A 72,089-nucleotide genomic window follows, 5' to 3' on the forward strand; every position below is an offset into this window, starting at 1 on the left:
GTCAATAATTGTATATACTTTTTGTTTGTCCATGTACTTACTATGTCTTCTTCATAGTAATAATATGAAAAAGGAGCATGACTTGAAATTTTGTTAAGCGATTTTCAAACACAGCAATAAATTTCTCGTTGGTTATTTGGTCTATGTCATGGTCAAGTTCATCAATGACTAAAGCAACTGTTTCCTCCACTTCTATTGATGCTTTAACAAATGTGATGTTCATCATTACTTATTTCAGTTCAGATTGCGAGACGCAATTGTTTTTTTCGAACAATCTGTTAATTATTGTACAAGCTGTGAGTAATAGACTATTTTGAAAGATTTCATTCAATTTCATTCAATTGGTCAGATAAAATTCTTACCCAACAGATCTTCCAGTTGAGATTTCAATTCGGCCATCTCTAAAGGCGACATCCTGTAAGGAGCACTCAAGATTGGTCCGGCCCCAGGTACTAAATCAATGACAAACTCAACTTCCCGTTTTGGTGAAAATTCATCAATATCATTAGGGAATACCTCCGGAAACTCACACACAATCGGGATTTATTCCAAGTTCTGATCATCACCCGAAACACCCGCAGCTAACAACAATATCCCTTGACATTTGGCCCCAGAACAATTCACCGTCATGGAACTCAAGTAGTAATTATTCACTACAACCGGCCCTTCAGTGCCTTCAGGCATGAAATACACTGTTTTCGCCGAGCAATCTAGTAGAACGCGATTCTTGGATAACCAATCCAATTCCAGAATGAGATCGAGACCAGTCATCGGCAAAAAAAATTAAGTTATGCACGAAGTCACGCCCTTGTACTCGAAAAGAAACTTGGGGGCACCCTAATCTAGTCACCATAGCCTCGCGGGTAGCATTGTATACCTTTAAATCATACCCCATCACTACTATTTTCAATCCTAACTCATTAGCCTTTTCAAATGCAATAAAAGTATGTGAAACCCCAGAATCAAACAAAGCATTCAAAGTTTTACCCGCCATTTCACAGTTACCTCTGATCAATGCCTCTGATCCCTCAGTGCCTACTGAAGAAGTAGTGTATACCCTTCCTGGTTGCTGCACCCTGCCTGTCTCATACCTCTTCTTTTCTGGGAAACTACTAGCCAAGTGTTCCGGCTGCCTACAGGAGTAACAGACTCCAGTCCCAAACCTACATGGTCCTGAATGATACTTTCCACATCTGTGGCAACTCATATCCTGCTGTGGTTGCTTACCCTGTCTCCTTCCCTGATTAGCACTGGTATTAGGCCTCCTAGAGTTGCCTTGCCCCTGATTGTTTTGAGGGACAAAGCCACCATACTTGAACTGTCTACCTCTGGGTGCAAAGTTTCTCCCCGTGGTCCTCTGGAATGGCATCCTCAGACCCCCTTTTTCTGCTGCAGCCCTTCTAACACAATCCTCCGCCACCCTTCTCCTATTTACCAACTCAGAAAATACCCGAATCTGTATAGGTGCCATGAAGCTCTGAATATCACTCCTAAGGCCTCCTTCATACTTTATGCATTTTCACTCAGTAAAGTCCTCAGGAGCTCCCTGACAGATACGTGAGAAGCGGCACAATTCCTCAAATTTACTGGTGTACTCAGTGATAGTCATCTGTCCATGTTTAAGCTGAAGTAGTTCAAGTTCTCTGGCGTTTCTAACTGAAGTGGGGAAATATTTTTTATAGAATTCATCTCAGAATAATTCCCAAGAGATCACAATCCCATCAGGTTGTAGAATGCGCCTCATGCCCTGCCACCAGTGCTAAGCTTCACCATGCAACTGGTAGGTTCCAAACTCAACCCACTGTTCATCCAGAACCTGCTGAGCCTGTAAAGCTCGCTCAATGGCCTGTATCCAGTTATTAGCATTGGTCGGATTCGAGGTCCCCCTGAAAGTTGGAGGGTGAACCTTCAAGAAGGAATGCAGTGACATTGGACCATTCTCATCATTGTTGCCATTATTTCCATTATTAATTTGGTTTCCCAGGGCTTCAGCTGTCGCTTGCATAGCTGCTGCCATATTGCCCAATGCAGCCATGAAGTCTATAGGATTAGGAGTGTTTCCTGATGCCTCAGGCATGGCATTGCCTATTCGGCCTCTACCTCGCCCGCGTCCGCGAGTAGACATTTGGTCCCTATACACACCAAACAAGTGATATCAAGTTGACCAGTCTCAATATCTCAAGTTCAGTGTTTTAAGTCCCAAATGCACGCTCATGAACATTTATGCCACTTATATCAGTTAGATATCCTAACAGCACATAAACACATACACAGAGAATGCACAAAAGCACTATCAGTCCGTCCTCAGGCTCTATAGGAACGAACTGCTCTGATACCATAATGTAATACCCTACTATACAGATTTTTATGCTTAAGTCGTAGAACAGAGGTAGTGTGGTATTACAGACCTCTAAGACAACAAAATAAATACATAATAGAGAAGAGGATAATATAATAGGAGCCTTGAAACAAAAGGGTAAACAAAAATTTGCAAAATGAAAAGCGCAACGCTCAACGGAAAGGATTACTTACATGCTAAGAAACCTAATAGGAACATGATGAAGATAAGCAAAGGAAAGAAGGAAAGCCAAGGAAACAGCATAACTAGCCCCTGACTCAACCTGCGAAGCTAAGGCTGGCCAGAGGATATATATATATATATATATATATATATATATATAAACATACATAAGTATTCCCAAAATACACCAAAATACCATGGTAAACTCCTATCTCTCCGTCAACCTCTAAGAGGAGCAGCATACATAAGTTACTTGGAGAGTAAGCTAAATACATATATACATATATACAAACAGAAACCAAAATACACCCAGGGACTACTTCGCTTCCCAGAATCCAGACACCTAGCGAGGAGCCTCTCGACCTACATCTGAAAAAAAACAATACAATATGGAATGAGAACCGGAGGTTCTCAGCATGGTAAAAGTGCCACGCGTATAATAAATAAGGTCCTGAGAATGCCTTAGGCAATCCTAGAACTCTGTTACATAATTATCCAGCTTAGTACTAAACAGAAGCTATCAACAAGGGTAGGTATTCTAAATATATCTAACTTACTCAATTTCAATCCTAAACTAACACCAAACCACCTCTCCATTTTCTCCTTTTTCCTCCAATATTCATAATGCAACAGAGACAAGCAATCAGACAAGTTCACGCACAAGTAATGAGCAGATAGTACAAATAGCAAGTATGACAGATAACAGGTGATATATATCAATTAGGCATACCCATAAAATGCATAACAATCAAAACAAACAAATGCATATGATGCATGCCTGTCCTATGGCTGATGGGGCCCATCTGTCGGCTATCCAGCCAACCCGACAAGTCTGAAAATCTTAGACTGTCCCCCGTCGTGCATCCCCAAGAGTCTATACATAGAGTTCACATTCATCATCATATAATCACTCAATGGGGACTATCCATACTCGGGAATTTATACGTGCCCGGTCACCCTTACGACGTAGGGCCAACAGAGTGTCGAGATTTAACCTGGAACACGTGGTGGCGAGCCACGGTTCTTACCCAGGGATACTAGTATCTCAGATGTCTTTATTCATAAGCCAAAACAATTATCATCAATACATCATCAAATGGCAAGCCTTAACTTTAGATCTCATTAACATTCTCATTTCTTTCATAAAAGTCACCGTTTACAACTTCCTTCACCCTCAAGTTATCTTGTTTTCCTAGCTTCTTTTGCCTACTGGACCTAGAACCATACTTAAAGCCTTAAAGGGAAGAAAATGAAGGTTTAGAAGTGAAAAATTGGTTTAAAAATAGCCAAAACCGATTTTTGCAGCAGGCAGCATCCACGCATACGCGCAAGCCACGCGCACGCGTGGGTGTATATCAAGTCACACGTACGCGTGAGTCATGCGTACGTGTGAATATGCACACACGCGTACGCACGCTTCTCGCGTATGCGTTGCCAAAATTCCACACCACGCGTACGCGCAAGCCACGCGCACGCGTGGGTAGACGTGTTTTGAAAAAAAATGGGCAGAATGCCCAGAAGCATTCTGCAACCAGATTTTTCCATCCTGCAACACAGTTTTATACCTCAAACTTGCAACATCCATAACTTTCTCTATGAAATTCCATTTCTCACAAAATTGATATCAATAAAGAGTTCTTAAATCCATCTTTTACTTGCAACAAACCATAAATCAATTAAGAGAGTGAGAAGTAAATTATGGATGTCCAAAGTTCATCAAAATTTGGTTTTTAACCACTTTCAATAAAACCTCATTTTCACCAACTTAACTTTATTACCATATAAACCTACATTGTAATGCCATATTCACTCAATTCATCAACAACCATTACCAATAATAACTTTAATCAACTTAACCAACCTCAATCATTGATAATTACTCACTTTTACCTCATACTTCAACAACACTTCATTGTTCATATCAACATTTCACATACACCAACTAACACCATATATTTATCAACCTCCCATCAATATACCAATTTAAATTCCATTAGCAAAATCAACCCTTCATACACATTAACCCTTCAACTTAACATAATAATTTGTCATTAACAATTACCAATCATAACTCATCAATAACAATATCAACACAACCCATTATAAGAAAGTCCAACAACATGGAATTAATAACATCATAATCCCATTTAATGTTCATCCACATTTATACCAACAACAACACAAAGCTACTCATTAAATGCCATTAACAAATTCAACATATCCTATGGTTCTTCTAGCCTAAATTTTCGCAACACCATAAATATTAAACGTGCGAAACTTAAATCATACCTTGGCCGATCACTTAATTCACCCAAGACAGCCTCTCAACACAAAATCACAGCCCCCTCCAAGCTCAAACAAACAGCCCCAAAGCAAGCCTTGTCACCAACAAAGCTCCAAGTAATCCAAATTCAAGTCCAAAGCATAAACACCCTCTTAAACTACACCTAACACACACACACACACACATATATATATATATTCCAATTCAGTTTTCTAATACTAAAAACAAGATTGAGCTAGGGTTAGGGTGTCCTTACCATACCCATATGCTCAATAGCTTGAGCCCACAAGTTCCGGAAGCTAACTTGAACCTATAATATGGAAATTGGACAAGATTCACCATAAGTTTCAAGTTTACTAAAGAAAGAGGGGTAGGGATTCTGAACCGAATAGGGGAATTACCAAAAAAATTATTCGAATAAAAAGGTAGAGCTCGACGCGCTGAGCGCGTGGCCACGAACGGTGCGGCGATCGGAGCCCGGACGGAGGAGTTATGGTGGTGAGAAGGAAAGGTGAGGGTTAGGTTTCATCTCCTCCCCCTTGCTGTGTGTGTTTCGTTGCTTTGTGAAATGGAGAAGATGAAGTTGCTGCTTCATTTATGTTATGGGTCCGGTTGAACCCACAGGCCCGGTTTGGATCCCGGTTCAACCAGTTCGATCCTTCCGGTCCGATTTTGGGCCAAATTTTTTAAGTTGGTATCAAAATTCTCGTTTCGACGAGCTCTATCCTATTTTGATATTAGTTTTGCATTTTTAGCTTTTCTAATAAAAATTTGATTTATTAGCTAATATTTTACCGATTTTTCGCAGGATTTACATGTCCCAGAACGTTTGGACCATTAAATAGTCCCATAATAAAATATGTTTTTTAAGAACTGTTAAATAGTCCTTTTTAAATTTAATTACAAATTAATCCCATATATTTTATTTAATTATAAAAATATTTTTTTATTTTATAAATAATTATTTTATCATAAATCTATCATGTTTATTAACAATCAAGAACAAAAACAATAACGAATTTGATTTTTCATTGATCCTAATAAATTTTTTGGCCATTCCAATCGATTAAAAGATTAAATTTGATCCGTCACATTTGTGAGGAATCACAAAATCGTGTTTCGTTGAAAACCAATCGATTAGACTATCAAACCAATCGATTGAATTATAACTTTCTATAACCCAATCGATTGGACTATAGCTTGTTATCACAAAACAATCGATTGTTTTTAATTCAATCGATTGGTTGTGATACCCAATCGATTGAATTCATGAAAACAATATGGATATGCCAAATTCAATCGATTGAAGTGTGCTACCAATCAATTGAAGTGTGTATTAGCAACTTGAGGTCTCGCTATTCAATTGATTGGTTATGTTACCCAATCGATTGAACTTGACTTCCAATTCAATCGATTGGTTTAAGAACAATAATTTATTTTATTATATTTATTTTTATACCAAATAACAAAAAACATTAAATTTTATATTCATTTTTTTGTTACTTATTTTACTTATCTATAGTTGTTTAAATTAGACTTTATGCTTATTAAGTCATGTTTTCCCCTAACAAAAAAAATAGTTATGAAATTATTTTTATATTTGTATAGGAGTACATTCATTATGTTATAATTTTAATAATTAATGTAAATTTTAAAAAATTAAATAAATTTATATTTATTTTGATTACATTCAAAAGTGAATTATATGTATTCTTATAATCAAGAAATATACTTAACTTCTTTTATAATAAGTAAGTTTTTCAATAATTTAATTTATTAAAAAAATATCAACTTTTTATTTATCCTACAAAATAAAAATTCATATTAATAGTTTTGAATAAGAGAATTAAAATAAAATATAAAAATAAACCTTGAATAAAATAAATACAAAGTTTTCAATCTAAAAATATAAAATAGTTAAAAGATAAAAAAAATTATTTAAATATGATTTTTTAAGACACTCTATGACTTAGATAAATAAATATTATTTTTAAAATGAATCGTGATATATTGATACAAAAATTATTGTGTGTAAATTTTTGTAAAAAATAATAAACCTCTCTCGTTAATAACAATAGTGGAACTTAAATTTGAACGCTAATTGATATTATATATTGTGTAGGTACTATATTAGAAAAGTACGTTAATAATTTGAAGAGAAAAATTATTAATGTAAATTTATTTTTTTAAAAAATTATCCTTATTGAACTATTTTACTTTTATTCCTTCAAAACATATCTTAATAAAAATATTTATAACAATAATTTACATTCAATAAGAATATCTTAACGAGGTTATTGTGAAAAAAGGGGTAGAAATTTTGTTATTTAACGAAATTGACAAAAAAAATTTTAATAATAAACCTCTCTTTAAGAGTAATATTGGAATTTAAATTTAGACACTAATTATCATTATATATTGCATATAAACATCAAGAGTATATTATTAAAATAGTATGATAATAATTTAAAGAGAAAAAGGATTCTTGGTACATTTAATTAAAAAAAATTACCTTGTTTAAACTATAGTGTAAGTGGAGCCATTTTTATAATCTTACGATTGAGAGTGAACAATTTTTTTAAGTGAAGGAGTTACATCATTCTGTCATGGGTTAATGTAAAATTTACAGAACGTGAGTATGTGATTGAGTATGTAGTTTTACATTATAAAGATAGGGGTAAAATAGAAAAAAAATATTGGACACCAAATCCTTTGTATTCCCATTATATATTGTTATAGATAAGTATAGTTTCTTAAAATTTTGGGGTGTCCATACCACTACTCGCCCCCTCTAGGTCCGTCCCCTAGCTAATTAATAATAAAAAATAATAACATCTATTTATTTTTTAGTATTTCTCAATGTCTGTGAATTAATAAAAGATAAAAAAAATATTTTTTCATTACACAATCAATTTCACGAATAAAGTATCGAAACGAATAATTGCAAAATTAGAGATTCTATTCACTGACCTCGATTTTGTAATCAAAACGATGGTTTATTTTCTGAACACTACAATGAAAAACTTGATTGGACCTTTGTTGATTGATGCAACGGTGATTATTAACAATGAAGAAATAGTGGATATTAAATAGACTGACAAAAAATTCAAAAAAAATTGGATATTGAGTAGATGGATGTTCCAAAGAAAAATAATAAAAATTTTTATAATTAAAGAAAATGATACACGATTTCAATAGTGGGATTGAATAATTGGTGATGGATTATTCACCAATTTATAATATTAATATTAAGGAAAGGATAAGATTATAGTATCTAAATCAAAATAAAACTGCAAAAATTGAAGATAGAATTTTAAAGATAAGACAGATGAATAACATGATAATTTCTAAAAATGATAACAAGATTGAAATAGGCGTAGTACACATTTCAATTGATTGGGTAGCACACTTCAATCGATTGAATTTGGTAAATTCATATTATTTTGGTGAATTCAATCGATTGAGTAACAAAAGTAATCGATTTGAATTGTGCTACCCAATCGATTATTTTGAAGAATTCAATCGATTGAAAATTCTAAACAATCGATTGAATTACATAAAATCCACATTTAATTCATCGTTCAATTGATTGGTTAATATGACCAATCGATTGATTTATGCGAAAACCATGCTTCCTTACAATTTTCAATCGATTGTTTAGTGATAAAACTGAGATCCAATCGATTGCGTTAGAATTCAATCGATTGGTTTGATAGTCCAATCGATTGGTTTTCAACGAAATACGATTTTGTGATTCCTCACAAACGTGACGGATCAAATTTAATCTTTTAATCGATTGGAATGGTAAAAAAATTTATTAGGATCAATGGAAGATCGAATTCGTTATTGTTTTTATTCTTGATTGTTAATAAACATGATAAATTTATGATAAAATAATTATTTATAAAATAAAAAATCGTTTTTATAATTAAATAAAATATATGGGGTTAATTTATAATTAAATTTAAAAAAGGACTATTTAATAGTTCTTAAAAAATCTTAAAAAATATGTTTTCTTATGGGACCATTTAATAGTCCAAACGTCCTGGAACCACTAAATTCTGAGCCGGGTCTTTGAACTAGCAGTGTGAAATTGTATAAAACAAAGCTAATTTTCTCTTTTTTCCTCACTCAAGACTTTGGGCTCCTCTTTCTATTTTCTTTATTTTCTTTTTTCTCTTACTTGCTAATTTTGTTTTGTGTGGTGTAAAGTAAAAATTATGAAAGTGGTGAAAAAAGAGTTCATGACTTATGAAAATTAGAGAAAAAATAAGATAGAATTTAAGAATTTTAGTCATCCCTTAGTGGATAATAATCTTGAAACTCCATCAAACTATATAAAGAAAACTGCCTATGTTACTAAGTTTAACCATAAATGTATATTGATAAGATTATTAAGCAATTAATGCATTCTTTTTGTAAAACTACAAACACATTAATTATCATCTCTAAAATATATTTTCAATAAAATGACAATTATGATTACTATTGAGATTTTTTTATGACTTACTATTAAGAATTTAACATGTTCAAAATTCATTAATAAATTCAAAATAATTAACAATTTTAAATTTTATTTATTTTAATTATTTATTTGATATTATAATTTATCTCATAAAACTTGTCTTATATACAAATTTTTTTTTGTTCATCTATAACATCCTGATTTTAGAAATTAACTATATTATAACATATCATTTAATTAGGATATATATAAATATATATTAGGAATAGAATTAACATTTTTAAGTGTTATTTCAAATTAATTTGTCTAAAGATACTTCGAAAAAAAAGAGATATTAAAAATAAATTTAGATGTATTGAGATACTGCATAAATGTTTTTTTAAAGATTTTATTGGAGATGTTTATTTTAGGTTATTAGTTGAATGTAATGTTAGATTCTTATAATTAAAACTAAAATTAAGAATAATTTTAAGTAAGTAGTCACAAATAAAGGAGTAAAATAGTGTTACATTATCGTCATATTCGTAATTAGAGTTGTTGTTTCTACTGTTCAATCTATGAAGTTCGGATGTAATCGAATTGGTATGGGTTGGATTTGGAAGAAATTGAGAACTAAACTAATTAAATTTGATCACTTTGAAATGGATTGGATAAATATGTTTTTTTTACTAAACCTGCACCGATCATATGTGATTGCATTAATTTAAATACCGAATTAGAATTAGATTTTTTTAAAAAAATTTTGCAACGAAAAAAAATAAGAATAAAATGAAAAAAATATGAATGATGGTTGAAGCTTGATTAAAGTTAGGTAAAAGTTATATAAATTGTATATTTTTATTTTTGATATATAAGGTAATTAGGTGAGTTCGGTTCCAAATAAACTCTTAAAAAAGATTTTTGAAATTTATTTTTTTAATAAAATTAGTGGTGATTTCTTGTTTTTTTTTTTTTAAAAATATTTTTGTCTCATTCTGATGTCTTGTCTTCTTTAAAAATGATTAGAGAGTTAAGTTTATTTAATTAAATTATGCATATAAATTACTTAAATTATATTTTTTTAAAAATTTCAATAATAATTTTAAAAATAGTTTTTATTTTTGTGAATAATATTCTCTTTATAATACTTTACTAAATAAATTTTTTATTATATATTTATGTTTATTTTTATGAATTGATGTTTAAATAAAAAGATATAGAATATAGAAAAAAAATCACAACACAAGTGTGCAAAGTATGTATAGTATAATAAAAATAAATTTTAAGTATAATGAGATGAACTAAATATAAATAATTAAAATTAAGATACAAAATATTTAAGATAATTAATTTTTAAAATTAGAAAGAAGAACCATAATTAAATTCATTTTCTTATACGAGGTAGGGTTGCAGATGGATCGGATAATATCTGTATATCCGCGGTAATTATTTGTATCCGATCCGAATTTTGTGGATATTATCCGATCCGCAGAGCCATCGGATCGGATCCAATCCGCACTATGCTAGGATTGGATTGCGGATTTGACAGTGATATTCGGGGATCCGATCCGCAAATCCGCATATTGCACATCTCATATAAATAGCATAGTTTAAGAAAGTAAACCCTAATGTGATATGAATTTTGGTGTGTTATTTTATGAATTTTATAATATCTTGTTTTTAATTTTTTATTTTGTACTTCAACTTAGAATAATTAAACTTAAATCTTGTGTTATTATTTTATTTTTGTTATTCAAGAGAACTTTTATTGATAATATTTTAGGAGTAAATAGGCTTAAACAGAAAAAAAATAAATTTTCTGGATATTTTTTTTTGTAAAAACAGCCAAACAGAATCTTAAAATAATTTTTTTGAATTATGTGGATATACCCGATATTCGATCTGATCCGATGAATGCAGTGCAGATCGGATAGAATTTTAGACTATATCCAATCCGATTCGATCCGTGTGACGCCCTAATACGAGGTATTCATTTTACGTTATGTAATATACCTATAAATCTAAATTTTTAAAATTAAAGTTAAATTCATAAATATTCTTAAGTAATTAATGGTATAGAGTTTTTTTTCTCTTTTAATATGCTTACACAAAATAAATGGTATTTTGTTCTTTTTGTTTTAATATATTTAAATAATATTAATACTAAAAGAATATTTTTGTCTTTTTAATTAAATAAATTTTAAATTAAGATTAAATAATTTTAATTTTAAAGGGAATTTTTTTTATTCTTTTACAATTAATATTAAAAATATGTTTTGATTTTTTAATTTTTAAACCTTTTATTTTAATCTCAATTATAATGTTATATAGTTTTTTTAAAATGTTATAATAATCTAATATGAGTAATAATATTAATTAAAAAGTATAATAAGTCCAAACTGACTCAAAGTAAAATATTAAATTGTTTGGGGTTCAAAATTACCTGATTCCCTTGAAACAAATTAAGAGTAAATCGTCCTAGGGTGCAAAGGGTTATATAAAACATGAATCATCTCACCCTAGGACGATTAATGCATGAATTTGTGAGGCAAATTAAGAGTAAATCGTGGCAGGGCTTCTTGGGTTAGAAGTAGAGTATAAATCGTCCCAGGGTAGTAGGTTTTACGTGTTCATGGGCTAAACCAAACTGGGCTGCCACGATTTATGTGTTATTAGGACCCCCCCTCAGCCTGGGACGATTTATGTGTTACTTTGTAACACTCACAGGGCTGGGACGATTTATGCCCAAGTTATAACCCTAAGGAGTCAAGGACAATTTATGCAGGCAGAAACTCTATAAATAAACGAGTTTCACACAGACGAGTGATGAGCGGATAATTTATACGCTTTTTGGCATTGTTTTTAGGTAGTTTTTAGTAAGTTCAAGCTACTTTTAGGGATGTTTTCATTAGTTTTTATGTTAAATTCACATTTCTGGACTTTACTATGAGTTTGTGTGTTTTTCTGTGATTTCAGGTAATTTCTGGCTGAAATTGAGGGACTTGAGCAAAACTCTGAAAAAAGGCTGACAAAAGGACTGGTAATGCTGTTGGAATCTGACCTCCCTGCACTCAAAATAGATTTTCTGGAGCTACAGAACTCCAAATGGCGCGCTCTCAACGGCGTTGGAAATTAGACATTCAGGGCTTTCCAGCAATATATAATAGTCTATACTTTATTCGGAAATTGACGACGTAAATTGGCGTTGAACGCCAAGTACATGCTGCTGTCTGGAGTTAAACGCCAGAAACACGTCATGATCCGGAGTTGAACGCCCAAAACACGTTATAACTTGGAGTTAAACTCCAAGAGAAGCCTCAGCTCGTGGATAGATCAAGCTCAGCCCAAACATACACTAAGTGGGCCCCGGAAGTGGATTTATGCATCAATTACTTACTCATGTAAACCCTAGTAGCTAGTCTAGTATAAATAGGATAATTTACTATTGTATTAGACATCTTTTGACAGTTTAATCTTTTGACTGTTTAGTCTTTGATCATTGGTCTTTTGATCATTCAGGGGGCTGGCCATTCGGTCATGCCTGAACCTTTCACTTATGTATTTTCAACGGTGGAGTTTCTGCACACCATAGATTAAGGGTGTGGAGCTCTGCTATACCTCAAATTTCAATACAATTACTATTACTTTCTATTCAATTCTCTTTTATTCTTATTCCGAGATATACGTTGCACAACACTTTGATGAATGTGATGATTCGTGACACTCATCATCATTCTCACCTATGAACGCGCGTGACTGACAACCACTTCCGTTCTACCTTAGGCCGGGCGCATATCTCTTAGATTCCCCAACAGAATCTTCGTGGTATAAGCTAGATAGATGGCGGCATTCATGGGGATCCGGAAAGTCTAACCTTGTCTGTAGTATTCCGAGTAGGATCCCGGGAATCCGGAAAGTCTAACCTTGTCTGTGATATTCCGAGTAGGATTCCGGTATTGAATGACTGTGACGAGCTTCAAACTCCTGAAGGCTGGGCGTTAGTGACAGACGAAAAGGAATAAATGGATTCTACTCCAACCTGATTGAGAACCGACAGATGATTAGCCGTGCTGTGACAGAGCATTTGGACCATTTTCACTGAGAGGATGGGATGTAGCCATCATCAAGGGTGGTGCCTCCAGACGATTAGCTGTGCAGTGACAGCGCATAGGACCATTTTCCCGAGAGGATTAAAAGTAGCCATTGATGATGGTGATGCCCTACATACAGTTTGCCATGGAAAGGAGTAAGAAGGATTGGATGAAAGCAATAAGAAAGTAGAGATTCGAAAGGATTCTAGCATCTCCACACGCCTATCTGAAATTTCCACTATTGATTTACATAAGTATCTCTATCCTATTTTATTTTCTGTTTATTTTTATTAGTCATATTTGATTTTCTAAATTCCATAATTTTATCCTCCTGACTGGGATTTACAAGATGACCATAGCTTGCTTCATACCAACAATCTCTGTGGGATCGACCCTTACTCACGTAAGGTATTACTTGGACGACCCAGTACACTTGCTGGTTAGTTGAACGGAGTTGTGTCCACACATAAGTGCCATAATAATGATTCCATACAACAACAAAGAATACTACATGGATGTGATCAAAATTTCGTCCACCAAGTTTTTGGCGCCGTTGCCGGGGATTGTTCGAGTATGGACAACTGACGGTTCATCTTGTTGCTCAGATTAGGTAATTTTCTTTTTATTTTCTTTTCAAAAAAGTTTTCAAAATTTTTCTTTTATTTTCATTTTTCAAAATATAATTTTCGAAAAAAAAATTAATAAAAATCCAAAAACATAAAAAAATCATAAAAACCAAAAATTTTTTGTGTTCTTGTTTGAGTCTTGAGTCAATCTTTAAATTTGGTGTCAATTGCATGCTTTAAAAAATTTTTCTTGCATTTTTTCAAAAATTCCATGCATTCATAGTGTTCTTCATGATCTTCAAGTTGTTCTTGGTAAGTCTTCTTGTTTGATCTTGATGTTTTCTTGTTTTGTGTTGCTTGTTGTTTTTCATATGCATTTTTTGTTTGTTAGAGTTCATGCGTTAAAGATTTCTAAGTTTGGTGTCTTGCATGTTTTCTTTGCATAAAAAATTTTTCAAAAATATGTTCTTGATGTTCATCATGATCTTCAAAGTGTTCTTGGTGTTCATCTTGACATTTATAGTGTTCTTGCATGCATCTTGTGTTTTGATCCAAAATTTTTATGTTTTGGGTCATATTTGTGTTTTTCTCTTTCATCATTAAAAATTAAAAAATCAAAGAAATATCTTTTCCTTATTTCTCTCCAAATTTTCGAAAATTTGAGTTGACTTAGTCAAAAATTTTCAAAATTAGTTGTTTCTTACAAGTCAAGTCAAATTTTCAATTTTAAAAATCCTATCTTTTCAAAATCTTTTTCAAAAATTATATCCTTTTCAATTTTTTCTATTTTTCGAAAATTTCAAAAATCTTTTTTTCAAAATATTTTCAAAACCTTTTTCTTATCTTTATATCAAATTTTTGAAAATTCACTAATAATTAATGTGATTGATTCAAAAATTTGAAGTTTGTTACTTTCTTGTTAAGAAAGGTTCAATCTTTAAGTTCTAGAATCTTATCTTGTAGTTTCTTGTTAGTGAAGTAAGTAATTTCAAATTTTTAAATTAAATCTATTTATCTCTTATCTTATCTTTTTCAAAAATTTTATCTTTTTCAAAATTTGATTTCAAAATATATTATCTAACTTCTTATCTTCTTATCTTTTCAAATTTGATTTTAAAATCTTTTTCAACTAACTAATTAACTTTTTGTTTGTTTCTTATCTTTTTCAAAACTACCTAACTACTCTTTTCTCTCTAATTTTCGAAAATATCTCACCCCTTTTTCAAAAATTCTTTTTAATTAACTAATTGTTTCATGTTTTAATTTTAATTACATTTTATCTCTAATTTTTGAAAATTACTAACCCCTTTTTCAAAATTATTTTCGAAAATTCTCCCTCTCTTTTCTTATTCTATTTAATTATTTAATTACTAACACTTCTCTTCACCTCTCTCCATCTAAATATCCGAATCCCCTCTTCTACATTCTTCTCCCCTTTCTTCTTCTACTAACATAAAGGAATCTCTATACTGTGACATAGAGGATTCCTCTTCTTTTCTTGTTTTCTTCTCTTTCATATGAGCAGGAACAAGGAAAAAGGCACTCTTGTTGAAATTGATCCAGAACCTGAAAGGACTCTGAAAAGAAAACTAAGAGAAACTAAATTACAACAATCCAGAAACAACTTTTCAGAAATTTTCGAACAAGAGAAGGAGATGGCAGCCAAAAATAATAATAATGCAAGGAGAATGCTTGGTGACTTCACAAAGCCAACGTCCAAATTTGATGGAAGAAGCATCTCCATTCCTGCCATTGGAGCCAACAACTTTGAGTTGAAACCTCAGATAGTTGCCTTAATGCAACAAAACTGCAAGTTTTATGGACTTCCATCTGAAGATCCTTATCAGTTTTTAACTGAGTTCTTACAGATCTGTGAGACTGTAAAGACGAATGGAGTTGATCCTGAAGTCTACAGACTCATGCTTTTCCCTTTTGCTGTAAGAGACAGAGCTAGAATATGGTTGGATTCACAACCTAAGGATAGCCTGGACTCCTGGGATAAGCTGGTCACATCCTTCTTGGATAAATTCTTTCCTCCTCAAAAGCTGAGCAAGCTGAGAGTAGATGTTCAAACCTTCAAACAAAAAGATGGTGAATCCCTCTATGAAGCTTGGAAAAGATACAAGCAGCTGACCAAAAGATGTCCATCTGACATATTTTCAGAATGGACCATATTAGATATATTCTATTATGGTCTATCTGAATTTTCGAAAATGTCATTGGACCATTCTGCAGGTGGATCTATTCACCTAAAGAAAACGCCTGAAGAGGCTCAAGAACTCATTGATATGGTTGCAAACAACCAATTCATGTACACTTCTGAGAGGAATTCCGTGAATAATGGGATACCTCAGAAGAAAGGAGTTCTTGAAATTGATGCTCTGAATGCCATATTGGCTCATAACAAAGTGATGACTCAACAAGTCAACATGATCTCTCAAAATCTGAATGGATGGCAACATGCATCCAACAGTACTAAAGAGGCAGCTTCTGAAGAAGCTTATGATCCTGAGAACTCTGCCATGGCAGAGGTTAATTACATGGGTAAACCTTATGGAAACACCTATAACTCATCATGGAAAAATCATCCAAATTTCTCATGGAAGGATCAACAAAAGCCTCAACAAGGCTTTAACAATGGTGGACGCAATAGGCTGAGCAATAGAAAGCCTTTCCCATCATCTTCTCAGCAACAGACAGAGAATTCTGAACAAAACACTTCTAATTTAGCCAATCTAGTCTCTGATCTGTCAAAAGCCACTTTCAGTTTCATGAGTGAAACAAGATCCTCCATCAGAAATCTGGAGGCACAAGTGGGCCAGCTGAGTAAGAAAGCCATTGAAACTCCTCCCAGTATTCTCCCAAGCAATACAGAAGAGAATCCAAAAGGAGAGTGCAAGGCCATTGATATAGTCAATATGGCCGAATGCACAAGGGAGAAGGAGGACGAAAATCCTAGTGAGGAAGACCTCTTGGGACGTTCCTCAAGCAAGAAGGAGTTTTCTATTAAGGATCCAAAGGAATCTGAGGCTCATATAGAGACCATAGAGATTCCATTAAATCTCCTTCTGCCATTCATGAGCTCTAAAGACTATTCTTCCTCTGAAGAGGATAAAGATGTGACTGGAGAGCAAGTTGCTCAATATTTAGGAGCTATCATGAAGCTGAATGCCAAGTTGTTTGGTAATGAGACTTGGGAAAGTGAACCTCCCTTGCTCATTAGTGAACTGGATACCTGGATTCAGCAAATTTTACCTCAAAAGAGACAAGATCCTGGCAAGTTCTTAATACCTTGTACCATAGGCACCATGACCTTTGAAAAAGCTCTATGTGATCTAGGGTCAGGGATAAATCTTATGCCACTCTCTGTAATGGAGAAGCTGGGGATCATTGAGGTACAACCTGCCTTGTTCTCATTACAATTGGCAGACAAGTCATTGAGACAAGCTTATGGAATAGTAGAGGACGTGTTAGTAAAGGTTGAAGGCCTTTACATCCCTACTGATTTCATAATCTTAGACACTAGGAAGGAAGAGGATGAGTGCATCATCCTTGGAAGACCTTTCCTAGCCACAGCAGGAGCTGTGATAGATGTCAACAGAGGTGAATTAGTCCTTCAATTGAATGGGGACTACCTTGTGTTTAAGGCACATGGCCATCCCTCTGAGACAAAAGAGAGCAAGCATGGAGAGCTTCTCTTAGTTCAGAGTCAAGAAGAGCCCCCACAGTCAAACTCTAAGTTTGGTGTTGGGAGGCCACAACCAAACTCTAAGTTTGGTGTTAAGACCCCATATCCAAACTCTAAGTTTGGTGTTGGGACTATACAACATTGACCTGATCACCTTGTGGCTCCATGAGAGCCCACTGTCAAGCTATTGACATTAAAGAAGCGCTTGTTGGGAGGCAACCCAATTTTATTTATCTAATTTTTATTTTATTTTATTTTATTGTTATTTTGTGTCTTATTAGGTACATGATCATGAGGAGTCACGAAAAAAAATATAAAAATTAAAAACAGAATCAAAAACAGCAGAAGAAAATCACACCTTGGAGGAAGCACAGGCTGGCGTTCAACGCCAGTAAGAAGCATCTGGCTGGCGTTCAACGCCAGAACAGAGCATGAATCTGGCGCTGAACGCCAGAAACAAGCAACATTTTGGCGCTGAACGCCAGGAATGTGCCTAGAGGAAAAACTGGCGCTGAACGCCAGTAACAAGCATGAAACTGGCGTTCAACGCCAGAAACATGCTTTACATGGGCGTTGAACGCCCAGAACGTGCACCACTCGGCGTTTAAACGCCAGAATGGTGTGCAAAGGCATTTTACATGCCTATTTGGTGCAGGGATGGAATTCCTTGACACCTCAGGATCTGTGGACCCCACAGGATCACCTCAGGATCTGTGGACCCCACAGGATTCCCACCTACGATATTCCCACCTTACCTCCTAATCCTATTTTACTCTTCCCCATGTCACACTTCCCAAAAACCCTTCACCAATCACCTCAATCTCTCTTCCCAATCACTTATTCACCACTCACATCCATCCACTATTCCCCATAAACCCCACCTACCTTCAAAATTCAAAAACATTTTTCCACCCAATCCCACCCTAAATGGCCGAACCTACCCTCTCCCCTCTCCCCTCTCCCTATATATACCCTTCCATTCTACTTCATTTTCACACAACACTACCCCCTCTACTATACCTTGGCCGAATCCCTCTCCCCTCACTCACCTCCATTTTTCTTCTTCTTCTTCTTCCCTTCTTTCTTCTCTTGCTCGAGGGCGAGCAATATTTTAAGTTTGGTGTGGTAAAAGCATAAGCTTTTTGTTTTTCCATTACCATCAATGGCACCTAAGGCCGGAGAATCCTCTAGAAAAGGAAAAGGGAAGACAAAAGCTTCCACCTCCGAGTCATGGGAGATGGAAAGATTCATCTCCAAGAGCCATCAAGACCACTTCTATGATGTTGTGGCAAAGAAGAAGGTGATCCCTGAGGTCCCTTTCAAGCTCAAGAAAAATGAGTATCCGGAGATCCGACATGAAATCCGAAGAAGAGGTTGGGAAGTCCTAACCAACCCCATGCAACAAATCGGAATCTTAATGGTTCAAGAGTTCTATGCCAATGCATGGATCACTAGGAACCATGATCAAAGTATGAACCTGAATCCAAAGAATTATCTCACAATGGTTCGGGAGAAATACTTAGATTTTAGTCCGGAGAATGTGAGGTTGGCGTTCCACTTGCCAATGATGCAAGGAGATGCACGCCCCTACACTAGAAGGGTCAACTTTAATCAAAGGTTGGACCAAGTCCTTATGGACATATGTGTGGAAGGAGCCCAATGGAAGAGAGACTCCAAAGGCAAGCCAGTCCAACTAAGAAGACTGGACCTCAAGCCTGTAGCTAGGGGATGGTTGGAGTTCATTCAACGCTCCATCATTCCCACTAGCAACCGATCTGAAGTTACTGTGGATCGGGCCATCATGATTCATAGCATCATGATTGGAGAGGAAGTAGAAGTTCATGAAGTCATCTCCAATGAAATCTACAAAATAGCCGAAAAGCCCTCCACCATGGCAAGGCTAGTTTTTCCTCACCTCATTTGCCATCTATGTTACTCAGCTGGAGTTATCATAGAAGGAGACATCTCCATTGAAGAGGATAAACCCATCACCAAGAAGAGGATGGAGCAAGCAAGAGAGACCCTCCACGGTTCTCAAGAGATGCATGAGGAAGCTCATCATCAAGAAATCCCTGAGATGCCTCAAGGGATGCACTTTCCTCCCAACAACTATTGGGAACAACTCAACACTTTCTTAGAAGATTTGAGCCACAATGTGGAACAATTAAGGGTGGAACATCATGAGCACTCCATCATTCTTCAAAAAATAAGAGATGATCAAAGAGCAATGAGGGAGGAGCAACAAAGGTAAGGAAGGGACATAGAAGAGCTTAAGAACATTGTTGGTCCTTCAAGAAGAAGACGCCACTAAAGGTGGATTCATTCCTTGTTCTTATTTCTTTCTGCTTTTCGGTTTTTATGTTGTGTTTATCTATGTTCCGTGTCTCTACTTCATGATCATTAGTATGTAGTAACCATGCCTTAAAGCTATGAATAAAATCCATTAATCCTTCACCTCTCTTAAATGAAAAATGTTTTAATTCAAAAGAACAAGAAATACATGAATTTCGAAAATTGTCCTTGAATTTAGTTTAATTATATTGATGTGGTGACAATACTTTTTGTTTTCTGAATGAATGATTGAACAGTGCATATTTTTGATCTTGTTGTTTATGAATGTTAAAACTGTTGGCTCTTGAAAGAATGATGAACAAAGAAAAATGTTATTGATGATCTGAAAAATTATGAAATTGATTCTTGAAGCAAGAAAAAGCAGTGAATAGCAAAAGCTTGCGAAAAAAAAAATTGGCGAAAAAAAATAGAACGAAAAAGAAAAAGCAAGCAGAAAAAGCCAATAGCCCTTAAAACCAAAAGGCAAGGGTAAAAAGGATCCAAGGCTTTGAGCATCAATGGATAGGAGGGTCCAAGGAAATAAAATTCAGGCCTAAGCGGCTAAATCAAGCTGTCCCTAACCATGTGCTTGTGTCATGAAGGTCCAAGTGAAAAGCTTGAGACTGAGTGGTTAAAGTCGTGATCCAAAGCAAAAAAGTGTGCTTAAGAGCTCTGGACACCACTAACTGGGGACTCTAGCAAAGCTGAGTCACAATCTGAAAAGGTTCACCCAGTTATGTGTCTGTGGAATTTATGTATCCGGTGGTAATACTGGAAAACAAAATGCTTAGGGCCACGGCCAAGACTCACAAGTAGCTGTGTTCAAGAATCAACATGCTTAATTAGGAGAATCAATAACACCATCTAAACTTCTAAGTTCCTAGAGAAGCCAATCATTCAGAACTTCAAAGGAAAAAGTGAGATGCCAAAACTGTTCAGAAGCAAAAAGCTACAAGTCCCGCTCATCTAATTAGAATTAATATTCACTGATATTCTGGAATTTAAAGTATATTCTCTTCTTTTTATCCTAATTTATCTTCAGTTGCTTGGGGACAAGCAACAATTTAAGTTTGGTGTTGTGATGAGCGGATAATTTATACGCTTTTTGGCATTATTTTTAGGTAGTTTTTAGTAAGTTCAAGCTACTTTTAGGGATGTTTTCATTAGTTTTTATGTTAAATTCATATTTCTGGACTTTACTATAAGTTTGTGTATTTTTTTTGTGATTTCAGGTAATTTCTGGCTGAAATTGAGGGACTTGAGCAAAACTCTGAAAAAGGCTGACAAAAGGACTGCTAATGCTGTTGGAATCTGACCTCCCTGCACTCAAAATGGATTTTCTGGAGCTACAGAACTCCAAATAGCGCGCTCTCAACGGCGTTGAAAATTAGACATCCAGGGCTTTCCAGCAATATATAATAGTCTATACTTTATTTGGAAATTGACGACGTAAATTGGCGTTGAACGCCAAGTACATGCTGCTGTCTGGAGTTAAACGCCAGAAACACGTCATGATCCGGAGTTGAACGCCCAAAACACGTTATAACTTGGAGTTCAACTCCAAGAGAAGACTCAGCTCGTGGATAGATCAAGCTCAGCCCAAACATACACCAAGTGGGCCCCGGAAGTGGATTTATGCATCAATTACTTACTCATGTAAACCCTAGTAGCTAGTCTAGTATAAATAGGATAATTTACTATTGTATTAGACATCTTTTGACAGTTTAATCTTTTGACTGTTTAGTCTTTGATCATTCGGTCTTTTGATCATTCAGGGGGTTGGCCATTCGGTCATGCCTGAACCTTTCACTTATGTATTTTCAACGGTGGAGTTTCTGCACACCATAGATTAAGGGTGTGGAGCTCTGCTGTACCTCAAGTTTCAATACAATTACTATTACTTTCTATTCAATTCTCTTTTATTCTTATTCCAAGATATACGTTGCACAACACTTTGATGAATGTGATGATCCGTGACACTCATCATCATTCTCACCTATGAACGCGCGTGACTGACAACCACTTCCGTTCTACATTAGGCCGGGCGCATATCTCTTAGATTCCCCAACAGAATCTTCGTGGTATAAGCTAGATAGATGGCGGCATTCATGGGGATCCAGAAAGTCTAACCTTGTCTGTGGTATTCCGAGTAGGATCCCGGGAATCCGGAAAGTCTAACCTTGTCTGTGGTATTCCGAGTAGGATTCCGGTATTGAATGACTGTGACGAGCTTCAAACTCCTGAAGGCTGGGCGTTAGTGACAGATGCAAAAGAATCAATGGATTCTACTCCAACCTGATTGAGAACCGACAGATGATTAGCCGTGCTGTGACAGAGCATTTGGACCATTTTCACTGAGAGGATGGGATGTAGCCATCAACAAGGGTGATGCCTCCAGACGATTAGCCGTGCAGTGACAGCGCATAGGACCATTTTCCCAAGAGGATTAAAAGTAGCCATTGATGATGGTGATCCCCTACATACAGTTTGCCATGGAAAGGAGTAAGAAGGATTGGATGAAAGCAATAAGAAAGTAGAGATTCGAAAGGATTCTAGCATCTCCACACGCCTATCTGAAATTCCCACTATTGATTTACATAAGTATCTCTATCCTATTTTATTTTCTGTTTATTTTTATTAATCATATTTGATTTTCTAAATTCCATAATTTTATCCTTCTGACTGGGATTTACAAGATGACCATAGCTTGCTTCATACTAACAATCTCTGTGGGATCGACCCTTACTCACGTAAGGTATTACTTGGATGACCCAATACACTTGCTGGTTAGTTGAACGGAGTTGTGTCCACACATAAGTGCCATAATAATGATTCCATACAACAACAAAGAATACTACATTGATGTGATCACAATTTCGTCCACCAACGAGCCACACGGGACATATGTTGAGGGTGTGAGAGATGGCGGAGAGTATTTTCTTGTTAGTGCATCACCGGGGAAAAATAGATGAAAACACAAGTGAGGGTGTAACTTTTTCTAGCAAAAAGCAGATAGGTGTGTTTATAACTCCGTCAACGACGTTGATGGATTTGCACAGTAGTATATTAGAGAAGGCTGGAAAGTGTGGTAAAAAAATGCGTGAAGCAATTATTTTTTCGTATTCCGATATCATTGAAGCCCGGTTATGTTAAGTTTGGGAAGTACGCGATGTTGGGTGATGACGACATGCGAGTTATATTTCATAGTCAATCAAGATTTTCCGACTTAGGCGCGCTGGAGTTGTTTGTCAGATTGGTTGACGTGGAGGCCAGCAGCGGGGGAACTGGTCCGAATCTGTCCACTGGCGTCATAGAAGGAACTTCCACCGCCGTTCCAACAGGACAACCGGTGACTCCACTTGTTTTGTCCCCATTTTTTGCTGCTGATTTGCCTGTCTCGGGTGATGACTTGGGTGATGGGCGTAGCTTCGGCCAGCTTGCAGCTGCGATGGGATCTGAACCTGTAGTTGATGGTGCACCCGCATTCATGGAGGTAAGAGAGAGAGATCCGTTTGCGGAGGCTATAGGTGATGATGGGTCAGATTTGGAGCCACCAATTATTGGTGACGAGAGCGACGGCGAAGAGGACACCGCAGTTGCCGTGGGAGCTCAAACCCATGGTAGCAGTGGTACGCAGCAGTACCCTCGACACTTTACCACATTGAACCTTGAAGCAATGAACCAGGCCGCAAATGTAGATCAGCATCACCCGGTGATTCACGGAGAAAGGCTTAGTGTGATTGGCACGGACGAGTTTGAGGTCGGGCAACGGTTTGAAACAAAAGATCGAGGAAGCTGTACTGACAATCAAGAGTTATAATATTCGGCGGGGTGTAGAGTATAAAGTGTTTGAGTCCGACCAGTTGAAGTATCATGGGAAGTGTGTCCAGTTCGGGAATGGTTGTAATTGGCTGATCCGTGTCACTATGAGACAGAGAAAAGGCTACTGGGAAGTTAGAAAGTACAATGAATCGTGGCAGCCCAGTTTGGTTTAGCCCATGAACACGTAAAACCTACTACCTTGGGACGATTTATACTCTACTTCTAACCCAAGAAGCCCTGCCACGATTTACTCTTAATTTGTCTCACAAATTCATGCATTAATCGTCCTAGGGTGAGATGATTCATGTTTTATATAACCCTTTGCACCCTAGGACGATTTATATAATAATACAAAAAGGGTAATCACGTTGCAGAATTTGTTTCAGGGGAATCAGGTAATTTTAAAACGCATACAATTTATTTAAGTAAAAAATCCCCAAACAAATAAAAAAAATATAAAATAATTATAAATATTGACTTTTTTTTAAATCTTTAAAAGAAGTTTTAATATTTCAAAATTTTAAGGAGGATGAAATTCCGTCCCATTAAATGTTACAATATTCCTATATTATTTAGAGTTTTAAAACTCTTTTACATTATTAATATTATAATGTGCGTTGAGAATATTTCATTAATAGAGCTTTTAATGTAGTATTCTTCTTGTAAAACTATAGATATCGTTAATTATAAACTCTAAAATATATTTTCAATAAAATACATTAAAAGCTCCATTAATAAAATATCTTCTAAAATGTTACACCAAAATACATTAATAATATAAAGGAGTTTCAAAATTCTAAACAATACAGTAATATTGTAACATCCACTAAACTAATTAATGAGAGTAATAGAAACTGCAAAAAAAAAAAAGAGTACGGTCAAGATTTCAACAAAGGTTTAGTTATCAATTTAATATTTTTTTAATGTTTAAGTTTTAATAGAGGTGCATTATTCTATATCAATTTGCTTTAGTATAATTTTCTTTATATAATTGATTCAGGTAATTAATAAATTATTTTTTTTTCAATGTTGATAATAGTAGATTTAGTGAATTTTCTAATTAAAAATTATATCTTATATTTTATGCAAAAAAACGGTGGCATCTAAAAGAAAAAGAAAAGGAAATTGGGATCAAATCAGATTAATTCAAGAAATAATATGCAAAGAACATGAAAAAAATCAGTCCTAATTAATAATAATATTCACAGGAACAAACAAATAGAGTTACTTCTCTATTTTATGCAAAGAACATTTTTTTGGTTCCCTTATATCTATAAATAGAGAGTTACTTCTCCCTCTGATACGCACAAACAAATAAAAGATATCACTTAAATTTCAACGTAAGTCTTTTGTACTGTTGTACACCATCGCTCTTTTATTATTTTATTATTATTTATCAGAATACTTTGACTATGATATTGATGTTCTTGTTATGATACTCTTTTTTCTATTCCCAGTCTTGCACACTTGGATTCTGATTTAGTGTTTTTTTATTTCTTTGAGAAAAAGGGTACACACTATAATTGTATGTTTTACTTTTTAAAATATTTCCTTAAAAATGACAGATTTTTTTAATATTTCAACAATAGTTTGTCATCAACTTAATATTTTCTTAGTGTTTTTAATATATAATTGCTTTAGATAATTATATATAGATTGAATACTTATACCTATAAATAAGGTAAATTATTCAAATTATAATTTTTGTTTAGATTATTGCTGTGATATCTTGATAATATGTACATAGATAACGTACTAAAAAAAGGTAATAGTTGCTAACATCAAACTTTTTTTTTGTAATACCAGGAAATTAAACATTATAATCCTGCAATGGCTAAAGGAATACTTCTTTTTTCTCTGTTTGTCTTTCTAGTATTAACGCAAGCAGGTATAACCCCTTTTCTTAGTCCTTTATTTTTTTTCTCTAATTTCTTTATTGTTCTTGTATTTTTTTTTAAATTAATAGTTCTTAATTGTTATACAAATCCACTCAAATTATGAAATATATAATAATTTTGAAAACTAATGAAGCATAATATCTTACTATTAAGTTAAATATAAATATAATACCTTTTAACTATATCCACTTACATTATGTAAAAATTTCAAATCATTTCATGCATAATTATTCTTACTTAGATATTTTATATAAATATATTATGTGTACATAAAAGTAGAAGTTATTTATAAGCCATTTTATATTTGAGAGACATTTTTATTTAATTTCTTTACTAATATTATTATTATTATTATTATTAACACGTCTCAGTAGTATCTATACATGGTGTATGTGTAAAATAGTTTTATTGAATTACATAAATAATTTTGTATATTTTGGATGTGTTCAATTTTTTCTTTAATTTACATTGAAAGAAACATTGTTGATAATTTTCAGATTGCATGAAATCCTTCAATGTAACGAAATGTTGTTCGGAAAATGATCTTGGTAATGATATTTGCGTCGACAGTACTTGCAATTCAGTGTGTCAACAACGATGTAAAGGAGGGCATTGCAGAAACTACAATAAACATATATGTCATTGCGCTTGTTAATTAATTATCACGATTCATAAAAGAGTTATATTATGAAAGCAAAATTTTCAATAACTATATTCAACTTATATTATGTTGATCAGCATATTATCGATAAAAAAATTATTAGACTATGAATAAAATGATGAATGTCATTGTTGAGCATCTTATTTTAATTTTTAAATTTTATTTATGTAATTAGTATCTCGATTATTTGTGTTTTTAAGGGTTAAAGGTGATATAAAATTAGAAGATAATGATTGGAAAACAGAATCTATTGTTCTATTACGATTTTTAGCCTTTCCTCTTTTGGTTGATTTTGGTAGTTAGTTATTGATCTTGTGGGCTATATATAAGTTTATACTCCTCAATGGTTAAAAAGATAATGATGTTTTAGACTACTCATTTAAAATATGTATATTAAAGATATTGATTTTGGACTACTAATTTATTTTCAGTCCATGGCCCAAAAACCTGTCAATGTTTTCAATCACTTTCAAGTAGCACAAGGAAATTATTGTGTTATAGCAGCACATTTACCTCATATAAGTCCTTAATTGATTTCCTTGAAAGATACTCTTTATCCAAATCATGCTTTGTTTGATCAAGCCACTTTGCAAGGCCAACAACAAACTCATCCTTGATTATCATTTGATCATGACTATGATAAAAAAAAAAATTTCAACACCTCTTCTATTTCAGTATTTCTTTCTCCTCATCGATACTTATGTCTGTCACTTTGTTTCGTAGCAATAGGTCTTAGTTCAGAACCTGATATGCCTTCATCTATTTCCCTGTACAACCTACAAAGTTGCAATGATCTAGATAAAATTGTAGAAAATTTTTTAAGATACCGTCAATTTCAGTGATTTCTACTGTTGATTTTAATTATAAAAAATATATATAATATATAAAATTAAGATCAACGGTTAAAAATCACTGATACACTGGTATGATGATACACTTGAAAATCTTTCAAAATTGTAATATATCTTAATTAGATTGATTTCTTGTCTTATAAATAAATTCACCTTATTATATATACATAAAAAAACCTAGATTAGTAAACGGAAATTATTTTTAAAAAATCTCATTAAATATACAAGCATGATAATTTATTCTATATTTGTAGTTCTTTACAGCATTCACTAATTCAAACTTAATTTAAAAATAGGAATTATTTTCTTATTCTTTCAGTAAAAAAAGATGATAGACTAACTAATCGAAATATCAATTAATAAAAAAGTCTCCAAATAGTTAAAATTTTTTACTACCAATGTTTTAATGCGACTAATTATTGTTCTTAACTAGTATATATTTTCCAATAAGAGAAACTAAATCTCACCTAATAATGGCACTCACATTTGGAGTCCCATTCTTAGTGAGAATCCTTTGTAGAATATTCTTTTCTACGAGACTTAGTATTCTTAACATTAAATCATCATGTTTCACGTATTCCAATCTTCTTTTCTGTCGCCAAGGTTCAAAAAAACCTGCAAGTTATTGTAAACATAGTGAATAATATTGGCTGTGGTTAGACATGAATAATACATGAACATGCATATTTTTTCTTTAGGTCTCATTGAGCAACTACATTAGGAAATATAAAAATATTAAGAGATTTGGAGAGGAAAACATTCCACATGTATAAAGATAGAGAAAATTTCTTTGTTTTGAAACATTATTTGAATAGAAAAATAGTCAGAACAAGAAAGTAGAAATAGGATTAGAAAATAAGTACTTCTTTATTTTGAAACATACTTACGAATCTTACTTGTTTCACTTTTCATCTTGCTTAAAACGTGTTTCTTTTCTATTTTAACCTTTAGTTGACAATTAACATGTTGCATAAATATAACCCTGTTTTAATAATCTCTCTCAGCCTCAAGTTATGAATCATATGGTCAAAATTTTGTTACTTTTTAAACAAGAAGTCAAGATATAATAATGATAATAACAAGAATAATAATAGTAAGATTGACAAACCTGTTGAAGAGACCAATTATCGATTGCATAGTTGTTGTCCCATAACAAGATAAGTAATAAGACTGTTGAAGCTAGCATATTGCTTGCTGCTTGTTTTGTCTCAAAATCTATAGTAATGCCATGACCTAACACATCAATCCAAACATGACACTTTAAAAGAGTGAAAACTTTCTATTTTAATTGTCTTAACCAACTGAGTGAGATGGAAACAGACCAGTGAATAAAGGTTTGAGAGTTGTAGGTGATGGTGATGATGATGATGATGAGTTAGACCTTCAATATTGTGCTCAAAATCTTTGCTGCCAGTGATAACACATGCTCCCCAAATTGTGGAGGTTCATGTTCCCACATGTTGGGCAATTACTTGTCTTTGGATTTTGTTTGAAGAAAGTCTAATGTATATCTCTTCAGAATTTTGTAATTGCTGAGATATCCCAAGCTTTGGGGAAACGAAATTTGTATCATCATGAATGCCTAAAAAATTTCTTATACTTAGCTCCAGTACCAGCAAAAGGGACAACAAAAAATGTTTGCCACTGACTTCGGTGATGAGCCCTGTCATTGAATGCTGAATGGATGAGAAGGATGTCAGAGACCTTTGAGGTGGTTAGTTCAGGATCTCGCGTACCAGATATGAATAAAATCTGATTAATTTAAATTCAAATCATTAAAATCTGATTTAGTTACAATTTTTTTTTGAATTTTGTAACAAACAAATAAGTGAAATAACTTGTTACAAACGATCTGAATTTTGTGATAATAATTTTTTGTTACAAAATAATTAAAAATTTTAAAACAAATAACTATTTTGTTACAAAATAATTGTTTTTTTTTAGTTCCAAGACATGTTGCCGCACGTGGAAGGCACGCGATTGAGTGCGAGACGATGACCAAACAAAGAGCGACGACAATCTTGAGTCCGAAATTGGAGGTAGTAAGAGACCGGAGACGCGAGAGCTTGAAGAAGGGGTAACAAGGTTTTTTTTTCTTCTTTAAACGTCAAACAACATCGTTTTAAAGTTGAGGTTTTTATTTCAAATTATAAAAAATAGATAAAATAGTAATTAGGATAATTATAATATAAGAAAATTATTTTAAAAATAAATAAGATATTAATTTATTAATTTATTAATAAATTTAAATAATTATTTTTATTTAAATTTTTAATTATTAAAATTAAATTTTTAAATTTTTATTATTTTATAATTACTTAAATTTTAATTATGATTATGTACAATGATCAATTACTAAAAAATTATATAACAGTCTTAATTAATTAAAATCGTGACAATAAACCCTTTTAGTTCACTCTTTTGTGAAACCGTGACTATAGATCTTTTTAGGTCACCCACCAAAACATGACCATAGACTCTTTTAGGTCACTTCCCAAAATTGTGACCATAGATACCTTTAGGTCGCTCTCCAAAACCGTGAATATAGACCCTTTTAGGTCACCTTTTTGTAAAATCGTGACTATAAACCTTTTTAGGTCATTCTCCAAAACCATGACTATAAATACCTTTAGGTCAAGCCTCAAAATCGTAACTATAGACCCTTTTACATCACTCTTCAAAATCGTTATCATAGATCCCTTTAGGTCACCTACCAAAATCGTGACTATAGACTCTTTTAGGTCATCATTTTTTAAAAAATTGTGACCATAGACCCTTTTAAGTTACCCTATGTAAACTCCGTTAAATAAGCAAATAATTAACTAATAAATTAAATTTTAATGAAATAATTTAGAAATACAAATTTTATATTAAAATAGATAGAGCTAATTACAACGAAAATTTTGATACCAATTTCAAAGAATTTGATCCAAAATTGAATCGAACAGGTCGAACCGATTGAACCGAGTTCAAACCGGACCAAAGCCCAACACATATAAATAAAGCAAGAGGTTCAGTTTCCTTCCCCAAATGATTTCATTTTCACGTTGGGGGATGAAGAAAAGGGAGAAGAACGAGGGTGAGGTTCCAAACCCTTGGTTCCAATTCAATCCTCGATAACTTCTCGCTCCGAGTTCCGATCGCTGCACCGTTTACGACCACGCGTCCGTAGCGTCAAGCTCTACAAAGCCCAGTCAACAATTAGGTAAGAAAACTATTTCTGTATTCCAATTTCTTCCTTCGTAATTTCAAATTATATGAGCAATTATTTTAAAAATTGCTTAATTCCAGTGTTTAGGTTCGAATTAGCTTGAGGAGAACGTTCAATCTTACTTCTTTGGTGCTTGTGTATGGTGAGAATCCTAGAACTCTAGTTAATTCTCTAATTTCGTGTGTTGGGTATTAAATTTGGATATGTATATGTGTGGTAATGTGACGTTAGGTGTATATATATATATTAATTGGAGTTTGATTTGTGGACACTTGAGACTTGGTGGAGGTTGGGTGACATTGCCTTGGTGATTCCGGAACTCTTAGGGCTATGTTCGGTGCATTAGTGGGTTGTCTCGGATAATACGTAGAAATCGGTCAAGGTATGGTTTAGGTTTCTCGTATTTAATATATAATGTTCTGTGAAAACTTAGGCTAGAAGATCTTAGGTTAGGTTGGAATGATTAAGCATGTTGAATGTTTAGTGCTTGTGACAATGATTGCTGATATGAGTTGAATGAGTTGAATATATGTTGGTGATCATAGTTATTGTGGGAAATATAATGCTATATGGTGTATTGATGGGTAATTGATAAGTTGCTAAATTGATGATATTGGTTGTATATGAATGTATGGCAAGGTGTTAGTGATTTTTGTTGATGGAAGTATGAAATTTAGAGTGTGAATTGGTAAAAATTGGGGTTTGATGGGTAATGGTCGAATATGGAGTGATATTGTTATGATATTGTATGAGTTGGAGCTGAAATTGAATGTTATAGGTTGGTTTTGAAAGGACATTGGATAGAAAATGGAGGTTTTGAAGTTTTTGAAAAGTTGGTTTTTAGCTGAACTTCGACGAGTCATAATTTGGCAGCCAGACTCCCAAATGGTTTTAAACTTATTTCACGTGAAACTTGGGTCCAAGAGGTTTACGACGTTCGAAGAACGGGTGAAAATGTTTTAAAACAAAAAAGTTATGCTCGTCAGAAAATTGGGGTTTAAAATGAAATTATTCAGCGTTTCAGACTTAGTTCAATTTTTGGAAAAACGTATGCCCACACATACACGTGACATGAGGCTTTTATGCGGAACCCTCAGTCGCGTGTGGTGGTTACTGCCTCCTATGCATGCGTACGCAAACGAGTCAATCCGTACGCATCATGGGCTAAACTTGCACGCCCACGCGTACGCGTGGCCCCTGTTTTATGCAAAATTGGATTTTGAGTTTTAAACTGAATTTCAAACTTTTAATCTCCTAATTTTATTCTTTTAGTCATATAATGTAATAATAAACCTAGTAATTAGATGAAGCTAGGAATTTGAGATAGTTTGGGGGTGAAGTAAATAGTAAATATGAGAATGATGTGAAGGTATGAGAAGTTGATGATGACATAGCAATGATGAATGATTGTGAAATGATTATGAATGAATGTGAATGATATGATGTTTGATGCTTGAAATGAGATGGAATGAATAAATGTATGTTTGAGATACCTAGGTTGTAGTAAGGATGGTGGTTCGTCCCGCTTGCTCCAGGTTAATGCTTGAGAATTGATAATGATCATGCTTGATTTAAATTGAATAAAAGTATGTTTGTGACGCCTGGGTAGTAACAAGGATGGTGGTTCGTCCCGCTTGCTCCAAGTTGAGCTTTTAAACACCCGCCTGGGTAGTAGCCGCAGTAGTGGTTATTCCACTGGCTCTAGGTTAAGCGGGAAGTAGTAAGGGGGTTGTAGCTCAAACCCACTTGCTCTGCATGGGTGTTTCAGTCTATGGTTAGCTACCAGGACGTGTCGGGTTGGCTATATAACCGACAGATGATATCATCAGCCATAGGACAGGCATACACCATGTGCATGTTGTTTGTTTTGCTTGCTTGTGCATTAATTGAGAGTGCCTAAGTGAATTATTATGTTAATTGTTATATTTGCTATTTGCAGTACTTGTATACTAGTTGTGTTTGCCCTTGTTTGCTTGTTTGTCTGTGCGGTATTACTGGAGTTAGAGGATTGGAGGAAAGGCGGGAAAGTTAGGGGGCTTAAACTAGTTTAAGGTTTCGTTAGGCTAAAATCTTAGAAGGCCACCCTTTACGGTTTCTGTTTTAGTATTTTAAGCTTTATAATCTGAGTGTCGGCGTTCTAGGATTGCCTCTGGCATTCCCAAGACTTTATATCTTATGTGCGTGGCACCTTTATCATGCTAAGAACCCCCAGTTCGCATTCCATACGGATATTGTGGTTTTCATATGCAAGGCAGGCGGCACCTCGCTGGGGTATGCTAGAAGCTTCTGATAGCGGAGATCCTAGTCTTTGGGGCTTTATCTTATATATATGTATATCTGTAGATATTTTTATCTCCACTACCTATGTATTTGTTGTATTATCTTCCTCTTAAAGGCTATTTTGGAGAATTAGATTCTGTAACTTTGTATTTTGGGCTTATTTTTGAGTTTTTCTATATTTATGTATATATACTTATGTTCTTAGGCCGATTTATCTTCGCGAGCCTAGTCTGAAGCTTTGTTATTTGTACTTTGGAACTCTCCTTGGTTATATCTATGTTAGTTGTCTTGTCTTTTCCGTTTATCGCTTACGTGTCGCGAGTGTTGCGCTTCGCGCTTTATCGGTTTCGATTTTAAACTTTTGCTTGAAGGCTCTTAGAATAAATCTTCTTCAACTATATTATATATATAAGTGTTTATTTTAGAGGTCGCTCGTAGCGCCTCGCCACCTCTGTTTTATATCCTAGGTGTAAAGCTCTGTATGGTAGGGTGTTACACCCTAAAACCGTTATCATAGACTCTTTTAACCCACCTTTTTTAAAAAATTGTGATCATAATTTTTTTTGTCATGATAAAAAATCGTGACATAAATCCTCTATGGTCATGGTTTTTTGTCACGATTTTTTATAAACCGTGGCAAAAAATATTATGATCATAGACCCAAAATATTGTAGTGATAAAAATGTCTAAATTTTTTTTAAAGAAGTTGATACTTATTTAAGTTTAATCGAATATGTATGTTTAACGTAAAATGCTATTTGAATGTAAAAAAGAATATATACTAATCCTTATTTCTAATCTATGAAATTGACATAAAAAAAAGGAAAAAAAGGTAAAAAAAAAAAAAAAAAAAAACTTTGATAAATTTGAGTTTTATCTCCGTTTAGGAACTTCAAGATTTCTACCATCATGAGAAGAGGAATAAAGAAAAGCGCAGTTGAAAGTAAACAAAGTTATAACTTATTTATTTTGATTATTTATTACCCCAATCAAAAAAAGTGATAAGTAATAATTAAAAAAAATTCTTAATAGAAAAGTCATCCAAAATAAAAATACTTAAAATTTTTTTTTAAAAAATACCTTAAAAATGTATTAAATTCTTAAATTTTTTAATATAATTTGTTTACATTAATAATCTAAACAAGTGTCTTAGAACACTTTATTAGTAAAACTTAATTAATTATTGTAAACATGGACTAAATATAAAAATCAAAACCAAGGACAAAAAATATGCGTAGGCATAGACATATGACCATGGAGAGAAAATGTAGTGATAATTTAGAGTAATGCTTATTATCTCACAAATAAGTATAGCGACCACTAATTCTAACAAAGATAGATAAGCAATTTGTCGGACATAGATCATAATTAAGATAGCAAAAAATTCAACAATATTATTCATGAGAACCCCTATATCTGTAATGGTAGAAACATTTATGTAATTATATTTAGTTTACTGAAAATGATATGTGTACATAAAAAATAAATTACTAAATCAACAATTATATATTTATGTATAAATATATTTGTTATTTAATTTATTTCAAATATATATTTTATAGGTTAATATATATTTTATATAAGTGGCTAATTTTTGGTATTTACGCGTAGTAAAATAAAAAATAGTATTGGGCGATGAATAATAGCAAACTAACCTCAGAAATAACAAGAGAAATAATAGTTCTAGAATTCTTATAGCTTGCTTTTTTAATTGCTATAGTTGCTTCCTTGTATTTATGACCAAGGAAACTAGAACAAATGAGACAAAGCCTGTATGAACTCCTAAATTGTTGGAGAATTTTCTGACACTTTCCATAGGCGGTTGTGCCACAATGTATATCATAACAATTCCTAGCACCATATTTGTTGTGGCTATCAACCTTTCCCATATTGATTTATCTACTATTATTTTGCTTTCTTTATTTTCCACCACAATGCCTGCCTCGTCCTATGCCTTTCATGTAGTTATGCACAATCAAAGAGGGTAATAAGTTGACACTTGATATTGTCCTCTCTAATGAAAAATACTGATAATTTTGAAATGACTAGCGCATTTGTTTTCGTTATTTGTATAAAATAATATATTAGTCAATATTAGTATGTTTTTTCGAATTTTCCACAATATTTTTAACTCACTAAATTAAAGATTAATTCGTTATAGATTTGAGTTTTATTCAAGGTTCTGAAAACCGAACCGGTCATCGAACCGTTCTAGTTACTGGTTCATTGGTTTATAGGTTTAACCGATTTGACCATGGTTGAACCGAAAAAATCGTTTTATAATAAAATAAAAAATAAAATATAAATAAATATATTAAAACATAATTATAGTCTAATATAAATATACAATGCACAAGTTAAAGATAGAAAATATTGTCTAAATGTAGCTGAGTCAAAAAGTAAAACAAATTGATAGTATTGCACAACAAACACAACAGGACCTGAAACAAAAACACAACAGCTGAAACAAAAAAAAATCTAGCACAGAGGAGGGGCAGCAAGTCGGCAGAGATCGAGAGGAGGGACGGTGCAACCAAACAATGAACAAAACTCAAAAAACTTTGAATCAGTAACATAGTGCAAATTCAAGAAACTTTAATAAAATTTAACTATACAAACAGACAACAAAGCAGTAATAGAGTTATAAATCTAAAATTTATCATCAAATATAATCAGTGAGCAAAGCCAATCAATCAAGCATTGACTGGGCATTCGAGAAAAAGAAAGAATAAAAAAGAACATTTAAATCACAGCAACAACACAATAACACCAATTGAAACATAAAGAAAGCAACCAAAAAGAATATCTAAAAATCACCAAGGTTGAAAACAATAATTTGATCTCAACGAATTAAAAGCTAAGCTTCCAGGAAAGTGAAGAATACCAAACCAAAGAACCTTCAATCACAGCTTAAACCAAAATTCAGAATCCCCTCAAATTAAATCAGCAAGCAACTTGAAAATCAAAGAACCAAAAAATAATAGATCAACGAATTAAAAGCTAAGCTTCCAGGAAAGTGAAGAATACCCAAACCAAAGAACCTTCAATCATAGCTTAAACCGAAATTCAGAATCCCCTCAAATTGAAGCAGCAAGCAACTTGAAAATCAAAGAACCAAAAAATAATTTTCAAATAACAGATTCAAATCACCAATCCTAACCAGAAATAAAATCAAATTCCAATAACAAAGAAATCTAGAAGCCTAGGAAGAGGGGGAACAGCAAAATTTCAGCACAATTTTAACAAAGATTAACCATCTTTTTTCAAAAATTAACCAAAAAAAATACAATAGCAATACAATGTCACAACAATCCAATAGCCTTAGGTGTTTGTTAGTTGATACTCTCATCCATACTTAAAAATCACCAACAATCCAATAACAATACAATCCAATTACAATATCACAGTAACCCACAGCAACTCACTCCAACTCAGTAATCTCAAGTCTCAACAGTCAAAATTATTCAACAATTATTCAATTCAGTAACAAGTCCATAGATTAACTAACAACAATTATTCTGCAATTATTCAACCCAATAATAGCAAGGTTCACAGACTAACTAACAAATAACAACAATTATTCAACAATTATAGTTTAAAAAAATTAATACTTAGAACTAAATGCTAGAACAGAGTAGAGCAGATTAGCAGCAAGAAAGGAACAGGGCACGACCGAAGGACTGACGCGGTGGAACAGAACTGGCGACGGCGGGACAGTGGCTGCGCAACAGAGGCAGGAGGCTAGGCCGGCGACGGTGGTTTCGAAGTGATGGAGGAGAACGACGTTGCGACGGCGGCTTCAAAGCTCCAAGTTGCGACGACGGCGGCGGTTGCTTGCTGGTGGCGAGACGGAAGTGAAGGAGGAGCTCAATGACGATGAGAGGAAGGGTGATGGCCTGATGGGAGTGCTGCGCTTGTTTGCCGTTTTGGAGAGTCAGGGTTGGGAGTGGGCCATTTTGGAGAGTTAGGGTTGGGAGTGGGACGTTGGGTGTTAGGGAGTTCCTCAATTCAAACGGCAGCGTTTTGAAGAAATTCAAAAAACCGGCCGGGTCGCGGTTCGGTTCGACCTACCGGTTCCCGGCCGGTTCGACGGCCTAATGACGATTTTTCAAATATCCGGTTTTGGTATCTGTCCGAACCGCTATCTCTATCGGTTCGCGGTTCGACCGGTTCGACCGGCCGGTTCGAACCGGTTTTCAGAACCTTGGTTTTATTTAAAGATTTGTCATTAGACAACAGATTACTGTATATACAGGACGGAACTTAAACTCGCAACACTTGTTTAAGCAGATAAGTAAGCTAACTATTCAACAAACTCAAATTAATTTCAATACTAATATGTTTGTTTTTAGAATAATATGAGATGAACTTATTCGATAAATTTGTTTAATAAACAAAATATTTGTTATATTCAAATCTTAGGAGATTTTTTGTCCCTCTATATTCTTCATTGAGAAAAAAATTAGAGATTCATCACTCGTCAATATTTGTATGTACTTTTTATTTGTCCATGTACTTATTATGTAGTAAAATCAGATTCCACGACTACAATTTGAAAATTCACCATAAATCGTATATTTAATGAAAAGATCTCAAATTTTTCAGTCCAGTTCCAAATATTCCCAAGTTTAACCAGGACTTGATTCCACGCAATTTCGATCATCACAGAATTAGTTACAGCCTTTCAAAGTTAATGTGTTCATTTAAAGATAATGCAGAAAATCAAATTTCACGACTTAACTTTGAAAAATCATAACTAATTCCTCAGTTAATACGAAACCTTCAAAATTGAATTTAAAAACTAAACTTGCTAATGTTTACTCAACTTTTAACCTCATACCATTTCGATGTCTAGCAAATTACTGGGTCGTCCTCGAAGTTACCCTTCTATTTTAAAAATCAGATTCTTAGTAATAGTTTAGTCTTTTAAGTTCTAATCCCTCAACAATTCTTAATTCAATATCAAATATATCGAATGATTATTTCAGCCTCAATCAATTATACATAATCAGTAAAAATCACAATTCTCAACTATTCTCGAGTCACTTTCACAGCCGTAGCAATATACCAAACAACCATTTCAACAGCCAGTAGTCAAGAATTTAGTCATCTACCACACATAGTTACACTCAATTCAATCACAACTCCAAACACAATCTCAACCATTCCAATCATAATCTCAATCACAATCCAACATTCATATAATCAATCAATTACTCCAGCTATTAATCCTGTTTGCAGTTATTCAATAAACCTTGTAGACATTCTTAAATTAAAACTATTTAAATTAAACTCCCTACCTCGATTAGCCGAAATTCGATAATTAAACGGAGCAAACCCCTCTTTTATTTTAATTCGTAGCAGCAATAGACTCGAACCGAACTAGCAGCAGCAACATCAACTCTAACAGTTATTTATTATTATCGATAATATCAACTATGATAGTTTCATCAACAGACAGAAAAGACATAGCAGTAGTATTGAACAAAGACATAGGTTTTCCTTACTCATAACAGAAAAAGACTAAGGAACAAGATGGAAGCAAAGCAAGGATTAAAGCTTACGAATTCAAGAACAGAGGAATTGGAATCAAAGCAGCGATTCCCACGACGGCTCTATTGATGGGAACACGATGCAACCGCAACAGTTTTGACCCTAATCAACAGCAGCGGTGACGGCGGAGCAGGATGGCGCGAGGACGGATCTCATCCTTCTCCTCCTTGTCGTGTTTCTGGTTCTCTGCCTCTGGTGCTTCTCGTGCGTCTCATCGCTTCTCTTCCTCTCACTTGGGATAGCAACAACGGCCAGAGCACAGCGGTGGCGACTCCCTCAATGGCGACAGAACAGAACGCGACGTTCTCCCCTAGCCCTAGCAACAGCGGCAATGGATTGACAGTGGTGGAAATAGACCGACGCGGACAATATCTCCCCTTCTCTCGTGTGACAGCTTCGGCCGCCTCTCTATGCGACGACAACGACGGCGACTACAGCAGTCCCAGTGACATCCCTCCTCCTCTCTTCCTTCTTCTCCCTTGAGCCCTCTCTGTTCTCCGTTTCCCCTTCAAGCCCCTGTTTCTTTTCTTTCTGAACGTATGTGTGTGTGTGTTGTGTTTTAATTGAAATCGAATTGGGAATTAGGGTTTTATTTGGGAATTTAGGGTTAGGGTAAAATATATATGAGTAATATAACAATTTTATAAAATATTCGAGATAGAATAATAATTTAGGATTCAAATATAATGCTATAAAAAATTAATTTCTGAAACACATAATTTTATCTATCAAACTATTAACAAGCTCAAATAATTATTTTTAATTTAAATTATAAAGTAAACATACTAATCACATTTTATAAAATACGGTTAAACTCAAAATATCAATTATCTAAATTAAATTATATAACCTTTTATTATTTTTTCATCATAACTTTAATTTCAATTTATATAAAATAACTAATTAAAATAAAAGTTGTACTTAAACATTAATTAACTTAAACTCAAAGTATTTATAAAAATTAATTTAATCATTCCTAATAAATTAATCTCTAAGAACTCAAACTAATAAATAAACCATAATTCATTCATAATAAAAATTACTTAAATTAAATTATATAATACTTCCATTACTAAATTTTATTTTCAAATCATATAAAATAACCAATTATAAAAATAACATAAGAATATTAATTAACTTAAACTCCAAATATTAATAAAACTAGTGTATGTTCCCGTACTTTGTACGGGATAATACATAAAATTATATTAAAAAATAAATAATATATATAGTAATTATTATTATAAATATTTTATAAAGTTATAATTAAAATCAAACTCTCAAAATTTTTAATATTAAAATATTAAAAATAATTAGTATTTGTCTTAATCAATTTGAGTTTGTTAAGTGATCATCTCACTCATCCGCTTAAACAACTATTAGGAGTTAGAATCTCGCCTTGTGTATATAGCAATCCATTGGCTAGCGATAAACCCTTAATAAATAGAGTATCAATACGGGGTTAGACTTGGCAGGAGTTTTCGAATACGCAGGTACCCGACCCGTCCATACCCGGATGAAAAGGGTAATAACTTGACTTGAGTCAGGGCAGATTTTGCTCAAGACAGGGTATAGACGGGTTTAGAGTGCATCCGCCCCGAAAATATACATATAAACACTTTTTAGGAATTAGAATTTGCCTCACATCACATATGATTCATAGCTTCGGTCTATACTTTATAGCCATGCAAGATAAACTCAATCATCCTCACCTGAAATCTTCTTCTTCTCGACTTCTTCACAAAAAAATCGCATAGCTCCTGTCATGTTGTTGCTGAGTCCATCGCTGCTTACCTATTCATAACTCCCATCTTCTTTCACAGCCAGAGACGAACCCACGTTTAATATAGAGGGGGCATTTGCCCCCACAATTTTTTTTTTTTAAAAAAAGTAATACTTATATACATATATACCACTTATTATATTATATTTGTCTCAAAATAAAATATAAATAGTTCTTTTGTATTTTATGTTAAAAAATATTTTGTTAAACTTAACACATAATAATAATTATATTGCTAAATTTGATTTAGTATGAAAAATAAATAAATAAATACACTCAAAAATTAGTGATAATTAATTATATTATATTAGTTAATTAATTAATAATTAAATTAAAACTTAGTTTTCTAATTAAATACAACTTAAATTATTAGTGATTTTTTAAAAATTGTTTAAGATAAAAAAAATATATTATCTATGTATTAATATACTGTAATTATTTTAGTTAAAAAATTTATTTATACTATAAAAATTATAATAAGTAGATTTGACAAATAAGTAAAATAATTGTTTAAAAAAATATATAAAAAATAATATTTAATCATGTTAAAAATAAAAAGGTTCTTATAAATATTTTTTTGTTATTTTAAGTATTATACTATGTGTATGAAATTATATTTTTATTATTTTAAATATTATAATAATGATTGTGTGTATATTTCTAGTTCTTATCAATATGTATTAGATAGTTCTAATTTTAGATTTTGAATATATCTAAACCAATTTAGATTGATCAAGTGATCAACTTAGTCGTCTGCTTAAATAAGTATTGAGGGTTCGAATTCTGTCTCGTATGTATAGCAACTCGTTGCCGGCCAATTGTAGATTCTTAAATGGAATTCAAATTCATGACGGATTAGTCCTTAACTTGTTGAATATCGTGGGAAGCAAAAAAATATCTATACCTAAATTTTATTATATCTTTGTCCCCATTACTGAATTTTTCTGGGTCTGTCACTGTTCACAGCTTATGTCATCATCGCTGCTCATCCCGTTACCGTCGTTGTTGAGCCCGTCGCCACCTTTCTCCTGCTGAGTTTCTTTTCTCTAGGTAAATTTCCCTCTCACTCTCTCTTTCTCTTTCTCTCTCTCATTGTGAGTCTGTTAAGTTCTTCTCTTCTTCTTCTACAGACTCATCACTTAGTTACCTTCGCTATGTTCGGATATTGCCGTTGCAGATTCATCTGAGTCTGTCACCGAATAAAATAGAATTTTTATTCAAGTTAAAAATAGACATACATAAGATCATTTTTGCATGTAATTTCTGAATTTTCTCATCCAAATTTGATCTATGTGGTTGAGTATTTTAGTATGGGATCATTGTAGTTTTGTTGTGACACTAATGTGATAAAAGTTTCGGTAATTTCATAACTAATATATGAGATAGACCAAATTATTAAAGTAATAAGAAAAATAACATTCAAATTTACGCGTAAAATTTATAAGGGGTTATCTCAGGAAAATATATATTTATAACCCAAGTAGAAGATTGTTAGGAAATTATTATTTCTTAATATATTTATGGATAATACATATATTAATTATAATCGTAAATTAAGTAATTTCACATTAAATGACTTATATAACAGTGATCTCATTTATTGTCATAAATGTTAAATTAAATAAGTCATTATTACTTTTGATTTGGATAAATGAGATTAAAATCATAGATAATATTTTATTTGAGTTTTAGGGTTTAATGAGTGTCACACTCAAATATAAATAATGACTTTAGAATTTTGGTCTTCAACATATCAAACTCGCCTTCATAACTCTTTTTCCACAGTAAAATTGTGATTCAATCCTATAAAAAATACAGAAGGTTTTGGTTGACGAAGATCAAAGAACCACAAGAGCCAAGCTCTCTGATCTCAATCATACTCTCGAATGAAGAGACGTTTTCGCGCTCTTAGTTATATTTTTTAATGATTTAACCATGGATGATCTTGAGGTTGAGAAATCCTAAAATTTTCAGCTAAAATAAAAATTTTATTCAATCAAATGATAATAAATAATTTTATTGAATTAAATTATATTAATGTGATCATTGGATGATAAAGAATGCATGAAAAATAAATAAATCATATTTTAAGAGTATAAAAATATTAAATTGTCATTTCAATTTACTTTTTTAATCAACGATAATAAATATCTTAAATTAATTAATTTTTTACAAAATTTATACACCTAAAATTATTTCATTTTTTCAAAAATCTTTTGAAAATACAATGGTTTAATGAGAGGTTGACTATTGAGAATTGAATATAATATTTTTATATTCGTATTTTCAATAAAAAGATGTACTTAGTTCTATCCATCCTAAATAATTCTATATTCACTATTACTTATCCATCTAAATAATTCTAACATTGATAGAATATTATTTTTAGATGCAAAAAATGTAAAATATATTTATTCTATTTCAAAAATTAATATTCATATTTAACTTTGAATTCAAACTAATATGACAAAAAATATTATATTTTTTAGTTAAAAAATTAAAATAAAATATCTATAAATATATTTTTGTGCTTTAGCTTTAGATTTTTCAAAAAAAATTGGTAAGTTAATGGAATCAAATCATATTTCTATAACATATATAAGAATGTATATTACACATATATAAATAAAAAAATTGGGTATAGTAAGAACAAATACATAAATTAAAATAAAATTTAGAAAAATAAGAACTAATAAAATATTGAAGGAAAGAAATATAAATAGAAGAGAAACAAAATTATTTGATGGAAGAGAAATAATTTAATAAATTTTATGTGTATATAAAAGAAGAATAAAAAGAAGATATACAGTACTTTATTTAATTTAGCAAAATTTATGGGAATAAATACATAGAATAAGAGAATGAAAAAGGATAATAAAAAGAAGCTAAACATCTGAATTAATATCAAAAAATAAAAAATAATAAAATAATAATAATCTATCACAATTTTAATCTTTTAATATAATTAATGAATAATAATATAATTAGTCTACCATAATATTAATATAATCTTTTAATATAATTAATTTTAATTAAATAATCAAATAAATTGAATATAAATATGTCTAATCTAATCGTATAAAAATAGTAAATTTTTTACAATTAGACATATTATATATTATTATTATTAGTGACATATAAATATTAAAATTATATTAATACATTAATAGAAATACATTATTATAATAAAAAGTTGCAAGAATTAAAATAACTAAAATTTATTAACTTTAATTAATTAAATTAGCATAAAATAAGAAAGAGATGATTAATCAGATTAAATAAATTAAAAAAATATTACTGAACAAAGTAAATATCACAATAATTATATTACTAATTAAAAAATTATCTATTTAATCAATTCAAATTTTTATTGAAAATAAAAAACTAAAAATTATCAATGAATAAAAATAAATAGAATATAATACATTAAAGAATAATTTTGGTAGTATAAATAATAAAATTAAATTATTATATACAATTTTTACTTTTTACCTTATTATGATTGAAGTTAACATTAATGGTAAAAAACTAATTTTAAATAGTCCCAATTTGTATTTTACAACATAATTAAAGCACCATTCATAATTTTTTATTTTGTGATTAATCAATATTTTTTAAATTTTTTGGTTGAGTCTTCTGTGTGATACTTAAATATCTCAATTAGTTGATATAATTAATCTACCGTAATGAATTATATTTAATGAGTTAAAAGAAATAAATCAGGAAACATTCTAAGAAACATGCCACGTCAACTTTATCATTAAGTGCAAAAATCCGATTTTTATATAATAGAATAAATAGAATAGATAGATATCTAATTATTCATTATTTTAACTTATTTATTATATATTTTTTTATATTTACAACTCAATATATTAAAATACAATTTATATATCTAGATAAGAATTACATAGATATTTAATTAAAAGAGCATTTAATTTTTTAAAATATAATAACAGTTTTAATTTCTTTGATTTTTCTTTTTTACATTTTTTTGTGTGTTTTTTTAAATAAAAGACAAGCCTATAGTAAAAATAGGAAGAGATTGTAGTATTTATTGGAAAGAAAAAAAATAAATATAATTAAAATTCATACATTTAAAATGTGTTTGAACTTCGAAAAATGAGATGAGACATGAGAACCCACAGATACTTGACTTCAATGAATCTGTTTATACCATTCAACTCAGTATTTTTTAGCTTTCTGTTTTCTTCTCTTCTATTTCATATGAATTTATCAGTGCCAAACATGCATCACATAGAGTATATTTTAACTCCATCCTAATCCATATATTATTTTTGCTAAACAAAATATAAAAGAAAAAAAAGACAGTAAATAAATTAAAGTTATTATTATTTAAAGAGGAAGTAAATATATTAGTATTTTTGTATTTTAAATTAATTAAGATCTAAATGAAAGATAACATTAATCTAAAAAAGTTAAATTAAAATTAACTCAAACATTGTTATTTAAATTATAAAAAAATTTGATTTTCATATTTTATAAAATATCATACTGGCGGTAATTGTAAATATGACGCTATTTAAAATTAAATAAAGTAACACAGATAAAACAAATTAAAAAATAAAAAATAACTTAATCTTGTATAAAATTTACCTATAAAATTTTGTACCGAAAAAAGAATTTAATTTTAGTATATTAATAATATAAAATATTTTATATAATCATTCAATTCAATTAGATTTATCTATTTAGGTCATTATTAAAAAATAAATTTAAGATACCAACATATAATTACTTTAAATTAAGCAACAATTATCAATACTATATAAGGGACACACTATTCCACTAAGAATGATTGTCATAAAGAATAATTTTATAATTTTCTATACTAATATTAGAAAGTTTATATAATACTATATAATAATATTATCATTATCAATACTATATGATATCAAAGCAAAAAAAAATCACCGTACTAATATAATATTATCAATATTATATAAATCATTTTTGTATTTATTTTTCTGTGCGTATATAATATTTAATTAACACATTAAGACATATATAATATTTTGTTAATACATATATAATATAAAATAATTTACAAATTATTATTAATTCGTATATAATGTATAATTAAATTTAATGAATTCAATTAGAATAAACAATAAATTATTTATTTTATTTCATACTTTATAAATGAATAAATTAATTAACTAATATAATAAATTATAATTAATGTAGTAAAATTATTTAAGTAATATATATTATAATAAATTATATTAATATTTAAATATCTAATCAAATCAATTAGCTGATATAATTAAGTCATGATAATAAATTGTATTGAATGAGTTAAAATAATTAAATCGGGAAACACTCTCTAGAGCATGCCACGTCAGCTCCATCATTAAGTGCAGACATCCGATTTTTATATAATAGAATAGATAGATTAATTTAATTACTCTTAATTGATTAATTTATAAAATAAGATATCAAATTAATAAAATAAATCGTAACTTTTTCATAATAAAAGTTACTTAAATTAAATTGTACGATTCTTTCTTATTTTTTATTTACTAAAATTATACAAAATATTCCATTATAATAAGATTATTTAAGAAGATTAATTGATTCAAAATAAAACTATCTCCAAATCTATTTAATTATTTCTAATAAAATAATTTCTAAAATTATAAAGTTTAAACTTAATAAGATAAAATCACAATTTATTCATATTTAGATTTTCAAAAATGCGGGATGTTACAGCGTGAGCCATAGTACGGTGTTAGGCCTAATAAAAGAAAGGAAATTATCAACGCAAGTTGGCACATATGGATGTGGGTTTGTGATTTTTAACCATCTCTCTCGAATTCGATTCACTAAAGGATGAGAATGGAGCTTGTTTAGTTGGGAAGGTTATCCATTTTGTACTTCTATAATACCCAAGGGATTAGTCATTAGAGTCGGCCTAATGTATACCCTGATACAAACAAAAAAAAAATATTTCAAGCAAAAATAATAATAATAATAATAATAATAATAATAATAATAATAATAATAATAATAATAATAATAATAATAATAATAATAATAATAATAATAATAATACCAGTGCACTTATATTTTTAATTAAAATTTATAGTCTCAAACATATAATTTGTTTCTCAAACTCATTAACCATAAATAATAATCAAAGTACAATTATAATCCTATATTTATTTTTTCCAAATCAAATTAAATCATTATTTCTACTAAAATATGTTTTAATTATAACAAACCCAGAATTTTTGAACACTAAATTCTAAATTTTTGAACATTAAATCCTAAATTTTAAATTTTAAATCATAAACCTAAAATATAAATGTAAGCCCTAACTCTATCTAAACTCTAACCCATAACCATTATCCCCTAAATCCTAAACCTAAAATCTAAACTCTAAATCCAAAATCCTAAATCCTAAATTATAAACTTTAAATCATAAACCCTAAATTTTAAATCCTAATCCTCTAAACTCTGTATAATCTTAAACACTTAGATTTTTTTTATTCTGAATCCATCCTAAATTAATAAATTAAAACTTAGAACTTTTTGTGAATATATAGTAATACTTTTTTTTATCCAACTTAAATTAATAAATTAAACACTTAGTACTTTTTTAATTTATTAATTTTAAAATAATAAATTAAAATCATCACTAAAAAATTAAAAAATCATAAATTCTAAATCTAAAACTCAAAATCTTAAATTGTAAATTCTAAATACTTTCTATTTTTTAATTCTAAGACCACCTTAAATATATTTATTTATTTATTTTTGCTTTCCGTTTTTTTTTTAACTCATCGCTTGCCCTAAGAAAAGCCTCTTCATGCCAAAAGTTTTAACAGGCCATATATACTTACAAACAAAGGAAATGCTACCACATTCCTTCACTCAATAATCCAATCAAAACAAAAATTTTACTGACAAAATACCAAAAACCCCAACAACTAACACACCTTCATTAAACAAATAATTTTAACTCCCCTAGTTAACCCATTCCAAACTTCATTTTATGACTTATATTAACTATATTGGTTTCTTTTATGAAATGAAACTTCAACACCAAGTATATAATAAATTTTGGCCATCATTCATACAATAAGCACAACTATAATATTCACATATGACATACATTGCACTAATAAAGAGACAATTCATCGAATAATCAAAATTCATACAAATATACACACCATTTTTTCAAGAGAAGATATGAATATTACATTCAGAAATTGAACAAGTATTATTAACCCTTAACTTTTTTTTATTCGCTCTCTTGAACACATTAGTCACCTAGAATTTTCTAAACAAAAACAACTTAATAATTAATGAAATTAAGGTGGCTATGGCCGAAATTTAGAGGAATGGAAGGAATGAAATGCAATACTCTCTTGAACTTGAATTTGAGGTCTCCTATACATGCTTGTTGTGGTTCTTAGTGATAGTTATATAGATAAAAAAAGAGAGCAACATGGTCTCTTATGGAAGGCTCTCAAACCTGAAAAAGAGAAAGAAAAAAAAAAACTAAAAATGTTCTTGCACTTACCTTGCTGAATTTTAGAGAAAAGATAAGAAAAGAGTGAAGAAATAGAATAGAAAACTTGATTCTTGAAGAAATAGTGAAGTGGTCTTTGAACTAACCAGGTGATGTTACAATACTCCCCTAAGGTTTGGAGTTTTGAAACTCCTTTAAATTATTAACATTGTAATGTACGTTGACGCAATATTCTAGAGAATTCCATTAATGAAGTTTTTAATGTATATTGACAAAATTATTAATTAATTAATATATTTTTTTTGTAAAACTACCAATACATTAATTATAACTTTTAAAATATATTTTTAATAAAATAGCAATTATGATTATTACAGAAAATTTTTTTGATGACTTACTATTAAAAATTTAATATATTCTATTGGTATATAAGTTATTAAAATTATTAAATTCATTTATAAATTCTAATTAATTAATAATTTTTATTTTTATTTATTTTAATTATTTATTTAATATTATAATTTATCTCATAAAATTTGAAATTTTTAAATAAATAATTTAATTATTTTAATTATCAAAATAAATAATTTATAGCGTACTTACCAATTTACACTACGTTTATTTATTTCGTTTACATATGTATATTTTTGTCAATTTTTATATATCTTGTTTACACATAAAAAATTATCTCATTTATAGTATAAACGAGATATATGTATTTATAAATAATTAAATATAATTTTTAAAAAAATAAAAAATATTAATAATTTAAATTGGATTAAACTTTGTAACAAATTTTGTACAACCAACTTAAATAGAAAAAATTTTATATTCTATGCCAATAGAGTCGTGATCTTCATTAACCGTGTCATCAAATAAATCACCTATATTTAAATTATATTTCAAACTTTTATACACTCTCATGTGACAAACAAAATTTGAAATATATATAATTTAAATTTAAAAATTAATATTCAAGAGAATACATAAAAAATTTAAAAATTTTGTCATTTAAAAATTTGAAATATTATCTTAATTGCTTTAGTGTAAATTCTAACTAATTTTATCTTAATAACTGTGTTAACAATGGGCAGTTAACGTTGCACTTATGTGCTTTTACAGTAGACGTGTTAACGTGTCCATATTTTCTATTATTTAAAATAGACAGTTTATCTTTTCTATTATTTAAAATCGTTTATCTTTTCTATTATTTGAAACATTCCATTTTTACAAAATTTGGTCTAATTTAAATTATTAATATTTTTTATTATTTTTAAAAATTATATTTAATTATTTATAAATATATATATATCGTTTTATACTATAAATGAGATAATTTTTTATGTGTAAACAAGACATATGAAAATTGAAAAAATACACATATATAAACGAAATAAATAAATATAGTGTAAATTGGTAAGTACGCTACAAATTATTTATTTTGATAATTAAAATAATTAAATTATTATTTAAAAAATTTCAAATTTTATGAGATAAGTTATAATATCAAACAAATAATTAAAATAAATAAAAATAAAAATTATTAATTAATTAGAATTTATAAACGAATTTAATAATTTTAATAATTTATATACCAATAGAATATATTAAATTTTCAATAGTAAGCCACTAAGTCATCAAAATTAAAAATTCTGTAATAATCATAATTGTTATTTTATTAAAAATATATTTTAAAAGTTATAATTAATGTATTGGTAGTTTTACAAAAAAAATATATTAATTAATTAATAATTTTGTCAATATACGTTAAAAGCTTTATTAATAGAATTATCTAGGATATTGCGTCAACGTACATTACAATGTTAATAATGCAAAGGAGTTTTAAAATTCCAAATATTAGGGGAGTATGGAATCGGTCCCCTTCTTTACTTGCTAATTTTGTTTTGTGTAGTGTAAAGTAAAAATTATGAAAGTGGTGAAAAAGGAGTTCATGACTTATAAAAATTAGAGAAAAGATAAGATAAAATTTAAGAATTTTAGTCATTGTTTAGTAGATAATCTTATCCACTCTTGTCTTAGTAATTTTCTAATGTTTAACTAATATGGCTGTTACAATACTCCTATATTATGAGGAGTTTTAAAACTCCATCAAACTTTAGAAAGAAAACTGTCTATGTTACTTATTTTAGCTATAAATGTATATTGATAAAATTATTAAGCAATTAATGTATTTTTTTTGTAAAATTATAAACACATTAATTATCATTTCTAAAATATATTTTTAATAAAATGGTTATATTTTAATAAAATGGCAATTATGATTATTATTGGAATTTTTTTTATGACTTAATATTGAGAATTTAACATATTATATTCGTATATAAGTAATTAAAATTATTAAATTTATTTATAAATTTTAAATAATTAATAATTTTAAATTTTATTTATTTTAATTATTTATTTAATATTATAATTTATCTCATAAAATTTGTCCATATACAACTTTTTTTTGTTCATCTATAATATTATGATTTTAAAAATTAACTATATTATAACATGCCATTCAATTAGGATATATATTGTTCAATTAGGATATATATATATATATATATTAGAAACAGAATTAATATTTTTTTAAAGTGTTATTTCAAATTAATTTGTCAAAAAATACTTCAAAAAAAGAGATATTAAAAATAAATTTAGATGTATTAAAATACTGCATAAAAAATTTCTTAAAAATTTTATTGGAAATGTTTATTTTAGGTTATTAGTTAAATGTAATTTTAGATTTTTATAGTTAAAATTAAAATTGAAAATAAGTTTAAGTAAGTAGTCACAAATTAAAAAGTAGAATAGTGTTAATATTATCGTTATATTCGTAACTAGAGTTGTTGCTTCTAAAATTTAATCCATAAAATTTGGGTATAATCAAATTGGCTTGGGTTAAATTTGAAAGAAATTGAGAATTGAACTAATTAAATTTAATCGCTTTGAAATGAATCGGGTAAATATGGTTTTAGGACTAAACTTGGACCGACCAAATGAGATTGCATTGATTTCAATATCGGATTAGAAATAGATTTAAATAAAAAAAGAAAAAAAATTGTGACAAAAAAAATAAGAAAAAAATATGAATGATAGTTGAAGTTTGATTAAGATTAAGTAAAAATTATATAAATAGTATATTTTTGTTTTTGATATATACGTAATTAGGTCAGGTCGGTTTCAAATTCTAAAAAAAAATTGTGAAATTTAAATTTTTTATTTTTTTAATAAAGTTAGTGGTGATTCCTAGATTTTTTTAATATTTTTGTCTCAATATAGTATTTTGTCTTCTTTAAAAAATATCAGAGAATTAAGTCTATTTAATTAAATTATACATATAAATTACTTAAATTATATTTTTTATTTTAATAATAATTTTATGAATAATTTTTATTTTTGTGAATAATATTCTCTTTATAATATTTAACTAAATAAATTTTTTATTATATATTTATGTTTACTTTTATAAATTGATGTTTAAATAAAAAGATACCCAACATAAAAAAAATATCACAACACAAGTGTGCTTTTGTATGTATAGTATAAAAAAATGAACTTGAACTAAATATAAATAATTAAAATTAAGATACAAAATACTTAAGATAATTAATTTTTAAAATTAGAAAGAACGAACTATAATTAAATTCATTCTCTTATATGAGGTATTCATTTTACATTATATAATATACATATAAATTTAGATTTTTAAAATTAAAATTAAATTCATAAATATTTTTAAGTAATTAATGGCATAGAGTTTTTTTTTCTCTTTTAATATGCTTACACGAAATAAATGGTATTTTGGTCTTTTTGTTTTAATATATTTAAATAATATTAATGTTAAAAAAATATTTTTATCTTTTTAATTAAATAAATTTTAAATTAAGATTAAATAATTTTAATCTTAAAGAGTTTTTTTTAGTTTTTTACCATTAATACTAAAACTATGTTTTGATTTTTTAATTTTTAAACTTTTTATTTTTGTTTCAATTATAATGTTATATAGTTTTTCTGTAATATTATTGTAATAATCTAATATGAGTTGTAACACCCTACCACATTAAGCTTTACGCTTAAGTCGTAAAATAGAGGTGGTGTGGTATTACGACCTCTAAAATAAAATGAGTACACATAATAGTAGAAGAATTATAATATGCTAGGAGCCTTGAAGAATAGAGGAAATAAAAATCGCGAATATAAAAGCGCAACGCTCAAGGAACGAGTTAACCTGCGTGCTAAGAAAATCATAACTATTAAACACAAGATAACAGAAGTGGGAATAGAGTGCCAAAGATACATAATATCAAGCTCCTAACTCAGCCTACGAAGTCAAGACTGGCCGGAGAATATTTACACATATATACATACATATCCAAAACCCAAAAGTACATATACACAATCCTGCCTCTCCATAAACCTCTAAGAGGATCAAAAAGAATAAGCCATGCGGAGAGAAAGCTAAGTACATATATATACATCATAGCATAACAAAATATCCCAGTAACCACTCCGCCTCAAGAGTCCAGACGCCTAACGAGATGCCTCTCGACCTGCATCTGAAAAATAACAACATAGTATGGAATGAGAACCGGAGGTTCTCAGTATGGTAAAGGTGCCACACACATAACATATAAGGTCCTGGGAATGCCAGAGGCAATCCTAGAACACCGACACTCAGATTATAGAGCTTAAAGTATTAAATAGAAGCCATAAAAGGTGGTTTACTAAGGATATTTAAACCTAACTTAACTTAACCTTAAATCTAAATCCCATTCTGCCATTCCTCCTTACCTCCAACTCCATCATGCATTTTCACAGACAAGTAAACAAACAAAGGCAAGCACAAGAAGGTTACAAGTACTGTAGATAACAAATATACATTTAACATGACAAGTACATTTAGGCACACCCAGTTAATACACAAGCAAGTAATTCAAGTAATATGCATATGATGCATGCTTGTCCTATGGCTGATGAGGCTCATCTGTCGGTTATCCAGCCAACCCGACAAGTCTGAATTGTACTTAGACTGTCCCCCGACGTACATCCCCAAGAGTCTGCATAGTTTTTTCTCAAATAATCAATAATACTCAATGGGGGTAACATTCCCGAGAATTTATATAGTGTCCGGTCACACACTTACGTCGTAGGGTCAACAGAGTATCGAGTTTTCAACCTGGTACACGTGGTGGCAAGCCACGACACTTAATCCAGGGAATCTCGTATCTCAGATTATTCAAATTCATAAGCCATATAAATAATTCAATTATAATTCATCAACTTTAACATCATTCTCAATCGCATTTCATTCATCATCATACATCAATCATATTCAATCCTTATCCTTCATTATCACACCTCCCATTCCGTCCATCAATAGTTCCAATTCAAAACATAACTCATTCTTTTCTAAATGAATCAAACTTAAAACATGCTCATTTTCTTAATAACTCTAAATCAAACCATATAACCTTTGAATCTAAATCTTTTTAAATAATCATATAAACAAAATCTCTAATTTTTATAAAATTTCGGCAGCATCTCCTCTAAAACTCGGACTTTGCCACCTTTTTCGGGTCCAAACCTATTTTCTTTTCAATTCAATATACCCTTCCTCATTACATAACAATCTCCACAAAAAATCTACCTCAGATCAACAATTAAACTCATACAATATTCAAATCTAACAACCAAAATTCAACTAAGAGTCATAGTTCACAAATCCTAGGCTTTTAACACACAATACCTCAAATCAATAATTCACCAAATCATTAATTAATCAACAAGCACCAAACCAACCATGTTCATCAACAATAACATTCAACTATAATTCTCTCCAAATTAACATAACAACATTCACCATCCAAAATTAATAACTAATTATCCAATAAACTTCAACCAATTATATTCATCGACAAATTACTAAACATTAAACATACACCTGCATTCCAACTTATCCTATGGTCATCTAGCCTAAGTTTTCACAGAACATTATATATTAAATGCAAGAAACCTAAACCATACCTTGGCCGATTTCCACGTAACGACCAAAGCAAATTATTTAAAATCAAGGCAGCCCCTCAAAACTCAACTAATCCGCTTCCTCCAAGTTCCAATATTCACAATTTCAAGCTCCAATTATTTATTCACAACCTAATACACATTTATAACACACATATATCCAATTTAATACTCAAAGCTCAAATTCAATGAAATTAAAATAGAATTATCATATTCTCACCTTACCCAAGCTTCACATAAGCAAGAGTGAACGTTTTCCTCAAGCTAATTGGATCCTAAAACATCAAAAATTAAAGAAATTCAATACCTCCACTCAAATTCCCAAAAATTGGGAAAGAAGAGGCTGAGAATTAAAAAACAAGTTACCTATGAAATTGTTCCGGTAGAAACGTAGAGCTCGATGCGGTGGTCGCGTGGCCACAAACGGTGCGGCGATCGAAGCTCGGACGGAGGAGATACGGCGTTCGGAGTTCACCGTAAGGGTTACGGGATTCCTTTCTCTCCTTTCCCTTGCAACTTCAACGTTGCTGAAATGGGGAAGATGAGGACGTGGGTCCTTTTTAAAAGCTGGTCCGGTTGGGCCCACGGTCCGGTTTGAGTCCGGTTTAACCGGTTCGGCCCGTTCGGTCCAATTTTGGACTGTTTTCTTTAAAATTGGTGTCAAAATTCTCGTTTCGATGAGCTCTATCCTAATTTGATATAATATTCGCATTTCTAATCCTCCTTATTAAAAAATTAATTTATTGACTAATTATCTACTAATTAATCGGGGTTTACATGAGTAATATTAATCAAAAAGTATAATAAATCTAAATTGACTTAAAATAAAATATTAATCTTAGTCTAAATAAATTTTAAATAAAAAATATAAAATAATAATAAATACTAATTTTTTTTAATTTTTCAAAAGGAATTTTAATATTCTAAAATTTTAAAGAAGATGGAATCACATCCTATTGATACATTAAAAATTTCATTAATGAAAAACTCTCTAAGATGTTGTACCAAAGCACATTATGATATTAATAATGTAAAAGAGTTTTAAAATTCTAAACAATAAAAGAATATTGTAACATCTAAAAAAAACTAATTAATGGAGTAGTGAAGACTATAAAGAAAAAAAATGACTGATAGATATTACAATACTCGTTTGAAGTTTCAAATTTTAAAATTCCATTTATTTTTACCACAAAAAACACTATCAAAATTTAAAACTCAATTTAAATCTTGTGTTGATTTAGTTTAACGTTAAATGCATATCGATAAGATCAATAAATAATTAATACATTTTTTTATAAAACTACAAACACATTAATTACTTGTAAAATATAATTTTAATAAATGATAATTATAATTACTATAAGAAATTTAATATGCTCTATTAGTATATAAGTTATTAAGGTTGTTAAATTAGTTCATAAAATCTAATTAATTAATAATTTTATATTTTATTTATTTTAATTATTTATTTAAATAATTTATCTCATAAAATTTATTTTATATACTACCTTTTTTTATTCATTGAAAATAATGAGTTTGTTCATAGACAAATTTACTCCTATTTCTATACAATTTAAATTATATTTGTATATTTTTATTTTTTTATTAGTATAATTTTATTCACATATTTAAATTTTAAAATTATAAAATCTTTTATAGATAAATATTATTTAAATTAATAATTTAATTTAATAAAAATAATGTATTCGTATTATTTTTATTATTTTAAGCAAAAGATATCTCTAACTATATTTTTTAGGCAAAATTTATTAATCTCTTCAAATATTACGTACCTATGTATGCACTCTAAAGTTATTAATTTAAAAGCTTATATATATCTATCTCTTTTGTTGAGATACTTAGGGTCCATTTGGAAAGCTTCAAAAGTAATTTTTTTGAGTTTTTGACTTATAAAAAGTATTAGTATTTAATATCTGATACAATTTTCAAAACCAAATTGTGCCTTTGTAAGAAGCTATTTAGGAGCTTATAGAGAAGTTTAAAAAAATGGCTTTATAAGAAGCTATTTTTTTACCACATTTTTCTAAAATAAGTACTTATAGAACTAAAAATCCAAACACAAAATAACTTATTTATAAGCTATTTTTAAGGGCAAAAAACAGAAATAAGCCAAGGGAGAAAATAATTTACGTGAATCAGCCAAAACAAAAACTGCTTCATGAATCCACCAATGCATATTTATATGTAGTTCGAACCAGCTTGATTCGAACTCCATTTCTACATAATTCGAACCAGCTTGGTTCGAATTCTACACAAACACATGCACACACTAATTCGAATCAGCTTTGTGAATTACACACAAACACACGCACATACTAATTCGAACAAGCTTGGTTCGAATTATATGGTATAACTCGAATTATGCTGTTAAAAAATTAATAATTTATTAAAAAAATGTTATTAAAAAATTTATTAAAAAAATTAATAATTTAAAAATTAAAAAAATAATTTTAAAAAATGGCTTAAAAGATGTTATGAGTACTATAAAAGTTTGTAATATTCTAGTGATTTAGGTAAATACATGATAAAAATATTTTTTCTTTAATTTCTAAATTATTAGTGACTATGTGGAGTATTTCTTTAATGTCCTAAGTCATTAGGACATTACAAATTTTTATAGTACTTCTAACATCTTTTAAGCCATATTTTAAATTATTTTGCATAGAATAAAATATTTTTTTGTGGTATAATTTAAATAAATTTATTAAAAATATATTCATGATAATTTTTTAATAAAATTATTTAAATTATATGGTGAGATATTACATGATTCGAATTACGCTCGAATTACTCTGATTCAAATTATATGGTGAGCAATTCGAATTCTATACAATACTCTTCTGCCATTCTTGATAGCTCATGAATATTTTTTTAATAAATTTATTTAAATTATACCACAAAAAAAATTTATTCTATGCAAAATAATTTAAAAAAATGGCTTAAAAAATGTTAGAAGTACTGTAAAAATTTGTAATGTCCTAATGACTTAGGACATTAAAGAAATACTCTACATAGTCACTAATAATTTAGAAATTAAAGAAAAAATATTTTTATAATGTATTTACCTAAATCACTAGAATATTATAAACTTTTATAGTACTCATAACATCTTTTAAGCCATTTTTTAAAATTATTTTGTATAAAATAAAATATATTTTTTAATTATTTTATATGGAATAAAATATTTTCTTTCATTTCTAAATTATTATTGACTATGTAGAATATTTTATTTAAAATTTGAGTACATGCATATATTTACCTAAGTTATTATAACATTACAAATTTTTATAGTACTCTTAACATTTTTTAAGCCATTTTTTTAAATTATTTTGCATAGCATAAAATATTTTTTGTAGTATAATTTAAAAAAAAAAATATTAAAAAAATTTATTAAAAAATGTTCATGAGCTATTAAAAATGGACAGAAAAGTATTGTATGAAATTCGAATTGATAGCTCATTAATATTTTAAAGAAGTCTCGTAATTAAATATTTTGTTAGCTTTTTTTAACGTATGAAATAAAAAATATATTTTTTTAATTATTAAATTATTAAATTTTTTAATAATTTTTTTAATAATTTTTTTTAATAAATTATTAATTTTTTAACAACATAATTCAAATTATACCATGAATTACTGTGTGTAATTCGAACTAAGCTGGTTCGAATTATGTAGAATGAAGTTCGAACCAAACTGGTTCGAACTACATATACACGTGCATTGGTGGATTCATGAAGCAGTTTTTGTTTTGGCTGATTCACGTAAATTATTTTCTCCCTATTCTTAATATAGTCATTTATTGTTTAAACTATTTTTTAAAAGGAGCTTAATTAAGTTGTTTACCCAAACTGAACCAAGACCATATTTAACTGTTATAAAAAAAATAATATGATAACTTTTATTTAAAATGAGATGAATATGTTTATTTAAAATTTAAAAATTTTAAATAAATTTATTGGTATTAATTTTAAAATAATACGAGTATGTTTATTTAAATAAAAATTTTTAAAATAATAAGAGTATTTTTCCCTTTTAATTCTTTTAAATTTTTATTTTTGTAATAATTTAATATCAATCTAAAAATAAAATAAAATAAAATTAAAATAAAAAATTTAGCCAAATTGAATTTTAATGCTAATTCTTTTCTCTCTCCTTAATAATTTAATATTGATTCTCTCTCTCTTTAATAATTTAATATCCTTCTCTCTTTTTTAATTAAAGAACACTAAAACTTTATACCAACTTTTTCTCTTTCTTTTAATTAAAGAGTACTAAAACTCTAAACAACTTTACAACACCAAATTACGTCTCATATTATCAAAATTTTAACAAAGATTTAGTTATTAATTTAATATTTTTTTTAATATTTAAATTTTAATAGAGGTGCATTCTTCTATATTTTTATATCAATTTGCTTTAATATAATTTTGTTTATATAATTGATTTAGGTAATTAATAAATTAATTTTTCTTAATATTGGTAATAGTAGATTTAGTGAATTTTTTAATTAAAAATTATATTTTATATTCTTGGAAAAAAAGGTGGTATCTTACTGTATTAAAGAAAAGAAAAAAAATTGAGATTAAATTAGATCAATTTAAAAAATAATATGCAAAAAATATGAAAAGAATCAGGCTAAATTAATAATAATAATTTCAGGAACGTTTTTTTTGGCTCCCTTATATCTATAAATAGAGAGTTACTTCTCCTACTAATATGCACAAACAAATAAAAAATATCACTTTAGTTTCAACGTAAGTCTTTTGTACTGTTATACACCATCACTCTTTTATTATTTTATTACTATTTGTTAGAATACTTTGACTATGATATCCGTATTCTTGTTATGATATTCTTTTTTTTCTCCTTCCACACTAAGTCTTACATACTTGGATTCTAATTTAGTATTTTTTTTTATTTCTTTAAGAAAAAGGATACACGTATGATTGTATGTTTTAATCTTTAAAAATATTTTTTGAAAAATGGTAGATTTTTTTAATATTTTAACAATGATTTGTCATCAACTTAATATTTTTTTTAAATAAAGATACATTTAGTGTCAATTTTTTTATATATTATTTTTTTAATATATAATTACTTTAGATAATTATATATAAATTAAATACTTATACCTATAAATTAGGCAAATTATTCAAATTATAATTTTTGCTAAGATTATTGCTGCAATAACTTGATAATATGTGCATAAATATAACGTACTAAAAAATGGTAATAGTCACTAACCTCAAATTTTTTTTGTAATACCAGGAAATTAAGCATTATAATTCTACAATGGCAAAAGGAGTACTACTTTTTTTTCTGTTGGTCTTTCTAGTATTAACGCAAGCAGGTGTAACTCGTTTTTTAGTCCTTTATTTTTTCTCTCTAATTTTTTTATTGTTCTTGTGTTTTTTTTTAATTAATAATTTTTAATTGTTATACAAATCTACTCAAATTATGAAATATATAATAATTTTGAAAACTAATGAAGCATAATATCTTACTTTTTAATTAAATATAAACATAAATATCTTTAATTATATCTACTTGCATTATGTAAAAATTTCAAATTATTTCATGCGTTACTTATATATTTCATATAAATATATTATGTGTATATATATAAGTAGAAATTATTTATAAGCCATTTCACATTTGAGAGATATTTTTATTTAATTTTTTTACTAATAATAATATTTATATTATTATTATTATTATTATTATTATTATTATTATTATTATTATTATTATTATTATTATTATTATTATTATTATTAACACGTCTCAGTAGTATCTGTACATAGTGTATGTGCAAAATAGTTTGATTATATTACATAAATTATTTTGTATATTTTGAATGTGTTTAATTTTTCTTTTGATTTATGTTAAAAGAAACGTTGTTGATGATTTTCAGATTGCATGAAATCCTTCCATGTAAGAAAATGTTGTTGGGAATATCATCTTGGTAATGATGTTTGCGTTAACCGTACTTGCAATTCAGTGTGTCAACAACATTGCAAAGGAGGACATTGCAGAAATTATGATAAACATATATGTCATTGTGCTTGTTAATTAATTATCATGATTCATAGAAGAGTTATATTATGAAAGCAAAATTTTCAATAACTATATTCAACTTATATTATATTGATCAGTAAATTATCGATAAAAAAATTATTTAGACTATGAATAAAATGATGAATATTATTGTTAAGCATTTTATTTTAATTTCTAAATTTTATTTATGTAATTAATATCTCAATTATTTGTGTTTTAAAATTAAGAGTGATATTAAATTAGAAAATAATGATAAAAAAAACAATTTATTATTCTATTACGATTTTTAGACTTTCCTCCTTTGATTGATTTTGTTAGTTAATTATTCATCTTGTGCGCTATATATAAGTTTATACTCCTCAATAGTTAAAAAAGATCTTGATGTTTTAGATTACTCATTTAAATTATATATATACTGAATTATTATATTTTTTTTGTTTGCCGTGTGCATAAATTATATATGGTAGAGAAAAAACAAAATGACAAAAACATATTGCAAATAATAATAATAATAATAATAATAATAATAATAATAAATGAAAGAACAAGAAGTTGTTTTACCGTAAAAAGAGAAAGAACCAACGAGTGAAGCAGAAAAATTGATAAAAAAATAAATATTATAGGTGATGAATGGTGACGATGAAGATGACCTGTAGAATAAGTGAGAAAATAACAAAAAAATAGAAAAATTTTAATAAATAAAAATTAAATTAAATCTAATTAATAATGTATTTATCTAAAAAATAAGAAAGTGGTTTAATTAAAAATATTAAAATAATATTATTAAATTAAAAGACTAAATAAAATCTGAATTTTAAAAAATAAATAGCATTTTTGTAATTTGTTAATAGAAAGTGCATTTGACGGGATTTGAATGGTGTCCTTTGTAATAAACTTAACCAGGTCCAATTGGCTGCATGAGGCTTTTTAGCAAATAAAATAAAATTATTAAATAAAATAATGTCTAAACTTTTATCTCTCCATTTACCGCCTCATTCTTTTTTGGTCTTTTACCCGTAAGTTTAACTTCACAATCTATTTATTAGAATTTTTTATTTTAATAAATAAAATAAATGTAAACGAGATATGGCACGTCAGTGTGACACATGTATATCTCGTTTACACTATAAATGAGATATGGCCCGTCTGAATCTATATATAAAAGTCGTTTACAGTTTAGTTCCGCACCCCAGTTTGACTTTGTCAACATCTTTCTCCCCTCTTTTAACCCTTTCTGACTATACCTTTGACCGAAGCAGTGATGGCGCACCAAGCAGGGAATGACGGGGACATCAACAGGCTGAACGAGACGACACATTATGCCAGGACGGCAGACTTTGAGGTTAGTTTCGTTATGGTTGTTAAATTTAAGGATGTTGCCATTGTTAGTGTAGTCATGAAGACCTGAAACGTTGGTATATGAGTTAGGAGTTAGGTCTATAGACTTAATTTAGAACTCTATTCGCTTGTGCTGGGTTGGTATGACATAATTATTAATTTGGAACTCTGTAATATTTGTGCTATGTTGTTAGTAAGCATGGAACACCCTAGGAGGATGCCACCCACTATCATCGCTTGCCTTGATGGCCTGAGATCTGTCAGATATAACCAGTAAGCCGTCTTATGGGGTGACGTGGCGCCTCAAATTAGTAAGAAAGAACGACCATGACTCGATGCTCTTAGACTCAACAATGGCAAAAGCAATCGGCAATATGTTGTTGTTCCCGTCTTGCACCACCGCTATAAGCAACACTCCACCGTACTTGCCATATAGATGCGTGCCGTCTACAGATACAAACAACTTGCAATGCTTGAAGGCCTCGACATATGACGGAAAAGCCCAAAATACTTTGTCGAACATGCAGCAGTCGCGCACCCATGAGGTGTCCTTCGTAGTACGGTTTCACGCGTAGGTCACATATGGTGCCGGGGACACAGCTCTGTAGTGCCTGAAGCAGTTTCGGCATCTTGTTGTACAACTCTTCCCAATCACCGTAGATCCGTGCAATTGCCTTCTACTTTGCCATCCACACCTTTCTATATGAGGGTTTGAAGTGATAGCTTGCCTGGACTGCACCTTGCAAGACCGGGATACTGACAGAGGGGTTAGACTGAATCAAGGGCAATATGACTCTGTAGATGAGACTGCTATCTAACTGACGATGGTCTTGAGACATGGTGGGTGCTAGACAGCTGTGTGGTCCACCAAACCTCCGAACCTCTTTAATCACAACAAAAAATTTATTCTTACACAATATCTCTAACCAAAATAACATATCATACAAAACTACTCAAATTCACAATTAAACTTGAACTTACCAGTATCCGAGATTCTGACGAAGGGCCACACAGAGGCTCCATTGACACCCACTGTTGGGTTGACGATACTGCACATGGTACTTTAACCGGTTGGACACGATCACCCGGTACTCAGCACTCCTGCGAATACTAGAGTTCTTCACACCTTGAAGCAACGCCTCTTGGCTTCTGAACCTGTGTCCGACCCGAAACCCCATACCGCCGTCTAGGTTGTAATCCACTCCACAGGTGTCAGAAACCGGGATCCTCTCAAGCATGGCATGTAGATCTAGACTGTGATAGTGACTTGGCACAGCCGATAGCGCCGAAATCGGGTGAGGTGGAGGCAGCACATGGCATGGCACAGCCCATACAGGTGTCTCCGGCACAAACTCATCCTCATCGCCACCATCGGAAGACTCACTTTCTGCACTGTCCACCACGTAATCCTCGCCCGACTCCTCCTCACCCTCCTCTGCCTCATGCTCCGGAATCGCGACATGAATGGACGGTGGTGCGAGAGGTCGGTCGTCCTGCACATAGGTTTCGTGTATGGAATCCTCACTACCACCGTGACCCACCTCGGTGGACAACTCTATTACCTGTTTACACATGATCCTCCCATGAATGTCGAACATTAGTTGTACATGCTCGTCCCCATAAAGTCAGAATAGTTGAAACTGGAAGACTCCATTTTCCATGGGTGCCAGCAACCTATACGCCACCCTTCCGATTTCCCTCGCTTATGTAGCACCGAGCTTGCTCAATATCAAACTCTTCAAATCCGACAACGTCTCCACACGTTGAGTGCGAAATAATATCGGATTCTGACACTCAAATGTCACCCCATTGTCCCCATTTTTCATACGACAATTGGGATAAAGAATCACAACTATGAATGGATAGTTACTGGCCATTCATCTTTGTTTTTGAGAGAAAAACGAGAGAGAGAAAGGATATGAAATGTGTGTGAAGAATACCAAGGGTTACACATCCTTTTATAGATGCTGAATATTTGTCTTTTATTATCTCGTTTACAGTGTAAACAAGATATACATGTGTCACCCTTACTTCTCATATCTCGTTTACATTGTAAACGAGATACATGAAAAATCATCTCGTTTACAGTATAAAGGAGATATGGCAAGAAAATTTAAATTGGTAAATACTCGTAAAAATATTTATTTTGATAAATATTATATTTATTTTATTTAATAAAATAAAAAATTCCTATTTATTATCTATCTATCTATTAATCTATTAATATTAATCTTTAATATATAATCTCTCTATATATAATAAAAGAGCAATAAATAATTAGTTATTTGATAAGTGTCCAATCTATATAGTCAACAAGTGTTTTATTTAAATGTTGACAAGTCTTTTGCTTATTCAAAATTTAAAAAAGAACAATACAAGATAGTAATAGTATAGTACAGGCTAATATTGAATTCGATGTATATATTGGATATTAAGCGGGAATTATAATTTTAAATTCAAAATCATTTTGTTCCAAAATCATTGATTCTCTATGAGACCGAACCGAAACTTTTGGTAGAGAGGAGTAGGTGACACAGATAAGGGAGAGAAAGATTGAAGAAAGTAGAGAAGAAGGAAACGGAGGTGACGAGAGCCACAGTGAGAGACAAGATCGAGAGAGAAAGGAACAGAAATAAGGCAACGACGGTGATGGAGGCCATTACCGCTGTTGGTTTTGCAGGAACGCGCGTCCTTGGTATAACGGTATCGTAGCCCTTCCTTTGTGGGCGGCGGCGGGTTTTGCGAATGCGATGACCCAGTTCCTTACTACGTCGGTATACTTCAGGGATCTAAACAGTATTCTTATGGACGTTTTGATTTTGATGCACATAGTAATGCTTAAATATTTTGATGCATATAGTAGAAAATGTCTGTTTTTAGCCAAAATTTGAACTAACTAATATTTTATTTTTGTTGCAGGCAGTGCTTCCATTATAACACCCTACTACACAGAGCATTACACCTAGGATGTAAAACAGAGGTGGCGAGGCGCTACGACCTCTAAAATTAAAATACATACATATAATAGCAGAAAGAATATAATAAACTAGAAGCCTTGAAAAATGGGTAAAATAAAATTGCGAAATAAAAATCGCAACACTCTGGAAACAGAATAACTTGCGTGTGAAAAAACTATAACCATCAAACATAAAATAATAAAAGTAGGAATAGAGAGCCAAAGATACAAAATAATAAGGTCCTAACTCAGCCTGCAAAATCAAGGCTGGCCGGAGAATACTCACACACACACACACACACACACACACACACACACACACACACACACACACACACACACACACACACACACAGAGTACAACTAAATAACCCAATAACCACTTCGCTTCAGGAGCCCAGACGCCTAATGATATGCCTCTCGACCTGCATCTAAAAAACAACAAGATAGTATGGAATGAGAATCGGAGGTCCTCAGTATGGTAAAGGTGCCACACACATAATATATAAGGCCCTGGAAATGCCAGAGGCAATCCTAGAACGCCGACTCTCATATTATAGAGTTTAAAGTATTAAACAGAAGCCATAAAAGGTAGTTTTCTAAGAGTATCTAAGCTTAACTTAACTTAACCTTAAATATAAATCCCATACTGTCATTCCTCCATACCTCCATCTCCGTCAGCATTTCACAGACAGTTAAATAGATAAAGGCAAATACAAGAAGGTTACAAATACTGCAGGTAACAAATATACATTTAACATGGCAAGTACACTTAGGCACACCCAATTAATGCACAAGCAAATAATTCAAGTAATATACATATGATGCATGCATGTCCTATGGCTGATGAGGCTCATCTGTCGGTTATCCAGCCAACCCGACAAGTTTGAAAACCTTAGACTATCCCTTGATGTGCATCCCCAAGAGTCTATGCATAGCTTTTCTCAAATAATCAATATTTCTCAATGGGGGTTACATTCCCGAGAATTTATAGTGCCCGATCACCCTTACGTCGTAGGGTCAACAGAGTATCGAGTTTTCAACCTGGTACACGTGGTGGCAAGTCACAGTACTTTATCCAAGGAATCTCATATCTCAGATCATTTAATCATCCAAGCCAAGCATCATACATAATCATTCATTTGAATATCCAGCCAAGTATCATACGTGATTATCCGTAACATTTCATAATCAATTCATCACTTTTCAACCTTACTTCACCTTTAAGTTATCCTTATTTCCTAACTTCATCAGATTATCAGGTTTAACACAATTATTTATGACCAAAGGAATGAAAATAGAGGTGATGAGTTTGGAAAACTCCAAATTAAATTAGTGATGATCAAACATTATTAATATAACAAATTGCAAAATTATTAATTTATTTTAATTCATATGTGTTGATTAATAATTTTGTTGTTTTGCAGGTTATGTATATTGGGCATAAAAACAAATAAAATTCCAATCGTGCTAAAAATACATTTAGCCTTGTGCCAAAATTGTTATATGAATTGTGGCTGAATTGTTATGCTTGTTGGGCCAGAAAAACCAATTTAAAGCCCAACAAGGTGGCTTGTCCGAAATAAAAAAAAGGAAATGGGGCACAATACTCTCTCTACTCATTTAATATGATGAAATCCATTTCTTTAATGTTTTGCTACATGCTTCCAACGGATCTCATTTCCATCATGTGGTAGATTTCAAATTTATTCAACTTGCTTTAATTGCATTGAAAACATGAGAGAGAAATAGCAATTGATTTGATTGCTATCATTAGTACTACACGCTACTAAGCAAAGGGAAGTGGGAAACTTAATTCATTTTTTAGTTCTCTTTCTTAGCTTCATTGATTATTGTTCAAAGTTCTCTCTCTACTCTCTCTTCTCTTTCGGTCACTTCACAGAGAAGAAGATGGAAGCTAATGCAAGTTATCAGAAGCAAAAAGAAGAAGCTAGAAGCAAGCATGAAGCCATTGTGATGATGACATCAAGAAAAAAATATGAGGTATGGAGTGGCTAAGATCTTTACCACAAAAGGTAAGATGTGGTGAAGTAAGTTTAAGCCTTCCATAACTAAAAATGGAAGAAGATCCATTCGCTCAGAGGAAGAAAATCCTTGGAGGGATGGCTCGTCTCTACTTTTGATCAACCACCACAGGAGGTAGCTACTGTAGCTACGTGGAGGATGAGGCAGAAGGTAAGAGCAGATGGAGCTGTCATCATCAAGAACTCATCAAGGGCTAGGAATCCTCCTTGGAGTGCAAGTCAATATGGAAGGTCCGGATTGATGAAGATTGGTGACAAGGAAAGACACAGAGAAAATTGCATGTTAGATTTTACATTCGGTTCCTCTACTCTCTCTCTGGCCGAACCGGTTTTTGCATGAAGAAGAAGAAGTTTAGCTCGGTTCAAGAGTTTCAACCTTGGAGGCTTCCCCTTCTATAAATAAGGGAGAACAGCCAAGGCTTGAAGCAAGAAAAAGAGTGAAAGCACAGTGTTTCTATAGCTACCCCAGCTAACAGAAGTTCTTCTCCTTCAATGTTCTTCATTTTATATTTTTCTATTTAATTTTGTCTGTCTTGAGTCTCATGGAAAAAGACAAACAGTGAGGTTTGTAAGAAAAAGCCATAGAGCGGAAAAAGGTAGAGTGCACAAAGTTAAAAGAAAAAGCCATAGATGTCCTAGAGGTCCTTTGTACATCTGTATTGTGTTTCATGATTCTGTGGGAATCCTCTTGCAAGTTGGGTTAGCACTTAGCAGTTGAAAGCTTGGTGGATTACCAAGTCAAGTTCAGGATTGGGGTTAGATTCTGGACTTGTCCTGGATAGGAAGGGTAGTTCCTAGGAAGAATTGGTGTATGTAATCATGATGATTATAGTGAAATTCCATCATTGTTGTGGTGGAGACTGGATGTAGGCTGCATTGCACTTAGCAGCTGAACCAGGATACATCTTGGTGTGATTTTTCTCTCTCTTCTACTCCATTTCTGATTCTACCGCCTAGGAGACAAAACTGAAAAATATCTCTTGACTGGTTACGAGACAAAAACAAGAAATATCTCCTCAAGTGCACTAAAAGGACAGCAAGTGTTTTTAAGTGAAAAAGGGGCTAAGATTCAACCCCCTTCTCTTAGCCACTGATAAACCATCAAGAGGTTTAGAAGTTTGAAATAGGTTTTAAAACCTTAAAAATCATGTTTGATGGAACAGATGCCACGCGTACGCGTGGAAATGTACAAATGCAGCTCGCGCGCGCGCGTCCCCTTGTCACGCGTATGCGTTGGTGGGTAGTTCATGTCACGCGTACGCGTGGGAATGCTTGCTAGCCCATCACGCGTACGCATAGGGCTACTCGCGTTGCGCAATCAAAATTTTCATCCCACGCGTATGCATGGACAAACCTTTTTCCAAAAAAAAAAAAAGAGCAGATCAACCAGAGAGCTACAAATTCATAAAATTCAGCTGCAACATTACATATTCCACATCCAAACTTCTGACGGGCATAACTTAGCCATTTTAAATTATTTTTCTTCCATTTTTTGAACGACATAAACTTCACAAATCCAATTTCCATTTAAAACAAGTTGGAAACAATTTGAGATTCCAGAAGCCAAGTTACAACCCGGCAAAGTTCGGCTAAAAACCAACTTTAGTAAATTCTTCAAAACCTCATTTTTCATTCAAGATTTCTATTCCATTCATTTCCAAACCTATCAACACCAACTCCAAACATCAACAATACTCAACAAGCTCTATGTCATTCCATCAATCACCAATCAATAATATTACACATTCATACTCCAACAAATCCATCACGCTTTCCTACAATTTACTTATAATCATATAATCAACAACAAAACCATATATTCCTTCAAAAATCCATTTAGTAACAAATTCCATCTCAAAATCAAATCACCAAACCAAACCAAGCATGTTCATCAATCAAATTACTAAACATTAAATATACACCTGCATTCCAACTTATCCTATGGTCATCTAGCCTAAATTTTCACAGAAACTTACATATTAAATGCAAGAAACCTAAATCATACCTTGGCCGATTCTCACGTAGCGACCAAAGCAATTTACCCAACACAGACACAGCCACTCAAAATTCAATAAACGCTAGGCTCAGCTTCCTCCAAGTCCCAGTATTCACAATTTCAAACTCCAATTATTTATTCACAACCTAATACATATTTATAACACATATATACCCAATTTAACACTCAAAGCTCAAATTCAATGAAATTAAAAATAAAATTATGGTATCCTCACCGTACCCAAACTTCACATAAGCAAGAGTGAACATTTTCCTCAAGCTAATTGGATCCTAAAACATCAAAGAACAAAAAAATTCAATATCCCTGCTTAATTTTCCAAAATTGGGAAAAGAGATGGCTGGGGATAGAAAAATGAATTACCTATGAAATTGTTCCGGAAGAAGTGTAGAGCTCGACGTGGTGGTCGCGTGGCTGCAAACAGTGCGGCAATTGGAGCTCAGACGGAGGAGTTACGTGAGTCAGAAATCACCGTAAGGCTTCGGCATTCTTTTCCTTCCCTGAAGCTTTCAATCTCGTTTTAGATTAAATGAGGATGAAGAAAGGGCGTGGGTCCATTTAAAGATTGGCCCGGTTGGGCCCAGTTTCTGTCCGGTTCAACCGGTTCGGTCCGTTTGGTTCAATCTTAGACCGATTTCTTCGAAATTACTGTCAAAATTCTCGTTTTGATGATCTCTATCCTAATTTAATATCTATTCACATTTCTAATCTTTCTTATTAAAAACTAATTTATTGACTAATTATCTATTAATTTATCAGAGTTTACATCCATAGCAATGCTAAGGAAATTGGCTTCATTAAGGTATCTCTATCCCTAAACTTGATCTTTAGTAAATTTATTTATTACAATAGAGTGGGCTTGGAATTATTGATTGCAAGGAATTTCTGATAACCACCGACTTCTCTACACCTTTTTCTTCAATCTCTCCTCTCTTACACCAGGGTCTCCTCTCACGTTTCCATCAAAGCAGAGAAAAAAAAACATGATGGTAAAGAGGAAAAGCAAAACGGAAGAAGGAGAAGAGCGAGGCAACGATGGTGAGAGACGGCATTCTTGTTGGATCCACGGAACCCTAAATTTCACTTTTTTTGTTTTATATATATATTTCAGCATTTGGAGTTGATTGCTATTATCTTTCCTACAGCCCTGCATCATACTAGAGGCTGATGAAAATTGATAAAATAGGATGGATTCTATAGTTTGTAGAAGAGATCTGATATGAAGTAATTAGGATGTTAATGGTATATAAAGTCCCAAACTTCTGACATGTTGCCTTGCTAATGCTTGCTTTGATGTTTGGAGTTTTAAAACTCCATATAATTTTACCAAAAAAAAATATTATCAAAATTTAAAATTCAATTTAATCTTACGTTAATTTGGCTTAACATTTAATACATATTGATAAAATTAATAAAGAATTAATATTTTTTTGTAAAACTACAAACACATTAATTACAACTAGTAAAATATATTTTTTAATAAATGATAATTATAATTACTATGAGAAATTTAATATGCTCTATTAGTATATAAATTATTAAGGTTATTAAATTAGTTCATAAAATCTAATTAATAATTTTATATATTATTTATTTTAATTATTTATTTAAAATTATAATTTATTTCATAAAATTTATTTTATATACTACGTTTTTTGTTTATTGAAAATAATGAGTTCGTCCACACAGATAAATTTGCTCCTATTTCTGTACAATTTTAATCATATTCGTATATTTTTATTTTTTTATTAATCTAATTTTATTCACATATTTAAATTTTAAAATTATAAATTTTTTATTTAAAAAATTTAGATAGATATAATTTAAATTAATAATTTAATTTAATAAAAATAAACGTATTCGTATTATTTTTATTATTTTAAGCAAAAGATATCTCTAACTATATTTTTTATGTACCTACATATACACTCTAAAGTTATTAATTTGAAAGATTATATATATTCATCTCTTTTGTTGAGATATTTAAAGACCATATTTAACCGCTTTAAAAAAATAATACGAGAACATTTATTTAAAATGAGTCGAATATATTTTTTAAATTTAAAAATTTTAATAAATTTATTTGTATTAATTTTAAAATAGTACGAGTATGTTTATTTAAATAAAAAATGTTTAAAATAATAAAAGTATTTTTTCCTTTTAATTCTTTTAAATTTTTATTTTTGTAATAATTTAATATCAATCTAAAAATAAAATAAATTCAAATTAAAACAAAAAATTTAGCCAAATAGATTTTTAATGTTAATTCTTTTTTCTCTCCTTAATAATTTATTGCTGATTTCTCTCTCCTTAATAATTTTTTAATGCTGGTTTTTTTCTCTCTTTTTAATTAAGGAGCACTAAAACTTCATACAAATTTACTTTCTTTCTTTTAGTTAAAGAGCACTAAAACTCCAAACAACTTTGGAGTATCAAATCATGTCCCATAACCATAAATATATATTGATAAGATCATTAAGCAATTAATGCATTCTTCTTATAAAACTTCAAACACATTAATTATCATCTCTAAAATATATCTTCAATAAAATGGCATTACTATTGAAATTTTTTTTATGATTTACTATTGAGAATTTAACATGTTCTATTCATATATAAGTTATTAAAATTATTAAATTCATTTATAAATTCTAAATAATTAATAATTTTAAATTTTATTTATTTTAATTATTTATTTGATATTATAATTTATCTCATAAAACTTGTAAAATTTGGTCAAATCAAAATTAATTAAATAATAAAATAAATATGAGTGAACATGGTTAGAAAACTTAGCAATTGAAATTTAATTATTTAAATATTATATTGGACTCAGTGAATTTTTCTGAGTCGAAAAACATAGTTTTCTGCGTAAAAACGCGAATAAGAAATTTGACCGGCAGTACCGGCTGAGATTTATCCAGTACTACAGCTGAGAATATTAATTATAAGTGAATAAGGTTAAAAAAATAGAATTTATAATTTGGGAAGATAAAAATATTTAAAATACGATTTAAAATTCCAATTGACGAGCCGTTTGCGACCACGCGTCGTTCTCGTTGCCCTCTTCGATTTCATCTAAGTATTATGGTGAGTTTCTCAATGACATCTGTCCAGATTCATTTTTCTCCTTTTATTTCGAATTTAGTTTGGATTTTGAGGAAATCTTGTGATTTTGGTTATTTAGCGATGCTCTAGTATGAGCCATTGATGAGCTTCGTCAATAAATTCTATGGGTTAAAGTAAAGAACCCTCTAACCCTTGTGATTTATCAATTTTATGAATCCTAGGTTGATTTTAAGTGTGAAAATTGGTTATGTTAGAGCATTGGGTAATTTTTGTGCACAAGTGGGGGGTTGATGTTGTTTGTGGAGCTTTGGTGAGGCTTAGAACTAAGGTTGGTGGAGACTTCCAAAGAAGAGGATTAATTATTTTGGCTTCAAGAGGTACAATTTAAGTTTCATTTGAGTACTGTGTGATATGATGTGAATTCCTAGGTTAGGTTCCCCTAGGATTAAGCTTGAATGGTATGATTGATTGGTATTATATGTGTAGTGGATGATATTGGATACGGATTGTAGAATTGTGCATTGTTGTTGTGTTGATTGAAAATGGTATTGGATAGTGAATTATATGGTGACGAGTTTATGCATATTGATTTGATAAAATATTGGGTCGGAGGCTGGAAAGAGGTAAGGACGGTAAGTATATGGTTGATAATTGATGATTAAATGAATGATAGTAATATATAAGTGTTTGAACATGAGGTTTTGTTGATTATTGAACTTGAAAGATTGGATGTTGTTTGAATTGAATTTTGGAGTTGAGATTCATGAAAGTGGAAAATTGGTAGGTTGTGGCTTGTATAAGAAAATGGGTATATGGTTGAATTGGTAAGTTTGGGTTAGTTTTAAAAGGATTTGGAAGTTGTATGTTTTGAAATTGGAGGTTTTGCTAGTTTTGTGAAAATTGTAATTTTTGGCCAATTTTGGCGAAGCATAACTTGATCTCTGGACTTTCGATTTGTGTCAAACTTATTTAGAAATGAAATTGGGTCTAAAATGTTTATGTCGTTTCAAGAACAGAGGAAAAACGTTTTAAAAGAGGAATTTATGCTTGATCAAAGTTTGGTGTACAAGCTGTAAATTC

General features: G+C 30.5%; 3 long non-coding RNA genes across 3 annotated transcripts in view; 2 read left to right on the forward strand and 1 right to left on the reverse strand.

Moving 5' to 3' along the window:
* Positions 1-97, forward strand: part of LOC140176975 (uncharacterized) — an 8,039-nt gene extending 7,942 nt beyond the window's left edge. The window contains exon 6 of the long non-coding RNA XR_011868318.1: positions 1-97. This exon is cut by the window's left edge and continues 275 nt beyond it. This is a non-coding gene — a long non-coding RNA (uncharacterized lncRNA).
* Positions 98-30,212: 30,115 nt separating this feature from the next.
* LOC140177281 (uncharacterized) lies at positions 30,213-32,906 on the forward strand. The gene is made up of 2 exons (XR_011869095.1): positions 30,213-30,362; positions 30,449-32,906. It is a non-coding gene; the product is annotated as an uncharacterized lncRNA (long non-coding RNA).
* Positions 32,907-51,758: 18,852 nt separating this feature from the next.
* Positions 51,759-54,044, reverse strand: LOC140176976 (uncharacterized). The gene is made up of 4 exons (XR_011868319.1): positions 53,876-54,044; positions 53,730-53,784; positions 53,513-53,641; positions 51,759-52,044 (listed from the first exon to the last, which is right to left on the reverse strand). It is a non-coding gene; the product is annotated as an uncharacterized lncRNA (long non-coding RNA).
* Between the last annotated feature and the right edge of the window lie 18,045 nt (positions 54,045-72,089).

The sequence above is a fragment of the Arachis hypogaea genome, chromosome 12, assembly GCF_003086295.3.
Source record: "Arachis hypogaea cultivar Tifrunner chromosome 12, arahy.Tifrunner.gnm2.J5K5, whole genome shotgun sequence".
Lineage (NCBI taxonomy): Eukaryota > Viridiplantae > Streptophyta > Magnoliopsida > Fabales > Fabaceae > Arachis > Arachis hypogaea.